General features: G+C 45.3%; 1 protein-coding gene and 1 long non-coding RNA gene across 17 annotated transcripts; both read right to left on the bottom strand.

The window, feature by feature from the left end:
- Positions 1-38,558: 38,558 nt before the first annotated feature.
- On the bottom strand, positions 38,559-45,132 carry LOC127298373 (uncharacterized). 3 transcript variants are annotated; one of them, XR_007849719.2, is made up of 10 exons: positions 44,746-45,132; positions 44,511-44,655; positions 43,944-44,062; positions 43,098-43,144; positions 42,459-42,528; positions 42,284-42,388; positions 41,961-42,028; positions 40,604-40,699; positions 39,219-40,395; positions 38,559-39,097 (listed from the first exon to the last, which is right to left on the bottom strand). It is a non-coding gene; the product is annotated as an uncharacterized lncRNA (long non-coding RNA). The 3 variants fall into 3 exon arrangements; XR_011746151.1 differs by having other exon boundaries at positions 38,559-40,398; XR_011746150.1 differs by having other exon boundaries at positions 38,559-40,395.
- Positions 45,133-46,097: 965 nt separating this feature from the next.
- Positions 46,098-55,058, bottom strand: LOC127302784 (pentatricopeptide repeat-containing protein At3g23020). 14 transcript variants are annotated; one of them, XM_071820476.1, is made up of 5 exons: positions 54,853-55,058; positions 53,254-54,750; positions 47,227-48,675; positions 46,910-47,136; positions 46,098-46,599 (listed from the first exon to the last, which is right to left on the bottom strand). In XM_071820476.1, exons 2-3 carry the CDS (start codon positions 54,732-54,734, stop codon positions 47,706-47,708), a joined length of 2,451 nt encoding a protein of 816 aa, XP_071676577.1. In that variant the 5' UTR covers positions 54,735-54,750; positions 54,853-55,058; the 3' UTR covers positions 46,098-46,599; positions 46,910-47,136; positions 47,227-47,705. The 14 variants fall into 14 exon arrangements, with proteins under 14 accessions (XP_071676577.1, XP_071676575.1, XP_071676576.1 ...); XM_071820474.1 differs by lacking the exons at positions 46,098-46,599; positions 46,910-47,136; positions 47,227-48,675 and adding exons at positions 50,675-51,176; positions 51,487-51,713; positions 51,804-52,003 and having other exon boundaries at positions 52,149-54,750; positions 54,853-55,052; XM_071820475.1 differs by lacking the exons at positions 46,098-46,599; positions 46,910-47,136; positions 47,227-48,675 and adding exons at positions 50,675-51,176; positions 51,487-51,713; positions 51,804-51,948 and having other exon boundaries at positions 52,149-54,750; positions 54,853-55,052.
- Between the last annotated feature and the right edge of the window lie 17,031 nt (positions 55,059-72,089).

Genomic DNA, 72,089 nt, shown 5'->3' with positions numbered 1-72,089 from the left:
ATCCCAACAAACACAACATGTAGCATTACAGATAGATGATCTTGATCATGTTAGGCAGCTCACAAGATCCGACAATGAAGCACAATTAGGAGAAGACGACCATCTAGCTACTGCTATGGACCCATAGTCCAGGGGTGAACTACTCACTCATCACTCCGGAGGCGACCATGGCGGTGAAGAGTCCTCCGGGAGATGATTCCCCTCTCCGGCAGGGTGCCGGAGGCGATCTCCTGAATCCCCCGAGATGGGATTGGCGGCGGCGTCTCTGGAACGTTTTCCGTATCGTGGCTCTCGGTACTGGAACTATTATCAACGAAGGCTTAAGTAGGCGGAAGGGTGGAGTCGGAGGGCTGACGGGGGCCCCACACGCTAGGGCCGCACGGGCCCCTCCTGGGCCGCGCCGCCCTAGTGTGGCGGTGCCTCGTCGCCCCACTTCGGTTCCCTTTCGGTGTTCTGGAAGCTTCGTGGAAAAATAGGCCCCTGGGCGTTGATTTCGTCCAATTCTGAGAATATTTTGTTACTAGGATTTCTGAAACCAAAAACAGCAGAAAACAGCAACTGGCTCTTCGGCATCTCGTTAATAGGTTAGTGCCGGATAATGCATAAATATGACATAAAGTATGCATAAAACATATAGGTATCATTAATAAAGTGGCATGGAACATAAGAAATTATCGATACGTTGGAGACGTATCATCCGCTGAAGTACTTGTGACTTGGAGTTGATCACTTGGTGGTGGTTGTTGATGAACTTGCGGTTGTTGTTGTTGGTGTCGATCTTGGGGTAGCAGTTGACTTGCATTTGGTTCCTCAATAGAAGAAGCTTGGCCTTATGGTGTAGATGGATCTACTTGAGTAGAACTTCGTCCTTCCCCGATGCTCAAAGGAGGGAGCTCTTGGGGTCGGTAGAAACCAACACCCATCCTCTCAATGGCCTCCGGGGGAATTGCATCTCCATTCTCACAAGAAGCACTTCGCCCTTCTAGAGAGATATCTTCTTCATCGAATGTCACATCACAAGTTTCCACAACGCGTCCATTTGACTTATAATATATCTTTGTGTTTATGATAAATGTTTGCATACCATGCTATAATTGTATTAACCGAAACATTGATACATGTGTGTTATGTGAACAACAAGGAGTTCCTAGTAAGCCTCTTGTATAAACTAGCTTGTTGATTAATAGATGATCATGGTTTCGCGATCATGAACATTGGACGTTATTAATAACAAGGTTATGTCATTAGATGAATGATATAATGGACACACACCCAAATAAGCGTAGCATAAGATCACGCCATTAAGTTTAGTTTGCTACAAGCTTTCGATACATAGTTACCTAGTCCTTCGACCATGAGATCATGTAAATCACTTATACCGGAAGGGTACTTTGATTACATCAAACGCCACTGCGTAAATGGGTGGTTATAAAGGTGGGATTAAGTAGTCAGAAAGTATGAGTTGAGGCATATGGATCAAGAGTGAGATATTGTCCATCCCGATGACGGATAGATATACTCTGGGCCTTCTCGGTGGAATGTCGTCTGATTAGCTTGCAAGCATATGAATGGTTCATAAGAGATGACATACCACGGTACGAGTAAAGAGTACTTGTCAGAGACGAGGTTGAACAAGGTATGGAGATACCGATGATCAAACCTCGGACAAGTAAAATATCGCGTGACAAAGGGAATCGGTATCGTATGTAAATGGTTCAATCGATCACTAAGTTATCGTTGAATGTGTGGGAGCCATTATGGATCTCCAGATCCCTCTATTGGTTATTGGTCGGAGAGGAGTCTCGACCATGTCTGCATAGTTCACGAACCGTAGGGTGACACACTTAAGGTTAGATGTCGTTTTAAGTAGATATGGAATATGGAATGGAGTTCGAATGTTTGTTTGGAGTCTTGGATGGGATCCAGGACATCACGAGGAGGTTTGGAATGGTCCGGATAATAAGATTCATATATAGGAAGTCACGTTCCAAGTTTGTAAATGATCCGGTGCATTTATGGAAGGCGCTAGAATGTTCTAGAACCATCCGGAAGAAATCACCATGGAAGGTGGAGTCCCGGTTGGACTCCACCAACCCTAACCAGCCAACCAAGTGGGAGGGTGGAGTCCATGGAGGACTCCACCTCCTTGGCAGGCCAACAAAGGGGGAAGGGGTGAGTCCCTGACCCTCTAGGTTTCGTCCATATGGCAGTTTTTAAATTGGGGTCTTATTCGAAGACTTTTGGCAACCCATGGGGTTCCACCTATATAATGAGGAGGAGAGGGAGGGGGCAGCCACTCTTGGCCGCACCACCAAAGGGGGCTCCCTGGCCGGCGCCCCAGCCACCCCTCTCTCCCAAACCCTAGCCTCTCTCCTCCTCCATCTTCTCCCACAGCTCTTACGGCGAAGCCCTGCCAGATATCTCCACCACCACCGTCACCACGTCGTCGTGCTGGTGGGATTCCGAGGAGGATCTACTACATCCGCTGCCCGCTGGAACGGGGAGAAGGACGTCATCATCAACACCGAACGTGTGACCGACTACGGAGGTGCTGCCCGACTGTGGCACCGTCAAGATCTTCTACGCGCTTTTGAAAGCGGCAAGTGATCATCTTCTGCAACAACGAGATCTAATCTCGTAGGCTTTGGAAATCTTCGAGGGTTAGTCTCATGATCTTCTCGTTGCTACCATCTTCTAGATTGCATCTTGGCTTGTTATTCGTTTTTGCGGTAGGAATTTTTTGTTTTCTATGCTACGAATCCCATCAGTGGTATCAGAGCCGTGTTTATGCATAGATTGGTTGCACATGTAGAAAACAATGGTTTTATGGGCGTTGATGCTTTTGTTGTATTTAGTTCGTGTACTTTGCATCTTGCGGGATGGTGGGATGAAGCGGCCCGGGCTAACTTTACATGACCGCGTTCATGAGACTTGCTCCACGCTCGACATGTAACTTGTATTGCATAAGTGGCTTTGCGGGTGTCTGTCTCTCTCACCATAGTGAAGATTCAATCTACTCTTTCTATTGACAATACTAGTATCACCGTTGTGGTTCATGTTCGTAGGTAGATTGGATCTTACTCGAAAACCCTAAACCACGTAAAATATGCAAACCAAATTAGAGGCGTCTAACTTGTTTTTGCAGGGTTTGGTGATGTGATATGGCCATGATGTGATGATGAATATGTATGAGATGATCATTATTGTATTGTGGCAACCGGCAGGAGCCTTATGGTTGTCTTTATATTTCATGTAGTGGTATTATTTCAAAGTAGTTGTAATAGTTGCTACATGTGGTGAACAACCATGAAGACGACACCATGGACCTTGACGCTACACCGACGATGATGGAGATCATGCCCGTTGATGATGGAGATCATGTCCGTGCTTTGGAGATGAAGATCAAAGGCGCAAAGACTAAAGGACCATATCATATCACATATGAATTGCATCAGATGTTAATCCTTTATGCATCTTATCTTGCTTAGATCGTGTGTAAGAGAAAAATTCACACCCCAAGTTTTGTGTGTTTGATGACAACACTTGAGTAATATCACCGTGTGCCTTGAGTATCATTGTTAGATTTGCAAGAGCACGGTGACCTCGCCGGACGCGTCAAGATCGGAAGACTGAAGCGTAGTTGATAGGTTTTCTGGTTTTGTGTGTGTTTAGCGAGGTAACAAAGTTGGAGAGAAAAAGGGAAGAAAACCAGATTTAGCCAGGCCGGTACTACTGGTACCTGTAGCGGTAGTACCGCTACCCCTATAGGTACCGCCATCGGTACCGCTCTGGGTCTGCGCTGATTCGTCCTCCAGAAACATGCTGCGGTACCCCTGCAGTACCTGGAGCGGTAGTACCGCTCAAGGTACCGCTTAGGTACCGTAACCGAGTTACGGTCGTACCGCCCTGGTACCGCTCTAGATCCAGTAAGGCCTGGACCCTATTGCGGTACCTCGTGCGGTAGTACCGCTCTGCATCCTTTGACCAGATCTGTAAGGAATTCGAACTCAGAGCGGTAGTACCGCTTACCCCAAAGCGGTAGTACCGCTTAGGCCAAATCTGGACATAACGGTTGGATTTGGAGGAGCCTATTTAAGGGCCCCTTCTTCCCCAACACGATTTTATCTCTTCCCCCTCTCTCTCCTCCATTGTTGCTGAGCTTAATCCTTGAGGGTCTCCTTCCCCATCCAACCAATCTTGCCCAAACTTTGAGGATAGGTGGAGGAGACCCCGATCTATAGTTCTACCAAGAGAGATTTCACCAATACTAGCTATTCCTTAGTGGATCTTGGTGGTTGATACGTCTCCGACGTATCGATAATTTCTTATGTTCCATGCCACATTATTGATGTTATCTACATGTTTTATGCACACTTTATGTCATATTCGTGCATTTTCTGGAACTAACCTATTAACAAGATGCCGAAGTGCCGATTCTTTGTTTTCTGCTGTTTTTGGTTTCAGAAATCCTAGTAACGAAATATTCTCGGAATTGGACGAAATCAACGCCCAGGGTCCTATTTTGCCACGAAGCTTCCAGAAGTCCGAAGAGGAGACGAAGTGGGGCCACGAGGTGCCCAAACCCTAGGGCGGCGCGGTCCCCCCTTGGCCGCGCGGCCCTGTGGTGTGGGGCCCTCGTGCCCCTTCCTGACCTGCCCTTCCGCCTACTTAAAGCCTCCGTCGCGAAACCCCCAGTACCGAGAGCCACGATACGGAAAACCTTACTGAGACGCCGCCGCCGCCGATCCCATCTCGGGGGATCCAGGAGATCGCCTCCGGCACCCTGCCGGAGAGGGGATTCATCTCCCGGAGGACTCTACACCGCCATGGTCGCCTCCGGAGTGATGTGTGAGTAGTCTACCCCTGGACTATGGGTCCATAGCAGTAGCTAGGTGGTTGTCTTCTCCCCATTGTGCTTCATTGTCGGATCTTGTGAGCTGCCTAACATGATCAAGATCATCTATCTGTAGTTCTATATGTTGCGTTTGTTGGGATCCGATGAATAGAGAATACTTGTTATGTTGATTATCAAAGTTATGTCTATGTGTTGTTTATGATCTTGCATGCTCTCCGTTACTAGTAGATGCTCTGGCCAAGTAGATGCTTGTAACTCCAAGAGGGAGTATTTATGCTCGATAGTGGGTTCATGCCTACATTGATACAGGACGATGTGATGAAAGTTCTAAGGTTGTGTTGTGATGTTGCCACTAGGGATAAAACATTGATGCTATGTCTAAGGATGTAGTTGTTGATTACATTACGCACCATACTTAATGCAATTGTCTCTGTTGTTAGCAACTTAATACCGGAGGGGTTCGGATGATAACCTGAAGGTGGACTTTTTAGGCATAGATGCATGCTGGATGGCGGTCTATGTACTTTGTCGTAATGCCCAATTAAATCTCACTATACTCATCATAATATGTATGTGCATGGTCATGCCCTCTTTATTTGTCAATTGCCCAACTGTAATTTGTTCACCCAACATGCTGTTTATCTTATGGGAGAGACACCTCTAGTGAACTGTGGACCCCGGTCCAATTCTCTATACTGAAATACAATCTACTGCAATACTTGTTCTACTGTTTTCTGCAAACAATCATCTTCCACACAATACGGTTAATCCTTTGTTACAGCAAGCCGGTGAGATTGACAACCTCACTGTTTCGTTGGGGCAAAGTACTTTGGTTGTGTTGTGCAGGTTCCACGTTGGCGCCGGAATCCCTGGTGCTGCGCCGCACTACATCCCGCCGCCATCAACCTTCAACGTGCTTCTTGGCTCCTCCTGGTTCGATAAACCTTGGTTTCTTTCTGAGGGAAAACTTGCTGCTATGCGCATCATACCTTCCTCTTGGGGTTCCCAACGAACGTGTGAGTTACACGCCATCAAACTCTTTTTCTGGCGCCGTTGCCGGGGAGATCAAGACACGCTGCAAGGGGAGTCTCCACTTCTCAATCTCTTTACTTTGTTTTTGTCTTGCTTTGTTTTATTTACTACTTTGTTTGCTGCACTAAATCAAAATACAAAAAAATTAGTTGCTAGTTTTACTTTATTTGCTATCTTGTTTGCTATATCAAAAACACAAAACAAATTAGTTACTTGCATTTACTTTATCTAGTTTGCTTTATTTACTGTCTTGCACTCTACATTAAAAATACAAAAAAAAATTAGTTACTTTTATTACCATGTCTAGCTCTGAACCTGTTACTTCTTCGCCTGAAGAATTAGTCTTCACTTTTAAACAAGGGGATGAGGAGAGTTTTAAGGATGCTTGGTCTAGAATTTTTACTTCTTATCGTAAAACTGAACCTCAAATGACTCTAAGTTTGCTCCTTAGTAATTTTTATTTTGGTCTTATGATTCGCTATAGATATGCTTTGGATGCTTTAGTGGGAGGAGATTTCCTTCATTGCAATGGGGATCAAGCTTTTAATGCCATAAAGAAGTTGGTTGCATCACATGATTCAGCTAATAACTTTGATTCAGCCCTCACTAGCATTTATAATAGATTAATCAATCTCGAGATAAGTACATCTCGCTTGGATGACAACTATTGCCATGTTCGTAATCGTCTTGAACAAGTTTTAATGAACTCTAAACTTTCATTATGGGATCCTACTGTTAAAATTGTAATCGGTGATCGAACTCTTCGTGCCAACTGTGATATTACGTCTGAATTTTGCCTTATACCTGAGAGCATTTATAAATCTTTGAAACTTTGGGGAGTCGATGAAGGAGGAGAAGAAATAACTCTCATTGATAACTCTGTTATAATTCCTAAGGGAATAGCCGCAGGTGTGCATACAACCATTCTTGGAAGAACAATATCCATTGATTATCTTGTTATTGAATGTGTAGGGACAGGAAAAATCACACTCGGAAGATCCCTGCTGAAACTATTGGGAGCAGTAATTGATGTGGGAGAAGGCACCCTGGAATTCACCGCTACACCGGGGGGAAATCATATATTTCCTAAATCAAAGGGAAAGAAAAACAATAAGAAAGGTAATGGAAAAGCCCAAGGTAAGGTTGACACACCATCTCTTGATAATACTTGATACACACTTTCTGCGCCTAGCTGAAAGGCGTTAAAGAAAAGCGCTTATGGGAGACAACCCATGTTTTTACTACAGTACTTTGTTTTTATTTTGTGTCTTGGAAGTTGTTTACTACTGTAGCAACCTCTCCTTATCTTAGTTTAGTGTTTTATTGTGCCAAGTAAAGTCGTTGATAGAAAAGTTCATACTAGATTTGGATTACTGCGCAGAAACAGATTTCTTTGCTGTCACGAATCTGGGCAAAATTCTTTGTAGGTAACTCAGAAAATTATGCCAATTTACGTGAGTGATCCTCAGATATGTACGCAACTTTCATTCAATTTGAGCATTTTCATTTGAGCAAGTATGTGCCTCGATAAAATTCGTCAATACGAACTGTTCTGTTTTGACAGATTCTGCCTTTTATTTCGCATTGCCTCTTTTGCTATGTTGGATGAATTTCTTTGATCCATTAATGTCCAGTAGCTTTATGCAATGTCCAGAAGTGTTAAGAATGATTGTGTCACCTCTGAACATGTTAATTTTTATTGTCGCTAACCCTCTAATGAGTTGTTCTAAGTTTGGTGTGGAGGAAGTTTTCAAGGATCAAGAGAGGAGTATGATGCAACATGATCAAGGAGAGTGAAAGCTCTAAGCTTGGGGATGCCCCGGTGGTTCACCCCTGCATATTCTAAGAAGACTCAAGCATCTAAGCTTGGGGATGCCCAAGGCATCCCCTTCTTCATCGACAACATTATCAGGTTCCTCCCCTGAAACTATATTTTTATTCCGTCACATCTTATGTGCTTTGCTTGGAGCGTCGGTTTGTTTTTGTTTTTTGTTTTGTTTGAATAAAATGGATCCTAGCATTCACTTTATGGGAGAGAGACACGCTCCGCTGTAGCATATGGACAAGTATGTCCTTAGTTTCTACTCATAGTATTCATGGCGAAGTTTCTTCTTCGTTAAATTGTTATATGGTTGGAATTGGAAAATGATACATGTAGTAATTGCTATAAATGTCTTGGGTGATGTGATACTTGGCAATTGTTGTGCTCATTCTTAAGCTCTTGCATCATATGCTTTGCACCCATTAATGAAGAAATACATAGAGCATGCTAAAATTTGGTTTGCATATTTGGTTTCTCTAAGGTCTAGATAATTTCTAGTATTGAGTTTGAAAAACAAGGAAGACGGTGTAGAGTCTTATAATGTTCACAATATGTCTTTTATGTGAGTTTTGCTGCACCGGTTCATCCTTGTGTTTGTTTCAAATAAGCCTTGCTAGCCTAAACCTTGTATCGAGAGGGAATACTTCTCATGCATCCAAAATACTTGAGCCAACCACTATGCCATTTGTGTTCACCATACCTACCTACTACATGGTATTTTTCCGCCATTCCAAAGTAAATTGCTTGAGTACTACCTTTAAAATTCCATCATTCACCTTTGCAATATATAGCTCATGGGACAAATAGCTTAAAAACTATTGTGGTATTGAATATGTAATTATGCACTTTATCTCTTATTAAGTTGCTTGTTGTGCGATAACCATGTTCACTGGGGACGCCATCAACTATTCTTTGTTGAATTTCATGTGAGTTGCTATGCATGTTCGTCTTGTCTGAAGTAAGAGCGATCTACCACCTTATGGTTAAGCATGCATATTGTTAGAGAAGAACATTGGGCCGCTAACTAAAGCCATGATCCATGGTGGAAGTTTCAGTTTTGGACATATATCCTCAATCTCAAATGAGAAAATTATTAATTGTTGTTACATGCTTATGCATAAAAGAGGAGTCCATTATCTGTTGTCTATGTTGTCCCGGTATGGATGTCTAAGTTGAGAATAATCAATAGCGAGAAATCCAATGCGAGCTTTCTCCTTAGACCTTTGTACATGCGGCATAGAGGTACCCCTTTGTGACACTTGGTTAAAACATGTGCATTGTGATGATCCGGTAGTCCAAGCTAATTAGGACAAGGTGCGGGCACTATTAGTATACTATGCATGAGGCTTGCAACTTGTAAGATATAATTTACATGATACATATGCTTTATTACTACCGTTGACAAAATTGTTTCATGTTTTCAAAATCAAAGCTCTAGCACAAATATAGCAATCGATGCTTTTCCTCTATGGAGGACCATTATTTTACTTTCAATGTTGAGTCAGTTCACCTATTTCTCTCCACCTCAAGAAGCAAACACTTGTGTGAACTGTGCATTGATTCCTACATACTTGCTTATTGCACTTATTATATTACTCTATGTTGACATTATCCATGAGATATACATGTTACAAGTTGAAAGCAACCGCTGAAACTTAATCTTCCTTTGTGTTGCTTCAATATCTTTACTTTGATTTATTGCTTTATGAGTTAACTCTTATGCAAGACTTATTGATGCTTGTCTTGAAGTGCTATTCATGAAAAGTCTTTGCTATATGATTCACTTGTTTACTCATGTCATATACATTGTTTTGATCGCTTCATTCACTACATATGCTTTACAAATAGTATGATCAAGATTATGATGGCATGTCACTCCAGAAATTATCTGTGTTATCGTTTTACCTGCTCGGGACGAGCAGAACTAAGCTTGGGGATGCTGATACGTCTCCGACGTATCGATAATTTCTTATGTTCCATGCCACATTATTGATGTTATCTACATGTTTTATGCACACTTTATGTCATATTCGTGCATTTTCTGGAACTAACCTATTAACAAGATGCCGAAGTGCCAGTTGCTGTTTTCTGCTATTTTTGGTTTCAGAAATCCTAGTAACGAAATATTCTCGGAATTGGACGAAATCAACGCCCAGGGTCCTATTTTGCCACGAAGCTTCCAGAAGTCCGAAGAGGAGACAAAGTGGGGCCACGAGGTGCCCAAACCCTAGGGCGGCGCGGCCCCCCCTTGGCCGCGCGGCCCTGTGGTGTGGGGCCCTCGTGCCCCTTCCTGACCTGCCCTTCCGCCTACTTAAAGCCTCCGTCGCGAAACCCCCAGTACCGAGAGCCACGATACGGAAAACCTTACTGAGACGCCGCCGCCGCCGATCCCATCTCGGGGGATCCAGGAGATCGCCTCCGGCACCCTGCCGGAGAGGGGATTCATCTCCCGGAGGACTCTACACCGCCATGGTCGCCTCCGGAGTGATGTGTGAGTAGTCTACCCCTGGACTATGGGTCCATAGCAGTAGCTAGATGGTTGTCTTCTCCCCATTGTGCTTCATTGTCGGATCTTGTGAGCTGCCTAACATGATCAAGATCATCTATCTGTAATTCTATATGTTGCGTTTGTTGGGATCCGATGAATAGAGAATACTTGTTATGTTGATTATCAAAGTTATGTCTATGTGTTGTTTATGATCTTGCATGCTCTCCGTTACTAGTAGATGCTCTGGCCAAGTAGATGCTTGTAACTCCAAGAGGGAGTATTTATGCTCGATAGTGGGTTCATGCCTACATTGATACCGGACGGATGACAGAAAGTTCTAAGGTTGTGTTGTGCTGTTGCCACTAGGGATAAAACATTGATGCTATGTCTAAGGATGTAGTTGTTGATTACATTACGCACTATACTTAATGCAATTGTCTGTTGTTAGCAACTTAATACTGGAGGGGGTTCGGATGATAACCTGAAGGTGGACTTTTTAGGCATAGATGCATGCTGGATGGTGGTCTATGTACTTTGTCGTAATGCCCAATTAAATCTCACTATACTCATCATAATATGTATGTGCATGGTCATGCCCTCTTTATTTGTCAATTGCCCAACTGTAATTTGTTCACCCAACATGCTGTTTATCTTATGGGAGAGGCACCTCTAGTGAACCGTGGACCCCGGTCCAATTCTCTATACTGAAATACAATCTACTGCAATACTTGTTCTACTGTTTTCTGCAAACAATCATCTTCCACACAATACGGTTAATCCTTTGTTACAGCAAGCCGGTGAGATTGACAACCTCACTGTTTCGTTGGGGCAAAGTACTTTGGTTGTGTTGTGCAGGTTCCACGTTGGCGCCGGAATCCCTGGTGTTGCGCCGCACTACATCCCGCCGCCATCAACCTTCAACGTGCTTCTTGGCTCCTCCTGGTTCGATAAACCTTGGTTTCTTTCTGAGGGAAAACTTGCTGCTGTGCGCATCATACCTTCCTCTTGGGGTTCCCAACGAACGTGTGAGTTACACGCCATCAGTGGTAGGGTTCCTTTAGTGGATCTTGGAGAAGAGTTCCTTTGGTGGAGCATTGGAGAGTTCCTTTGGTGGAGCATTGGAGAGTTCCTTTGGTGGAGCATTGGAGAGTTCCTTTGGTGGAGCATTGGAAGAGTTCCTATGGTGGAGCATTGGTGATGGGTTCCTATGGTGGAGCATTGGAGATGTGCAGCTATGGAGTCTAACTTGGTGATGTACTAGATCCATAGGGTGTTGGGAGCATCCTTGTGTGTGGAGCTCGCCCCAACCTTGTGAAGGAATCACCGCCTCGACCGGTGCCTTAGTGGAAGAGGGAGAGCACCTCCGTGGAGCTCTCTCGAGGAAGAGGGTGAGGCCTTCCTTCGTGGTGTGGCCGCCTAGTCTCTTGTGTGATACTAGCACCTCCTCAACGCAGACGTACTTCCTTTAGTGGAAGGAACTGCGGGAAACAAACCTCGACTCACCTCGCGCCCCCCCCCCGGTTGTCCCGCTCCTTACTCTCATTATCTTGTTGATTCCTTTACTTGTTGTACTCGTCCGATATTCATTGTAGGATCACCCCCATTGCTAAAAGTCACACCTTTACCTTCTGTTGCATAAAACTTGAAAAAAAGACTAAAACTTGCCGTAGCGCCATTCACCCCCCCTCTTGTTCGCTACGATCCATTCAAGTGGTATCAGAGCAAGGTTTTCTTGCTCGGGCTTTACCGCCTAACAAATGGCCGAACAAGAGTCGGATAAGAATGGGTCACCTTCCCTTGTGCCACCCGCTCCATCATCGCCCATCGATTCCACGACGGCTACGTTGGATGACCTCAAGAAATTGGAGTCATCCATCGTTGCCCAAATGAAGGTGATGATGATGGAGTTGGTTGCACAAAAACCAAACTCCCCACCAAATGCAAGTGCCGAGAATCCGCCACCAAAAGCTAACACCCTTCCTCTTGTTGATTTTGTCGTGGAAGTGACAAAAGATACACAAAAGGAAGGGGTTGGGGATACCGGCACTTCAACAAAAGGGAAGGATGATGACACACCGGTTGCGGAACGTCAAGGGGGTTATCATGCGGTGCCACCACCAAATGATTACACCATCAACATTCCGATACCGATGCCGCATATCTTGTTGCATGGTTCACCACCGTTACTCGAGTCAAACAACTTTGAGAATTGGCAATTCTTAATGCATTCTCATGTGCGCAGTGCTTCTACCGAGCTTTGGTGTATCATTGAGGAGGGCTATTCACCACGAGATCCAAAGAGCTTGACAAGAAGAGATGTGGTGGATGACCAACTCAACGCCACCGCCATCAACATGATTCATATGGCCATCACCCCAAGGACCGTGCTCATATCCGCTCGCTCAAGACCGCCAAGGAAGCATGGGACAAACTTGAGAAGCTCTTCCTCGGCAATGCAAGCATCCAAAGCTCTCGTTTTGATGAAGTGAACAACATGGCCGACAATTTCGTCATGATTGAAGGAGAGACCCCCGAAGAAATGTATCGGCGGCTCATCGCTCTTGCCGTACAAATGCAAGATCTTGGAGCAATGTTCGTGGATGACCATTGGATCAAGCGCAAGTTCTACAACGCTCTCCTCCCTTATGAGGAAGTGCAGTTGACGGCCATCCGCCAAAACGCCTCCTTCCGTGCTATGACATCCGATGAAGTCCTTAGCGAAGTCATCGCTTTGGACATCTCCAAGAAGAATGCGGAGGATCTTGTTGCTCGCGCCCACAAATCCCGCAAGCCCAACCTTGCATTGAAGATGAAGGTGCATGAAGCTAGTGAAAGTGATGAGGATCCCGTTGAGTGGGGTTCGGATGATCTCAAGCTCAACTACCATGAGCACATGGCTCTCACCGCCAAGAAGTTTTGGGATGGAAACATGTCCCGAAACACAAGACCAAGAAGATCACGTGATTCTCCAAGAAGACTCTCCAAGAGCCCAAGAGAAGGGACAAAGGGAAGAACATGCTACAATTGCAGCGACAAGAATCATTTTGTCGCGGATTGTATGTTTGAGAGAAGAGAAGATCATGGTGGAAAGCTTATCCCAAAGGATAGGTACAAGCCACTCTCCAAAGGTTTCTCCAAGTTCTCCCCAAGGTCCGAGGATGACAAGGTCTCCTCCAACAAGAAGCCTAGAGCCTTCATCATTCGAGAAGAGTACACCTCCGACGAAGATGGGGAGCATGAGGACAAGCGCTCCAACAAGGAAGGAGAGGGAGTGGCCGCCATCGCCATTTCCACTCCCTCCAACTCCCTCTTCGACTCTCCTAATGAGAACCTCGTCACCAACAATGCTCGGTGCCTTATGGCAAAGGTATCCACTGAGGTAAAATCTCCTTTCAAACCATCAACCTCTTCTAATGCCTTATATATTGATGATGCCACTAGTCTCGCCGTTAAACGTGAGATTATGGGTTTGGATTCCTTGGATTCTTTTCTCACTAACATGAAGGGGGATACCAAGATTCATGTTGGGGCTCTCTTAGCCCAACTTGGTGCGGCACAAGATCTTATCGAGAAGAGGGAGAAGTTGGAAAGGGAATCGGCCTTTGAGCTTGCCAATCTCAAGGAGGAGCTTGATGATGAACGGAATCTTCGCATGTCTCTTGAAGCTAGTGTCATTGTTCTTGAAGACAAGAATGAAGCTATTGTTTCACGTCTCACCAAGGATCGAGACCATGCTCTTGAGTTGGTTGGTGACCTCAAGAAGAAGATGCTCTCGCTCGAGGAAGCCAACAAAGGAAAAGATGATGAAGACCCCGATTCTTCCCATGATGAGCTTGTGGTTCAAGTTACTTCCTTGAATAGGCACAATGCTCTCCTCTTGGAAGTCAATGCTCTTCAAGAAGAAGCCTTGGATGAGTACTATCGCTTGTTCAAAGAGAAGACCTCATGTTGCAACCATGAAGAAGAAATTGCCGCTCTTGAGATCACCAAGGCCAAGCTATTGAGTTTGTGTAGCAAGCAAGAAGAGTCGTTGATGGAGTGTCTCCGCATGAGCAAGGAGAAGGATACGTGTTGTGATCATGAGGAGCAAATAGCCGCCTTGAAGAGAAGGGAAGCCAAGCTCATGGAGGTCAACTCCATGCAAGAAGAAACCTTGAAGGAGTACTTTCCTTTGAGCAAGGACCGTGCATGTTGCACTCATGAAAGTGACATTGCCAAGATGGAGAATGACAAGCGCATGCTCATGAAGATGAATGCTCTCCAAGAAGAAGCTTTGATGGAACACTTCCGGGTGAACAAGGCAAAGGAGGTCCAAGTGTTTGATATTTGCCATCCACACCTGGAGCATGAAGATGAAGTCAATCGCTTGAAGGCCAAGGTTGATAGACTCCAAGTTCAAGCCAAGTACTTGGAAGGAATCATTGAAGCTAAAGATGGAGCCAAAGAGGGCTCACGCAATGAAGGAGGAGTGGCTACTAAGCCAAAGAGAAAGAGGAAGAGGAGGACCAAGAAGAAGAAGGACAAGGAGAACATGGAGACCAACCTTGAAGGGAGCAATGCAAGCTCAAGAAGAGATGGAGTACCCAACTCCGCCTCGACGGGTTTCGCCGGCTCTAACAACCCTTCTCATGTTCTTTTTGTTGATTACTATGGACATATTCGTGCTCGCTTTATTGGTCCTCAAAAGGACAATGTTGATTGGACTATTTGGGTTCCCAAACCCCTTGTTACTAACATGCTAGGACCCATTGAAAAATGGGTACCTAAATCCAAGACTTGATTCCTTGTAGGACTATGCTTCCGGTGGCGCTAAATGGGTGGTTGATAGTGGAGCCACAAGTCATATGACCGGAAGCAAGGATATTGTTGTCGACCTCGTGCCTTCTCTCTCTACCGTTTCATATGGCGACAACACGTGCTCTAAGGTATTGGGTCTTGGCAAGGTGGTGGTAACACCCGACATCTCACTTGTGAATGTCCTCCTTGTCGAGACCCTTGGTTACAACTTACTCTACGTTCATCAAATTGCTCGTATGGGTTTATGCACATTCTTTGATGAACATATGGTGGTCCTCTTGTGGAGCAAGACACTCAATGTAGCTTTTGTTGGATATGTAGAAAACGGTTTGTATGTTGTTGATTTCTCCGGAAAGACAACGTCTTCCGCTCTTTGCCTATTCGCCAAAGGTGACAAGGGTTGGTTATGGCATCGCCGACTAGCCCATGTCAACATGAGGACTTTGCAAAGTCTCCACAAGGGTGGCCACATTCTCGGACTAAAAGAAGATGTCTCTTTTTGCAAGGATCGTGTTTGTAGGGCTTGCGTACAAGGAAAAATGCATGGAGCTCCTCACAAGGCCAAGACTATCATCTCTACCACAAGATGCTTGGAGCTCCTACATGTTGATCTCTTTGCTCCACCATCTCATGAAAGTCTTGGAGGAAAGAAGTATTGCCTCGTCATCGTTGATGACTATTCACGCTATTGTTGGGTATTCTTCTTCAAGTACAAGAGTGAGACTCAACGGACCATGATGGAGTTTGCCAACCAAGTTCAGCGCAAGTACGACAACAAGATTCTCGCAATAAGGAGCGACAATGGAACAGAGTTCAAGAACTACACATTGGATGACTTCCTCGGCGAGGAAGGAATCGAACACCAATACTCCACGCCATATACTCCCCAACAAAATGGGTTCGCCGAAACGAAGAATCGAACCTTGATCGAAGCCGCTCGAACCATGATGATGGAATACAAGTCCAACTACAATTTTTGGGCGGAAGCTATCTCTACCGCTTGCCATGCTACTAATCGCCTCTACTTTCGCAAAGGTCTTGAGAAGACACCATATGAGATCCTCACCGGCAACAAGCCTAATGTGTCATACTTCAAGGTCTTCGGATGCAAATGCTACATACTTGTCAAGGACACGCGCCTATCCAAGTTTGATTCAAGAGCTCAAGAAGGAATTTTCGTTGGCTATGCTACGGATTCTCACGCCTATAGAGTCTTCAACAAGTCAAGTGGACGTGTTGTAGAATCTTGTGATGTGACGTTCGATGAAGATGATAGATCTTTGGAGGATCGAAGTGCTTCTTGTGAGAAAGGAGATGCAATTCCCCCGGATACCATAGGAAGGATGGGTGTTGGCATTCGCCTACCTCAAGAGCTACCTTCTATGAGTACCGGGGAAGGACCAAGTTCCACCCAAGTGGAGCCATCTACACCACAAGGCCAAGCTTCTTCCGTTGATCTAACAAATGCAAGTCAACCTCGACAACAACCTCAAGTTCAACCTCAACCTCAAGATCAACCTCGACATCTACAACAACAATCAAGTCCAAGTTCACCTCAACAAGCTCAAGAACAACATACACCGCAAGCTCGTCTACCTCAACACCCAACATCAAGTGACCAAGGTCAAGCTACAAGTTCTTCTCCAAGTGGTTAGGGGATAGTCTTCATGGACAATAATATTCCCTATACCCCCGAGCCATCCGGGTCTCATGACAAAGTCGCCTCTTTCAACGACAATGGAGGTCAAGGCGAGGACCTAAACCGTGATGAAGGCCAAGAGGACTCAAAAGAACCATCTCCTCGAGCCGACACTCGCCGTGAAGATCCTACTACAAGACACTTGCGCCTCAAGTCTCATTCCTTGCATAACATCATTGGTGATCTAAAGAGGAATGTTACCACTTGGAGGCAACTTGCAAACTTTTGTGCACACCACGCCTTTGTCTCTAAAGTGGAACCACTCAAAGTTGATGATGCTCTCAAAGATCCCGATTGGTTGAATGCAATGCAAGAGGAACTCAACAACTTCAAGAGGAATGATGTATGTACTCTCATGAAGCGACCCGATCATTGCCGCAATGTTATCGGCACCAAGTGGATCTTCAAGAACAAACAAGATGAAAGTGGCACGGTCATCCGCAACAAAGCAAGATTGGTGGCACAAGGATATTCTCAAGTCGAAGCCGTGGACTTTGGTGAAACCTTTGCACCCGTTGCAAGGCTTGAGTCCATCCGTATCCTTTTGGCCTTTGCCTCACATCATGGCTTTAAGTTGCAACAAATGGATGTTAAGAGTGCTTTTCTTAATGGTCCTCTACATGAGGAAGTATATGTGAAGCAACCCCCGGGGTTCGAGGACCCCCATTTCCCGGACCATGTCTTCAAGCTCAAAAAGGCCCTATATGGTCTCAAACAAGCTCCTAGAGCTTGGTATGAGCATCTCAAGGAGTTGCTTGAAGACTGTGGTTTCGAAGTGGGAAAATCGATCCCACTCTTTTTACTAAGAAGGTCAATGGGGAGCTTTTCGTATGCCAACTCTATGTAGATGACATCATATTTGGCTCTACTAACACAAAATTCAATGATGAGTTTGCTATGTTGATGACAAATAGGTTTGAAATGTCAATGATGGGTGAACTTAAGTACTTTATTGGGTTCGAGATCAAGCAAATGCAACACGGCACCTTCATCAATCAAGCGAAGTATCTCCAAGACATGCTCAAGCGCTTTGATATGAAGGGTGCCAAGGGGATTGGAACTCCGATGAAACTCAAGTGTCAACTCACTCTTGACGAGGCCGGCAAGGCGGTGGATACCAAGCTGTACCGTTCGATGATAGGTTCGCTTCTCTACCTTTGTGCCTCTCGCCCGGATATAATGTTAAGCGTTGGTATGTGTGCACGGTTTCAAGCAAGTCCGAAGGAAAGCCACCTTGTGGCGGTCAAGAGGATCTTTCGATATTTAGTTGATACCCCACACTTCGGACTATGGTACCCAAGGGACACGGACTTTGCCTTGGTTGGTTTCACCGACTCCGATTGGGCGGGCGACAAGATTGATAGGAAGTCTACCTCCGGAGCATGTCACTTTCTTGGAAGATCTTTGGTGTGTTGGTCCTCGAAGAAGCAAAATTGTGTCTCCGTCTCCACCGCGGAAGCCGAATATATTGCTGCGGCAAGTAGTTGTGCTCAAATCTTATGGATGAGGCAAACCTTGCGAGATTATGGACTCGAGTATAGCAAGGTGCCTCTTTTGTGTGACAATGAGAGCGCAATCAAGATCGCCTACAATCCGGTTCTTCATGGCAAGACGAAGCACATTGAGATACGGAACCACTTCATCCGGGACCACATTGCTCGCGGAGATAGTGTACTATCCTATATTGGCACCAAGGAGCAATTGGCGGACATATTCACGAAGCCCTTGGATGAGAAGCGCTTTATTGAGCTGAGGCATGAGCTAAATATCATTGATCCGTCGAACTTTGCTTGACCGTCGTGCGCACATACCAATCTTACCGTCATATCTAGATTAAAGGCACGCATGTACATAGGGGGAGTGCGGTTTAAATCCATTGAGCTATCACTCCCCCCATAATGCATAAAGAAATCCAAAACATTTGCTATTTGTCAATTAAGTGACTTATGAGCTTCATGTTGAGTTGTAGTCCGTGAGTCCTAGATACATCTACGCGACCTCACAACTACTATACTCTTACACGGTGGCTTCGGCCACCAACACCCCCTCTTTGAGGGTTTTTCGGTTCTTCGTGACCTTGTTTTGTCTTTCTTCTTTGTTTTTCTTCTTCTTGTTTTGAGAACCTCCATCAAGCTTGTTCTCTCGTGATTTTTGCAAGCTTGGTCGTATGTTCTTTTTCTCCATCCCTCTAGTTTCGTTACCCTCCTTTTTGGTGTTCCGATGCCAAAGGGGGAGAAGTTCCTAGGTAGATGGGGACCTCTTGTTGTTGTAGCCGTTTGGTTCTAGTTTCTTATCTTGTCTTATGGCTACATCAACAACCCTATGGAGGCATCTTATTGTGAGTTTGGGTATTCTCAGGACGATGGTATGATAAGTTCACCCAAATCTCCGTACATGATCTTATGTTGCCTCCATATTGTGCATATGCTACTTGAACACATCATCTATCTATGTTGCATATGTGCTTGGTTTGTAAAAACTAGGGGGAGTGATGTCTCTATGACATGTGTATTTGTATTCAAATACATATTCATGATATGCACATGTGTAGGGGGAGCTCCGTCTAGTTTGCAAATCTAATGATCTCATCATAATATCATATGTTACTGTCTACTCTTGTGTTGTCATCAAACACCAAAAAGGGGGAGATTGTAAGAGCAAAATTCACACCCCAAGTTTTGTGTGTTTGATGACAACACTTGATTAATCTCACCGTGTGCCTTGAGTATCATTGCTAGATTTGCAAGAGCACGGTGACCTCGCCGGACGCGTCAAGATCGGAAGACTGAAGCGTAGTTGATAGGTTTTCTGTTTTGTGTGTGTTTAGCGAGGTAACAAAGTTGGAGAGAAAAAGGGAAGAAAACCAGATTTAGCCAGGCCGGTACTACCGGTACCTGTAGCGGTAGTACCGCTACCCCTATAGGTACCGCCATCGGTACCGCTCTGAGTCTGCGCTGATTCGTCCTCCAGAAACACGCTGCGGTACCCCTGCAGTACCTGGAGCGGTAGTACCGCTCACGAGCGGTAGTACCGCTCAAGGTACCGCTTAGGTACCGTAACCGAGTTACGGTCGTACCGCCCTGGTACCGCTCTGGATCCAGTAAGGTCTGGACCCTATTGCGGTACCTCGAGCGGTACCTCGTGCGGTAGTACCGCTCTGCGTCCTTTGACCAGATCTGGAAGGAATTCGAACTCAGAGCGGTAGTACCGCTTACCCCAAAGCGGTAGTACCGCTTAGGCCAAATCTAGACATAACGGTTGGATTTGGAGGAGCCTATTTAAGGGCCCCTTCTTCCCCAACACGATTTTATCTCTTCCCCCTCTCTCTCCTCCATTGTTGCTGAGCTTAATCCTTGAGGATCTCCTTCCCCATCCAACCAATCTTGCCCAAAATTTGAGGATAGGTGGAGGAGACCCCGATCTATAGTTCTACCAAGAGAGATTTCACCAATACTAGCTATTCCTTAGTGGATCTTGGTGGTAGGGTTCCTTTAGTGGATCTTGGAGAAGAGTTCCTTTGGTGGAGCATTGGAGAGTTCCTTTGGTGGAGCATTGGAGAGTTCCTTTGGTGGAGCATTGGAGAGTTCCTTTGGTGGAGCATTGGAAGAGTTCCTATGGTGGAGCATTGGTGATGGGTTCCTATGGTGGAGCATTGGAGATGTGCAGCTATGGAGTCTAGCTTAGTGATGTACTAGATCCATAGGGTGTTGGGAGCATCCTTGTGTGTGGAGCTCGCCCCAACCTTGTGAAGGAATCACCGCCTCGACCGGTGCCTTAGTGGAAGAGGGAGAGCACCTCCGTGGAGCTCTCTCGAGGAAGAGGGTGAGGCCTTCCTTCGTGGTGTGGCCGCCTAGTCTCTTGTGTGAGACTAGCACCTCCTCAACGCAGACGTACTTCCTTTAGTGGAAGGAACTGCGGGAATCAAACCTCGACTCGCCTCACGCCCCCCCGGTTGTCCCGCTCCTTACTCTCATTATCTTGTTGATTCCTTTACTTGTTGTACTCGTCCGATATTCATTGTAGGATCACCCCCATTGCTTAAAGTCACACCTTTACCTTCCGTTGCATAAAACTTGAAAAAAGACTAAAACTTGCCGTAGCGCCATTCACCCCCCCCCCCCCTCTTGTTCGCTACGATCCATTCATCGCGACGGTAGCATTATAAGATGATCCCTCACTTTAATATCAAGATAATAAAGTGTTCTCCCCTCGTATGCACCGTTGCTACAGTTTGTCATTTTGAAGCATCTCGTGATGATCGGATGTGATAGATTCTACGTTCACATACAACATGTGTAAGCCATGTTGCACATGCGGAAATACTTGGGTTTGCTTGACGAGCCTAGCATGTACATACATGGCCTCGGAACACAGGAAACCGAAAGGTTGAACACGAGTCATATGGATGATATGATCAACATGTTGATGTTCACCATTGAAGCTACATCATCTCACGTGATGATCGGTTTTGGTGTAGTGGATATGAATCGTGTACCACTAAACAACTATGAGGGATGTTGTATTAAGTGGGAGTTCATTATTAATTAGATTAAAACATGAACTAATTATCATGAACATACTCTGAATAGTATTTTGAATTAAATTTGTAGAATTGGCATCCGTTATCTACCATGCGCTAGTCTTGTCATTGAGATACAAATACTGTTAAATCTAACAAGAAAATTTACGGACTGGTACCGTATTGTTAAAGAATCAAGAAATGATTAAGTCCTATTGCAAACTTTTAGTAAACCTCACATTGCTGATTCAAAGAACAATGGTTTCAATTAGTACCTAAAATCATCTTGTCTCCGTGAAACTTGAAGTTCAAATCTGTTTGAAAAGTAAGGAGCTGAAAATTTTGTTTTCAGAAATAAGCAAGGTATGAGATATATGTGATATCGAAGACCTTATTGCAAGGTGATAGAATATAATTTGGTGAGACTACATAAACTCATAAGTTTTATGGGAATGTACGAAGGTTGAAGACGCCAGGCGTCCCAATCCTCCAACTAGTTGGGCACTAACAATATTCGCATATCCATGAAGTGATCGTCCTTAGTATGCACCGTTGCTAAGACTCGTCATTTCGAAGCATCACGTGATTATCGGGTGTTATAGATTCTACGTGTGCATACAATGGGTGCAAGCCAGATTTGCACATGCGCATACTGAGGTTAAACTTTACGAGCCTAGCATGTACAGACATGGTCTCAGAAAGTCGTCATGATTTGATGGATAAAAAATTATGAGTGAAATTGTTCATCACATTAAAAGGTTACTAATAGTGAAATCTGGAACACTTGTCATATGATGATCAACTTCAAAGTAAGAACCTCAAGGTTATTGGTATTTGACCAACAAACCTAGAAGTTATTCATGTTGAAGTGTTTTTCTGAATAATGAGGAAAGATAAAAGAGAAACTACAAAAGATTTTTGGCAGAAAGAAAGAAAAGACTAGAAAGTCTAGCTAAGGTGTATATAGATGATATACATGTTATGAATGTATTTCTTGTTTGGTCACACAATGAAATTCTTGGGTATCTGTATCATATTGGTTGGTATGAAGTGTCATACAAAACAACGCAATACAAGAATACAATGGCCTAAGTGACTGACAAGGATTATGACAGGAATGCACGTCTGGAACAAAAATAAAGTATTATTATGTTCGTCGTTGGCATTCTGTCTAGCCCTTCAGATTTATAACAAAGAACTTAATAATTGTTGTTTTGTTCTGGTCAAATGAAAACAATGAGTTGTTCAAATTTTAACAGTATTCCATGTACGATGGATAAGTTATTATAAATCTTTATGGTGAAACACACATGCATAACACTGACGCTAAAATGCCATAAGGCAAATGATTTTAATTCCACTTATTTGTGGAACCGCCATTTAGGTCATGTTAGAAAGGAACACATGAAGAAAATCCATGCAAATGGATTTTTGGAGTCATTTAATTTTTGAATCGTTTGGCGCTTGCAAATCTTTTCTAAAGAGAATGACTGAAATACCGTTCATAGGCCAAGAGTTGAACGGGAAACTAACTTAGTGGAAACATACATAATGATGTATGTGGTTCACTGGGCATAGTTGTGTGCGGGAGATTCTTCTATTTCATGAAAACTTCCAACAATGAATTGAGTATATATATGTGGATATTCGATAAGGAAGAAGTTTGAAACATTTGAATGGATTCAAATAAATTTCAGCATGAAGTGGAAATCATCGTAATAGAAAAGTCAAATATCTATGATATGATCATGGTGGAAATATTTGATTTACGAGTTTATCGAACATCTAAAAGAGTTATGAAATTGTTCTACAACTCACGTTCCTTGGAGTATCATAGTGATGATGGAGTATCCGAGAAACGTATCCAAACCTTGTTGGGTTAATGATGAGATAATATGATGCCATTATATTTTTGTGGATTATGCTTTAGTGACTACCGCTTTTACACTGAATAGAGCATCATCATGATCCGTTGAAATGACACCATATGAGTTATGGCATGGGTATGAACCCTAATAGTCCTTTCTTAAATTTTGGTATGCATAGCATAAGTAAATAAGTTTACAACCAAAATCAGATGAATGTCTTTGTTGGTTATCCCAGAGATTTGATTGGGAATTCTTCCCACTATGGAGACAAAGACAAAAGTGTTTTTCAATGTTTCTTATTTCCAAGAAATTGTTTCTAGCGAAGTATTTGAGTGGGAGGACAATAGAACTTGATAAGGTTTATGAACTTGAGCATAATGATCAGAGTAGCGCAACATCGGAAATGGTTCCGGAAGCAGCCACGACGATCATGGCTCCCATGACTACAAAGTGTTTTAGCCATGGAGATCGAAGTACTTATTGAACCTTGTAGGTATGGTTTACTTTGTGATCAAATAAATGATTTGTGGACAAAGGATTGATTTTGAACAATGATAAACCAACTACATACAAAGAAGTTATGATGAGCCCTGACTCCGTTAAAATGGCTATGCGCCATGAAATCCAAGATAGATGAATACTTTTTGAAAGAAAATGGATCTATAAAATTGATGGACTTGGATGGAATATCCTTGAAGAAGCTCGACTTGTCGAAAAGTTGTTTACGACAAAGTTCAAAGAGTTGACTACGATAAGATTTGATCTTCTGTAGCGATGCTTATAGTCTATGTGGATTATTCTAGTAATCGCTACATATTTCTTTTATGAGATATGCTAGTAGGATGGCAAAATACATTACTTAACAGAAGTGTGTATTAAAGGTGTATACAAGATACAACCAAGAGTTTTTGCTGGTCCGTGGAATACTAGATAGGTATACAAACTTCAATTAGATGAAGTGAGTATCGCGGAGTTGGTATCTTCACCGGATGAAATAGTCAAAGAGTTTTTGATTTCATCAGAAACGATGAAGATGCTTGCATTTGCAAGAAATTAAGTGGGAGCGCTGAGACATATTTATAATACTTTATGTAGATGACATATCGTTGATTATAAATGATGAAATTATATACTTGATGTGAATAAAAGGTTTCATTGAGAATTAACTTCAATGAAAGGATATGGACTGAAACATATTTAGTGTCAAGATCTATGAAGATAGATTGAAACACATAATAAGTTTAAGTTAAAGTACATAGAATGTATATTGAAGTAGTTCAATATAGAAATATTAAGAAGGTGTTCTTTTCATGTGAAGGTTTTACAAGATTTGAGTGTATCTGACACTCAATGAGTAAAAACACATGAGTGATTTTAGATCACTATTAATATGTACACAATCAGATATCCTGTGCTCTAAAGTGTTATGAGCATGTACCAGAATGATTCATGTGATGATCATTGGACGACAGTAAAGAATATCCTTGGGTACTTAACCAAGGATATATATAGTTTTGTATGGGATAATGACAAAACAAATCGCTGTAAGGTGTTGCACCGATATTAGTTTGGTCACATATAAAAATGAATTTCAAATCTCAATTAGGCTATGTGTTGTATAAAAAGGTAGAACAATGCTAGATTTAGAAGAGTTCTAAATATTGTGACGGATTCTACAAACGAAGGCATAGTATGTCATTGTTTTGACAATGACTAAGGATGTTAAGTCGAAAAGTTCTTTGAGAACTTGGTGTAGTTCCGATAGTGTCAGAATTTTGAAGCTATATTGTGTGTGACAACATTAGTGACATGTTTCAGACCGCGGAATTAAGGTTCCACCAGAAGACTGAACATATACGATAAATGCCGACTCAATTGGAAAATGAGTGATGCGTTGAGACGCAAATGAATTGCAAAATACACACTTTTCTGAGCGTGTCAGATCCGTTGACTAAAACCTCTCCCGTGAGCAAAACATGATAAAGCACCAGAAGGCCAGGGAGTTATATCTTTACAAATATAAACTAGATTATTCACTCTAGTGCAAGTGGGAGACTGTTGGAGAGATGCCCAAGAGGCAATAATAAAATGGTTATTATAATATATCTTTGTGTTTATGATAAATGTTTGCATAGCATGCTATAATTGTATTAACCGAAACATTGATACATGTATGTTATGTGAACAACAAGGAGTCCCTAGTAAGCCTCTTGTATAAACTAGCTTGTTGATTAATAGATGATCATGGTTTCGTGATCATGAACATTGGATGTTATTAATAACAAGGTTATGTCATTAGATGAATGATATAATGGACACACACCCAAATAAGCGTAGCATAAGATCACGTCATTAAGTTCAGTTTGCTATAAGCTTTCGATACATAGTTACCTAGTCCTTCGACCATGAGATCATGTAAATCACTTATACCGGAAGGGTACTTTGATTACATCAAATGCCACTGCGTAAATGGGTTGTTATAAAGGTGGGATTAAGTATTCGTAAAGTATGAGTTGAGGCATATGGATCAAGAGTGGGATATTGTCCATCCCGATGACAGATAGATATACTCTGGGCCCTCTCGGTGGAATGTTGTCTGATTAGCTTGCAAGCATATGAATGGTTCATAAGAGATGACATACCAGGGTACGAGTAAAGAGTACTTGTCAGAGACGAGGTTGAACAAGGTATGGAGATACCGATGATCAAACCTCGGACAAGTAAAATATCGTGTGACAAAGGGATTCGATATCGTATGTAAATGGTTCAATCGATCACTAAGTTATCATTGAATGTGTGGGAGCCATTATGGATCTCCAGATCCCGCTATTGGTTATTGGTCGGAGAGGAGTCTCGACCATGTCTGCATAGTTCACGAACCGTAGGGTGACACACTTAAGGTTTGATGTCGTTTTAAGTAGATATGGAATATCGAATGGAATTCGAATGTTTGTTCGGAGTCTCGGATGGGGTCCAGGACATCACGAGGAGGTCCGGAATGGTCTGGATAATAAGATTCATATATAGGAAGTCACTTTCCATGTTTGGAAATGATCCGGTGCATTTATGGAAGGCGCTCGAATGTTCTAGAACCATCCGGAAGAAACCACCATGGAAGGTGGAGTCCCGGTTAGACTCCACCAACCCTAACCAGCCAACCAAGTGGGAGGGTGGAGTCCATGGAGGACTCCACCTCATTGGTCGGCCAACAAAGGGGGAAGGATAGAGTCCCTGTCCCTCTAGGTTTCGTCCATATGGCAATTTATGAATTGGGGTCTTATTCGAAGACTTTGGGCAAACCCTTGGGGTTCCACCTATATAATGGGGAGGAGAGGGAGGGGGCAGCCACTCTTGGCCGCACCACCAAAGGGGGCTCCCTGGCCGGCGCTCCAGCCACCCCTCTCTCCCAAACCCTAGCCTCTCTCCTCCTCCATCTTCTCCCACAGCGCTTACGACGAAGCCCTGCCGGAGATCTCCACCACCACCGTCACCACGCCGTCGTGCTGGCGGGATTCCGAGGAGGATCTACTACATCCGCTGCCCGCTGGAATGGGGAGAAGGACGTCGTCATCAACATCGAACGTGTGACCGAGTACGGAGGTGCTGCCCGACTGTGGCACCGTCAAGATCTTCTACGCGCTTTTGAAAGCGGCAAGTGATCATCTTCTGCAACAACAAGATCTAATTTCGTAGGCTTTGGAAATCTTCGAGGGTTAGTCTCATGACTTCTTGTTGCTACCATCTTCTAGATTGCATATTGGCTTGTTATTCGTTTTTGCGGTAGGAAATTTTTTGTTTTCTATGCTACGAATCCCATCAGATTTCATAAGGTGTCATATCCAAGCCCTTGCAGAAGTATATATAGACGGTTGGTGGCATGACAAGTGGTAGATATAGCCTCGGCCCAAAAGTTGTAGTTGTACTTGTATTCCATCATCATAGTTCGAGCGACTTCAATCAAGGTTTGATTCTTCCTTTCGGCGACTCCATTTTGTTGCGGAGTGTAAGTTGCAGAGTATTGGTGTTGAATGCCTTCCTTGCCAAGAAAGTCATCCAACGTGTAGTTCTTGAATTTCGTCCCATTTCTCTCCTAATTGCGATGATCTTGGCGTTGAACTTGCGTTGAACTGGATTGACGAATTCCATGATCGTCCTTTGCGTCTCACTCTTGTGCTTGAAGAAGAAGACCCAACAATACCGTGAATAGTCATAAACTATCATGAGGCAATACTTCTTCCCTCCAAGACTCTCATGAGACGGCGGACCGAAGAGGTCAACATGAAGGAGCTCCAAGCATCTTGTGGTGGAGATGATAGTCTTGGCCTTGTGAGGAGCTCCATACATTTTTTCCTTCAACGCAAGCCCTACACACACGATCCTTACAAAAGGAGACATTGTCTTTTAGTCCGAGAATGTGGCCTCCCTTGTGAAGGCTTTGCAAAGTCCTCATGTTAACATGGGCTAGCCGGCGGTGCCAAAGCCAACCCACATCACCTTTGGCGAATAAGCAAAGAGAGGGAGAAGTGGTCTTTCGAAGAAATCGACCACATATAACCCACTCTCTACATACCCAACAAAGGCTAAACGTAATGACTTACTCCACAAGAGGACCACCATATGTTCATCGAAAAAGGTGCAAAGACACATGCGTGCAATTTGATGAACGGATAGTAGATTGTTACCAAGGGTCTCGACTAAGAGAACATTCACAAGTGAGATGTCCGGTGTAACCACCACCCTACCCAGACCCAATACCTTAGAGCGTGTGTTGTCGCCATATGATACGGTAGAGAGTGATGGCACGAGGTCGACAACTCCTTGATTCCGGTCATATGACTTGTGGATCCACTATCAACCACCCATTTTGACCCATCGGAAGAATAGTCCTACAATGAATCAAGTTTGGATTTAGGTACCCATTTTTAAATGGGTCCTATCATGTTAGTAACAAGGGGTTTGGGAACCCAAATAGTCCAAATAATGTTTTCCTCATAAGGACCAATAAAACGAGCACAAACATGACCATAGTAATCAACAAAAAGAACATGAGAAGGGTTGTTAGCACCGGCATAGCCCCTTGAGGTGGGATCGGGAACTCCACCCCTCCTTGGGCTAGAGTCACCTTCCTCACGAGTGATACCCATGTTCTTGTTGTTGTTGTTCTTCTTGGTCCTTCTTCTTCTCTTTCTCTTTGGCTTGGTAGCCACACCTCCTTCATTGCTAGAGCCCACATTGGCTCCATCTTTAGCTTCAAGGACTCCTTCCAAGTATTTGTCTTGGATTTGGAGCCTATCAATCTTGGCCTTCAAGTGATTGACTTCGTCTTCATGCTCCGGGAAAGGATGAGTGATATCAAACAATTGTATCTCCTTTTCCTTGTTCACTCGGAAATGCTCTTTCAATGCATCTTCTTGGAGAGAGTTCATCTTCAAGAGCGAGCGCTTGTGCCCTTCCAAAGAGGCAATATCATTATCATGATTGCAACAAACTCGATCCTTGCTCAAAGGAAAACACTCCTTCAAGGCCTCTTCAAGCATAGCGTTGACTTCCAAGAGAATGGCCTCGCTCCTCTTCAATATGTCAATCTCCTCTTCATGATCACAACAAGTGACCTTCTCTTTGCTTATGCGGAAGCACTCCATCAAGTGCTCATTTTGCACGCCATTCAACTCCAAGAGCTTGGCCTTGGTCTTCTCAAGAGTCGCGATCTCTTCATCATGATTGCAACATGGTACCATTTTCCTTGCTCAACCGATAGTACTCATTCAAGGCTTCTTCTTGGAGGGAATTGACCTCCAAGAGTAGTGGATTGTGCCTCTTCAAAGAGGCAACTTGATCTACAAGCTCGTCACAACAAGAGTTAGACAATTCTACTTCTTTCTCCTTGTAAGCTTCCCCTTGAGGATGATCACTTGACTTAGAGAGAATTGCAAACTCACTCTCCAAGAATTTGTGTTCCTTGGTGAGGGTTTCCAATTTCTTAAGTAACTTTTTGTGGTCATCATCAAGAGAAATCTTCTCCTTTTTGAGCACACCCACCAAGGCGAGAGCATTATCTCAATCCATAGTGAGTTGAGAGAGAATATCATTGTTAGAGACTTCAAGATTAATAACACTTTCTTCAAGAGACATGCATAAATTTTGCTCCTCCTCAAGAGCTTGAGTGAGAGAGGCAATCTCATTAGCCGCTTCCCTCTCAAGCCCCTCCTTCTCCTCTAGAAGATCTTGAGATGCACCAAGTTGAGCCATGAAGGCTTCAACATGGGTCTTGATATCCCCTTGCATGTTAGTGAGAAAAGCATCCAAACCCACAATCTCATGCTTAATGGTAAGACTAGTGGCATCATCAATAGATATGGCATTAGATGAAGACATATGCTTAGAAGGGGATTCTTCCCCCGACGATACCTTTGCCATAAGGCAACGGGAGTTGTTGGCGACGAGGTTCTCATTAGGAGAGTCGAAGAGGGAGTTTGAGGGAGTGGAGATGGCGAGGGCGGCCACTCCCTCTTCCTCCTTGTTCGAACTCTTGTCTTCATGTTCTCCACCTTCATCGGAGGAATACTCCTTACAAATGATGAAAGCTCTTGGCTTCGTGGTGAAGGAGACCTTGGTGTCATCGGGCGTGGAGGAGAACTTGGAGAATCCTTTGGAGAGGGATTTGAACTTATCCTTGCGGACAAGTCTCCCACCATTTTCTTCCCTTCTATCATAGATACAATCCGCGACGAAGTGACTTTTGTCGCCGCAATTGTAGCAAGTTCTCCCCCTTTTCTCTTCCCCTGGGCTCTTGGAGAAACTTCTTGGAGAGTCACGAGGAGAGTATCTTGAGCTTCCTCTTGGTTTTGAGCCTCTAGTCTTGTCTCCATCGCAAAAATTCTTGGCGGCGAGAGCCATGTGCTCATGGTAGTTGGTCTTGAGATCATCCGGACTCCACTCCATGGGATCCTCTTCACTTTCACTTGCGTCATGTTCCCTCATCTTCAATGCGAGATTAGGTTTGCGGGTGTTGTGAGCCCGTGCAACAAGATCCTCTGCATTCTTCTTGGAGATGTCCAAAGCGATGACTTCGCTAAGGACTTCATTGGACGTCATAGCATGGAAGGAGGCATTTTGGCGGATGGCCATCAACTTCACTTTCGTCATAGGGGAGGGGAGTGTTGTAGAACTTTCTTTTTATCCAATGGTCATCCACAAAAGTTGCTCCAAGATCTTGCATTTGCACGGCAAGATCGATGAGGCGTCGGTACATCTCTTCGGGAGATTCTCCTTCAATCATGACGAAGTTGTCGGCCATGTTGTTCACATCATTGAAACGAGAGCTTTGAATGCTCTCATTTCGGAGGAAGAGCTTGTCGAGTTATCCCATGCTGAGCAAGCGGATGTGAGCGCGGTCCTTGGGTGTGACGGCCATGTGGATCATGTTGATGGAGGTGGCGTTGAGTTGGTCATCTGCCCCTTCTCTTCTTGTCAATTTCTTTGGATCTCATGGTGAGTAACCTTCCTCAATGATGCACCAAAGCTCAGTGGAAGCGCTGCGCACATGAGAACGCATTAAGAATTGCCAATTTTCAGAACTATTGGATTCAAGTAGCGGTGGTGAACCATGTGACAAAATATGAGGCATAGGAATTGGAACATTTATGGTGTAATCACTTGGTGGTGGCACCGCATGATTACCTCCTAAATGTTCCGCAACCGGTGGTTCATCCTTCCCTTTTGATGAAGTGCCGGCTTCCCCAAGCCCTTCCTATTGAGGGACTTTAGTCGATTGAGCGACAAAGCCAACAAGAGGAAATGGATTAGCTTTTGATGGAGGAACCTCGGCACTTGCCTTAGGATATACGGCGGGGGTTGGTTTTGGAGCAACCAACTCCATCATCATAGCCTTCATTTGGCTTATGATGGATGACTCCAATTTCTTGAGGTCATCCAACGTAGCCGTTGTGCTATCGGTGTTTGATGGTGGAGGTGGTTGCTCACCGGAAAAGGGTCCCATTCCCAGCCACCTCTTGTTCAGCCATTTCTTAGGAGGTAAAGCCCGAGCAAGATAACCTTGCTCTGATACCACTTGAATGGATCGTTAGCGAACAAGAGGGGGGGTGAATGGTCGCTAACCAAAACTTTCATCCTTTTTCGATTTTAAGCTCGATGCGAAAGTAAAGGTGGTGACTTTGATGATAGGGGTGTTCCTAGTATGATCCTAGCGATGCAACGAGTAAAGGAACCGAACAAGATAGTAAAGAGAGGGAGCAAAACAACTGGGGTAGCGGAGACGAGGTGAGGTTTGTTTCCCGTAGTTCGTCCCACAAAAGGGAGTACGTCTGCATTGAGGAGGTGCTAACCATGAAGGCTAGGCGGCCACGAAGGCCTCACCTTGTTCCTCGAGAAAGCCCCACGAAGGAGCTCCCCCTTCTCCACTAACTAGCCGGTCGAGGCGGCGGTTCCTTCACAAGGTTGGGGCGAGCTCCACAAACACCGGAGGCTCCCAACACCCTATGGGGCTAGCACAACTCCAAGCTAGCCTCCATAGGAGCACTTCCTCCAAGATCCCACCATAGGAACCCTAACTCCAAGATACACTAAGGACTAGATGATATTGGTGAAATCTCTTTTGGTAGAACTATAGATCGGGGTCTCCTCCACCATTCCTCAAAGTTTGGGCAAGATTGGTTGGGTAGGTAGGGAGATCCTCAAGGTTTGAGCTCAGCAACAATGGAGGAGAGAGAGAAGAGATAAAATGAGCTGGAGAAGAAGGGCCCCTTTTATAGGGTTCCCCAAATCCAACCGTTATGTCCAGTTTCCGCATAACCTGTACTACCGCTTTGGGAAGCGGTAGTACCGCTCTGGATTCGAAATCGGCTCACAGATCTGCCACGTGGACAGAAAGCGGTACTACCGCTTGCGGTACCGCTGAGGTACCGGCAGGGCTTCTGCATGTTTCTGACATCCTCTTGGTACCATTGCGTACCAAGGCGGTAGTGTCGTAACTGCGTTTACGGTACCAAAGCGGCACCTTGACGGAAGTACCGCTTGGGAGCGGTACTTCCGGTCGAAGTACCGTTGAGGTACCATAACCCCTTCTGTGTGCTTTTTCTTAGTGCAAAGTCCAGAGCGGTACCGCTGACCAGTACCAATAGTGATAGCGGTACTACCGCTACTGGTACCGGTACTACCGTTCAAGCAAAAACTGGTTTTCCTCTTTCCCTCTCCAACCACGTTACCTCGCGATACACACACACAAAACCAGAAAACCTATAAGCTATGCTTGAGTCTTCCGATCCTGAAGTGTTCAACGAGGGCACCGTGCACTTGCAAATCTATCAAAAACAAACTAGGCACACGGTTAAATTCATTCTAGTGTTGTTATCAAACACACAAAACACGAGGTATAGATTTTGCTCTTTCACCAGCGTTGTCGTTGTCGGCCCGAATCATTGTGGCAGAGCTTTTGGCGTAGTTGACAACGAGCCCTGAGCACTGCCAAAACAACTCGAGGATCCCCTTGACGGCCATGGTGTCCTCGATAGAGGGGTGGCAAAACAAAATCACGTCGTCCGCATATAGCGAAATAGAGGGGGTTGTGCATCGCAGGTGCAGCTGCTGTAGAATACCAGCGTCGACGGCGCGCCTGATCAGCCTGCCGAGCATATCCACCTCAAGCATGAACAACTGCGGCGAAAGTGGTTCGCCTTGATGTAGGCCTCGACGGTGCCATATAGGTGGTCCGGGGTCGCCGTTAAGCATCACCCTCGTGCTCGCGGAGGATAGAAGGATGGTGAGCCAACCTAGGAACCGCTCAGAGAAGCTGTAGCGCCACAACACCTCGAAGAAGAAAGGCCAGGATAGCGAGTCAAGCTTTAGCATGATCCGTGGGGCTCCCAACTGATGCAGTAGGCGAGTAGATTGTCTGACGGGGGCAAAATTGTTGTGGAGGCTCCGGCCGGTGATGAAGGCATTCTGAATGGGGCTGACGCGGCTGTAGAGTTTCAAGCTGAGGCGTAGCGACAGCAGCTTGGCGAGGATCATGGCCACCACGTGAACCAGGCTGATGGGGCGGTAGTTGTTTAGGCCGGTCGCGTCGGCGCACTTGGGGAGCAAGGTCAGGAGGGCCTGATTGAGCTTCACGAAACCCCTGCCCCGTTGCTCAAAAAGCTGCTGAAAGACAACGATGAAATCATCCTTGACCGTGCTACAGCAAGCGCGAACGAATTCCGCGGTGAAACCGTCGGGTCCGGGTGCCTTGCGGGCAGGTAGGCGCTTGATTGTGCTCCATATCTCGTCGACGCTGAAGGGGAAGTCCAAGTCCGCCAGTTCGGCGTGGGGCTCGACGAGGTCGGTGAGGTTGAGCGTGCGATCGCGAGGCACGTCCGTGCCGAGCAGGTTGTCTAAGCGCTAGAAAGCCGCATCAGCCATGTCGCGCTGGTCAGTTAGCACGTGGTCGTCGACCATCAGGTTGTGGACGCGGTTTTTTTTTTGGCGGCGGTAGGTGCATTGGCGGTGGAAGAACGCAGTGTTAGCGTCGCTATCTCTTAGCGTTGCGATGCGAGCACGCTGCCGGGCGATCATCCGCTCGAGAGAGGCGAGCCCTAGGTATGACGCCTTGATCTGTTTGCGCAGCCAGTGCTCGTCATCGGAGAGGTTGCGGTCCTCCCGAGCCTTGTCGAAACGGAGCAGGAGCTCGCGAGAAAGCGCTAGCTTGTGGCGCACGTTTCCGACGGTTCTGGCACTCCAGCTCGTTAGGGCGCGCGCCGTGGCCAGAAGGCGCAAGCGGAGCCGCATGAAGGGGTCCTCCTCGTGGACGGAGCCCCAGGCCTGCTGGACTGTGTCGTGGAAGCCATCCTGTCACGTCCAATACTCCTGGAAGTGGAAGCGTTTATGTGAGATCGGTTGTGGCGAGCAATCTAGCATCAATAGGTTGTGGTCTGAGACAACGGAAGCCAAGCATCGCAAGTGGCACTCGCTGTAGAGCTCCTCCCAATCGGCGGTGCAGAGCACGTGGTCGAAGTTGACGAGTGTGTGTGTGTGGGGGGGGGGGGGGGGGGGGTTGCTCATTGGACTAGGTGTAGCAGCGTCCGTTGAGATATACTTCCTTGAGCGCGAGGTTGTCGATGGTGCGGTGAAATCTACCCATCATCCGTCTAGCAGGCCGTTGTTCTTGTCCTCGTCCTTGTCTATGAGGTTGAAATCGCCATAGATCATCCAGGGCCCGTTGCACTCATCGCGGATGCCACGCAATTCCTGGAGGAATGCCACCTTCTCCGGATCCTCATGTGGCACGTAAGATGGTGATCCACCAGGGTGTCGCGGCTCCAGGCATGTTGAACTTGGCGGTCAGGGCATTGGCGGAGAGGGATGTGTCAGAGATGCTCACGTCCCTGCTTTTCCAAGCCAAGAGGATGCCGCCACGCGTGACGTCTGCGGGCAGGTAGACATAGTCGTTGAAATCTGGGCCAAGTGCATCAAGCACCGTGGAGGAGTAAATCCACTCCATCTTCGTCTCATGGAAGCAAACGATCGATGCTCCATAGGTAGCGGTCAGTGTGTGTATAGAGTTTTGCCGAGCGCGCGCGTTCAAGCCCCGCAAGTTCCAGATAATGATCTTAAGTCCGTAATCCATGGACAAATGGTTCGACAAAGGAACAGGAGCTTGGCTAAACCCCTACAGGGCTACCATCGAGTTGTGCCGGAAGCGAGCGGTCAAACAGCGCCGCGATCGCTGCGAGAACAGGGTGCGGAATCGGGGCTGCGAACATGTCCTCGTAAGCCTTCATCTCTGCCGCGGTGATGGTTTGGTTGGCACCAATGATCTACAGGGTATGCATGATTTGGATGCGGGCGCGTCTCTTACCTGTGGACGGCGCAACGTCCTTGGAATGTGCCGTCGTAGATCGCCCATGCCTCGGGTTGAAGTTGAGGGGCTGCCTACATGCCCTCCTTCCAGGGGTGGGAGGTGGGGGGACGACAGAGAGCTACTTCGTCACGGTGGCGAGGAAGTCGCGAAGCGTCTAGTTGTCCGGTGCCTGCAGCTATGGCAGCAACGGTGCGGCCGACCGCTCCCTCCTGCACATGGTGATTGGTGGTGTAGCATAGCGCGCAGCAGGCATGGTCTGGTTCGAGGTTTCCCTAGGAGTGGAGTAACAGCCCATGGGCCTCTGACAGGTGGCAGCTAGGCTAGAGGATGGTGTCGATGTTGGAGGAGAGGTGGGCAGGGTGCGGGGCTCGCCGTTCATGGCTGCAGCAAGCTCGGTCCCATCAACGATCGTGGCCGAGGTAGAAGACAAGGATGGCATCGTCGAAGCTCCGCTTTGCCCCGACAAGGGATCAGCCTCGATCGGCGTCTCCTGATCTTCCTGCGAGTCAGGGACCTCACTTTGCATGGTCACATCGTGGTCCAGATCCCGAGGCGACAGTGGACCAGTCCCATCCAGCAGCGAGGTGGAGGGGTGGGTCACATGCACGCCGTGGGAGTCGTTGGCATGGGGAGTGGGCGTGCTCTCCTCCAGTGGAGGCATACCAGCTGTGCCAAAGACCTGTCCGTCTCCTGCTGGGTGGGCCCAACCAGGGAGACAGGGGCAGGCGATGCAGTTTTCGCCCTCCAGATTTTGGCTGGTGGTGGGTGTGACAGACCTCGTCTTTTTCCCTTTTTCGGATGGCGCCAGTTGTTTGAACGCCGGCGGGCCCCAGCCTAGCCAAGCGAAGGAGCCATCGTACGGGAGGCGGCTTGTTCTGCCGGCGGCGCATCCTCAACCGCACGGCGGCGGGAGGTAGGCCACTCGACGTCGCATGCAACATCGTCGGTGCAGCCATGGCGGGGTGGCAACCAAGCATGAGCATCCACGGCCATACCCTCGGCCCTTCCCTCAGGTAGGTCGCTGGTGCACCATCACTTGCGGCTCCTGCGGCGACCATGGCCGGTGTTGTTGTCGTCGTTGCCCCTGGAGGCGCCGCCGCGACTGGCATCGTGGCTGTCACCGTAGAGAGCGTCGACGTCGATGGCGGCGCGCATGATCCTGACGGAGATGGGATGGGTGAGCGTGCGCACAGTCGGGGACGAGGCCGTGCCTTGGGCGGGGATGAGCTCGACGATCTCCAGGGTGGAGGAGCGCTTGATCTCCTGCGGGTCATGGGAGCTGCCGGAGAGGCAGAAGGTGGCAAGGTCGTCACGCGTGCGAGTGGCGGGGTAGAGCTTCTCGATCCAGCAACTCGCTCCAAGGATGTGTTCCGCCGTGGAGAAGGGCCATGCTTGCGGTAGGATGCCGTCAATCTCCAGGTCGACGTGGTACTCGAAGTGGCTGGAGCCGGCGTGAGCCAGTTTGCACCAGGGGCGGACCGAGAGGCAAAAGCCAGGCCCGTTGATGAAGTGGTCGCGAGCCATCCAATCCAGGACCTCCTTGGAGTGGAAGATGACGAGGAAATCTTCCGGGTGATGCAGGTGAACCGTGAACTCGCCGTCGTGCAGCTTGAATGAGTCGTATAGGACGTTCTGCACCTCCCTCGCCGTGACCACCGGCCTGGTGCCAGTGGTGGAGGCGACCATGGCGCGGCGCAGGACCTCCTCGGCGCGCTCCATCTGCATCGTGCGCGACAGGATGACGCGCGACGACATGGCGTCCGTGGCTGCCGGCGCGGGAGGCGCGCGCGATGGGCCGGCGGTGTCGGCAGCCGAAGGGGCCCACCCGGGCGAAGCTGCACGCGAAGGAGGATCACGCGCAGGGCGCGGAGCCATCCTTGGCGCGGCTGCAATCGTCGGTGCGGCACACACATCGGTGGCCTGCCCGTCGGAGTCGCAGGGGTTCTCGCACTACCTGGAATCGTGGCCAAGGTGCAGACAGTTTCGGCAGCGTACCTCGCTGGTGCTGTCGCGAACGACGTGGCTGGGCTGAAGGCAGCGGAAGCAGAGACCGGTAGCCTCCTCCGACGATGGGCTTCGACGCGCCCTTGGTGGAGGCGGCGAGGAAACGCGCCGCTCCCGGTGTTTTTTGTCTTTGCGGCGAGGTAGCTCGAATCCCTCGCTGCCGATGGTGCGCCGGAACCGGTGGATTTCGGAGCGCGGGCCAACACACTCCTTGGCAGAGACGCGGGCAGGGGCGGCGCTGCGGGGTGCGGCGGTCGTGGGTGGGGCTGTGGTCGGAGGCGGGGTGGGGCAGGTGGCGGCGTGCGTGCGACGTCGCTGTAGGAGCAGCCGCTGGAGGTCTCGCCATCGCAGGCGGACCACCGCCGCTCGCTTGTCGGGTGGTGACCGCCGACGGAGGAGCAGGAGGCGGAGGTGGACATCGCGGGGCCTAAGCATAGAGCGGGGAGGGGGCTACCAGAGAAGGGCGGCGGCGTGCGGTGGTGGGGCTAGAGGAGGCTAGGAGCGGAGCAGAGCAGAGGGCTCATCTCCTTCTTCTTGTTCGTCTCTGCCATTACTCCTACTAGATTTAGATGTGCGCCTTGGCGCACGACCCCGTGAAAATCGTACCAATATATATTTCATATAGCAGCGATAAAAGTTAACTGCCAACATGATAATACACTTCTTATATTTCACAAAACGATGTCCCTTAGACGAAATTGGGATAAAATAGGACAAGCAAATATAGTATCTTGTAGAAATTTGATGCATCTTTTAAATAAAACATGCACCAAGCCAGGTCACCGAGTGGGCCTTTTTTGGTATAAACCGTTTAGTGTTAGTTGCCTCGAATGTATATATTTTATAGTCGATTAATGTGGTAGATGGAATTTAAGTTTTTAGGATAGTGGCATCGACTTGGATATTTGTTAGATGTCTAAAATTATCTTAGGTTTTCGCGGCCAATTTTTTCTTGTTAGATGTCAGATAAGAGGAAAACTTGAATAGTCATTAGATGTGAGGTACGATAGTCAATATAGGAAACCCTAATAACAAAGTTGGGGTGCTAGTAGATATATTTACATTGGATTACATGGCGAATAATGTTGACGTCAATACATGTTTCTACTGCCAGACGACAATAGAGGGATGGAGCTGCATTACACATACGTTGGATCTAATCTATACAATACACTAAGGTGCCTGTTGTATTGTGTAAAGCTTAGTAGTACTGGTTTGGTTCTATTGCTTTCAAGTTCCTACCTATCAGTGGTCAGCATTATTGTCGTCTTTGTTGGAGGAGATAATAACAATGCTCTCCTTCTCTTGCACTGGAACTGTAGGGGCAGCTTCGCTGATGGCCTCGTTCTTGGTCTGGGTAGAGAATGGAGCTGAGATGGCCTTGTTGTTGTTTTTTTATTTCCCAGTGTGGTTGTTGCAGTTTTTCAGTTTGCAGTTGCTTGGTGTCAGTTTGTGGTAGCAGTCATCAGATCATCAGTTTCACAGTGTCTGCTTGTTTGTCAGGGTCTGTGTTACCTTTGCTATAAACCCCATTCCATCATGACAACACAGTTTGAAAGTGAGTTAGTTCGTGACTCGCTGGTTTCCGACAAGAGACAAAATTGCAGCCCATTTCTTGCTTCAAAAAGTGTGCTTTCCTTCCTGCTATGCACGACAAATTTGTGCATATATATATGTACAGCTGGTGAAATTCTAATAGTATGGAACTAAAAAAATTTAAATGATGCAATAAAATAGCCAAGAATAGTTCACTTCCAATCTAAAAGTTTAGAGTTCCATCTCTGGGCAACTTATGTTTATGGGCCAACAGTGGACGCAGAACAGGATGAATTCTTTGATGAAATCAGACATGTACTACAACCATTTATTGATGGTCTTCGGAATGTCGCTGGTGATTTTAACAAAGTCCGATCAGGTGAGGATAGAAGTACTGGCACAGCTGCATTCCCAGCATTCCCAGTTTAATTATGCAATTAGAAGTTTGCAGATTCAAGATTTCACTTGATCCAATATTCATGATCCTCCCATATCGATCACTGTCATTTGAAAATTGAAGCTTTGCCAACTGCCCCAAACTCAAAAAAATTCCGGTATGAAAATAATTGAAAATTCAGAAATGGCTTCGTCAACTTGATCACTGTAACCTGGAGTCACATTCCCTATGTAAAGACAAAGCGAACAGGATTAGCCACAAACTAAAACAGCTGAGAAAAAATATTGGGAGGTGGAGGAAAATTCTGAAAAACCTGACGGAAACATTTTGGATGCAAACAAATTTACCTTGGGGGCCTTTTATAGGCTGTCTCGAGGAAGGTAAACCCCTAACGAAATTAGAGGGCTTCTTCAGGGATATGTGGTTAAGCAAAAAATTGAAGGTTCAGTTTAGTCTATTGCTACCAAAGCAAGACAATGTGGCAAGGTAAACTGGCACGTTCTAGGGGATGAGGATACAAGGTTCTATAATGCAAGAGTGTCACCAAGGCTCAGAACCAACCAAATAAAAATTATTCAACATGATGGACTACCGCATTACACCCAAGAGGCTAAGCAAAAAATTCTGGCAGTATATTATAAACAAATTATGGGGCACCTACCCCTATGATCGCCCTATGATCGATCTTCAACAGTTGTACCCGAACATGGTTAATATGGCACCGTTAAATAATTTATGAGGATTGGCTAACCTGAATGTTAACATAAGAAAAATACACCGACTAACCTGAATTGTGCATATGCTGAAATTTGGTTTCTCTAAAACAAATGATTTATGAGCATACTGCAATTTATATGTACGCAGGTAGAAGTAAAATGTCTGAAGCATCTCAAAATATATATATGCACCAAAAAAGAACAAATCCATTATCACTGCATTTTGAAAAAAACTTTATTAGTAAAAGGAACCAGACTATTGGCTGTATTGTGCTGTTAAATGACAAGAGATTTAGTTGTGCGCCTTAGCGCATGATCCCGTGGAACTCAGACCAATCTACGGCTTATAAAATAGCGGCCAAAAGCAGTGTGAGTATCATTTGGTAAATTTAAAACACTAAGGTATATCAATCTAAAGTAAAAAATCATTAAGACGACATGGTTGAAATACACTATATATTGCAGTGTCAATTTAAGTTCAGAGGAAAGCAAATTGCCCTTTCACACAACGACATACACTCATGCAAACTTTGGCATCTTCACATAACTCAAAGATGGTACTCAGCCTTAGGAAGAACAAATTCTTGGATACAGTGCATGATTTCTTGCTGAAGAGAGCGTAGAATAGACATATGCTGTCAAAGAAAGCACAATATTTGTAATGTATAGGTATGCTCGAAGAATATGCATCAACTTAGCTGGTTTGATAAAGTAAATGCTATAAGGATAAAAGATATAATTAGAAGAATATGCTCAAAGAAGTTTCCTGTGAGTTGAATAAAAATTTGGAGCCTCCACGGCCTTGGCCCTGCTGAAAAAAGGTTGCAATCATGTAAATAAAGATGAACATCACCTTAAGAACCAATCTATAGTTACTTTCATCCAAAACAGCTGGGAATTAGAAGTAGTAACACAAGTCAAGTAGCTGCACCAAGCATCGGAAATAAGTAGCTAACATAAATCAGGAAAGTACACACAACAGGGCAAAGGTAGAAACATAATTAACAACATAGCACCTGAGTAGTTGTTCTGTCTCACATGAGCAAGAGCCCACGGCTGGTTGCTAATGTGGGATGCAGAGCATGGTGTACGCGCTCAGCAAGGTCTTGGATCTATATGGCCAGTGCAGCAGATTCAGTAATGACCCATACACATGGGTCAGAAGACGAGAAATTTAGAAGTTCACGTGGATGCGACAGCTAGTTAAGCATACTGACACTGGGAAGCAACCATATCCAACAACATGAACAGTGGAAGGGTAGATAGCAAACATCCCATGGTACGGAATGAATAAAATAAAAAGAACTCAACCAAACCAAAACATGCAAAAATGCCGGCAGCAAAACCTTATTAGAAACAGAGCATACAAACATAAAAGGTAAATGATGAAGGACAATCACTTGGATATATAGGGTGGAGAAAGCTTAATACCCTGCCAGAAAGATGAACACGGCAATAGTTTGCGACAGCAACACCCCCGAAACAAACAAAAGTAAATCTTACTCCACAACCAAAATATGTATGAGGCGATGGCCAAAAAAAATGCTACCAGGAGAAGAGCGCACAAGGTAACAAATAAGAAAACACAGGAAAGTTATTGTCTTCTACTGGCTGGATTGTCTTACAAACAAATAAATCTACTTGTCATGTTTATGTAGTCCTCTATAAGGCATCCATGATTTAAGCATGATCTCGTGTGTAAATATGTGCATCACACGAAGGATTCAGATTAAGAAACACATAGACAGATAAAAAAGCGAGGAATGGCATACTTGAATAAAATTGAAGATAATGCAAGGGTAGATATTATTTGCAGAAAATGTTAAAATCCTAAACACGGACAGATGATGATCTTAGCAAATGATCAATCAAGATAGACTGTATTGTTCTGTTAAATGACAAGAGATGATATACAGATTTTTGAATCAATTTTTATGGATTATATTTGGATAAATGTACAAACTAATCATATAACAACCCTTATGATCTAGTACCTATAAGGCATGTATCTTAAGTACGTCAGTGAAAGCAAGAAAAACTGTGACCATCAACATTGGCAGGAGAAGTATTTTAGGAAGAAACCATGACACTGAATGTTGAAGAAGAATTGTTGCAGCGACATTCTTTATTTTCAGAGAATTTGTGCAGTGTGTCTCAGATGCCCATGATGACACCTCTGATTATGTATCTTAGGTACATCATTGAAAATTGGAAAAATGTGACCATCAACACGGGTAGGAGAAGTATTTTAGGAAGAAAATGCATTGGTCCATATTTGCCTTTAACCAAGGCATGATTCAAAAAAAAATTGGAAAGCTCGCACCAGTAGGAAAATGTGATATATGTACAGAGCAAGCTTTGTGATGGGCACACCTGCATTCTCGACACATAAGGTTGACGCCACAGAAAAACTAATGCCAGTTGCTTCATTAGGCAAGAAGCTGTGTAAGAAGAAACAAAAGAAATTAATCACCGCAGAACCTTCCACTAACGTTTGATCTTGGAATCATTTAAAATTCCAAAAAGATTTCATTTTTAGTTTGCCAACCATGGATTATTAGATTGGCCGAAAATTCATCTATAGGAATCAGTAAAGTGAGAATCCATATATATAACAATTAGAGGCTTGCATAGGAAGGACCATAATTGGCCAATACATTTCCACCAGCTTTCAGACCAGGAGTGAAAGTACATACACGGGTTGTAAGGAAAAATATCGCTACGTTACTTCAATAAGCCAGATTATCCCTGTGGCTTTCTTGGTCTTCTCCCAAGAGAGGATGCATGGTATCTGCATACCCCTGCAACGAATATGCAGGTATAAAGAAGAGAACACTCAGGGGAAATACAATTCAGTGTGGGCAGACTTACATGTTTCTGGCCTTGCTCTTTGCTCCCTTCCCATGGTTTGACCACTAACAGTTTGAGCTCATCTCCACCTCTGCGGCAAAACTGCTAGTGATCAGACAGAACTATAGCATTATTTAGCATTAGTCCTATTGCAAGATTGAACACAGTACTGAAATTAGTATATCATAACATAGTAGAAAATTTCAACAACACTCAGGTAACTCAAAACTGTGTGTGGTTCTTTTATGAGAAACATTCTTTGAGATCATATGGGTTCTAATTTCCATGAATCATTCAAACAATCTTCAAATGAGAAATTTTGTTCGGAAATAATGTTAGACAAACTGACTTGGTACACATTAAGATTAGAAATATGCGCATCATAAAAAAAGAAACTAAAATTCAGGTGATACCTTCAAAAACAAAAGGGAGGATGTAGCAATCGATAGTTGATTTACACGACAACCTAATTCTACTCTGCTCATGCTACCAAGACCTTAGAAAACAATTCCATGTATCATAGGATTCTATATTGACATAATACCTAAATATGATGCATAATCTAGGGCAAAAAATAATCACGAAGTAAATAAATAATTTTCCAAAGCCTGGCAATCAAGAATAATATCACATCACACAAGAGGTTCTTGAAAGCCTCACCTTTGAGCTGGGAGCACCCCTCGCAACAAAATGAACCAGCAAGGAACCTAAAAGAGGATGGCAGGCCCCATTTATTTAATGATTAGTACATGTAGATTCGATTTGTCACTGAACCTAAATATAGAAATAGGCTATATCCTTGAGCCTAAATATACATTCGGATCTATCTCAGATAACCTAGAACTATGTGCACCATGGGCAAAAAAAAAAAACTAATCATACTTGAGTTTATTGAAATGCAACTTACAATTTTATACAGAGTAAAATCATGACAAAAAAGCGGCACATCAGTATGCAATAAATAGTGAGGTAAAGCACTTAATCACACAATATTTTTTTACACACTGCTGAAGATAAATGAAAATGATAATTCTTGTATTCAAAGTGGCTCACACCAAGAATTATAGCCCCTGAGCCACATTTTTATTCACAACTTTCTAGGATGCAATGTGCATATTTCAGGAAACCATTTTTCACTTACTTCCTAATCAGCCAAGTCAAAAATGTGTCCACGATAAGATGCCTTGCTACTGTAAATCTTCATGCACTGTTTGCAGTGCTAAGGTTCTGATTTTATATTACAAACTCAGTTGACAAATGATGAAGCCTCTTCTATACATGCTCCACCTACCATCATCTCCTCAACCAGGGAAACAAAGTAAGCTACCGTCCCAATACGCCACCCCTTGATTTATTCAGTTCAACCGAGTAAACTCTTCAATTAAATATGTTCCATCTAGTAGCTTTATGAAGTATTGCTCTAAATTATCCCAGGTCCTGACTCCTTGCACTATGGCAATTTATTCAACAAACGGGACATATAGAAAAATAGGGAGAATCTTGTACTTTTTGCTTCACGCGGGTTGCCAACCATCCCACTGAGCGCAAGCTCCACTCCTTGAACGTACTCCCGGATCCGCGAGCTCGTTGTACCCTGCGCCCGTTGCTCTCCTCCCCCACAAGCTCTGCATGTGTGCACACAGAAAGCTGGTGAAATCATAGTACGCCATACGGGGGATTCACATATCTGACTTCGATCTGGTGGAATCACAGTACACCATATGAAAAATCGACAATCCTAAGTTAAGGGGGGATGACAACCATATACAATGGTCATTTATTTGCATCTGCACCTAGCAATAAATTTAATATTACAAACTGTACGCACTTATTTCTCAGCACAATGTCATATTTTAATAGGAAACATATGTGCCCTATAATATCCAGAGGATACAACCAATCTAGCATACAAATTCATATCCTCCAATTAAGTAGTAAGGAACTCCTTTTTGTTCCCCAACTAAAAACTCACACATGGTATGAACAGACAAAGTTCTTGATTTGGGAACAAATAACCTTTTACAGTCAAATCTGAGTGGATTGGGTGGTGAATCAGGAGAATAGGGATAGTACCATCAGGCTGCCGTGGAGAGGAGACTGCGTTGTGGAAGACAAGTATGTGAGGAAAAAGGCAGGATGAACAAGATCTGAGATGGTCCTGTATTCATGCAGGTTCCCCTAAGACATGTACTCTGGAGTCTGGACACCCAAACCCTAGCTGTAAAATCAAAGTTAAATTAGAGAGGGGGAAAATCAGAGAGGGGCAGCCATAAGGAAGAAGGGAGAAGAGCATGAACAGGAACTGTACCTGGCTGGGGGTGTTGGTCACCGGCGTCGCTCGAGATCGATGCTGGCCGTCGGCTTCACTGGCAGGCGGTTGGGGCGCACTCACCCCTTCTCGTCCTCCTCCTCCCGCATCCTTTCCTACCAACCAAGAAGAGCACTGCCTTTTGCATCCTCTCCCTGTCCCCAAGGATAGACGAAGACGAGGCGGACCTCGATGTCGTCGCTCCACCGGCGGCGCTCCCGCGCGCTGCTCAGCACGGTCGAGGACGGGCGCGGAGTGGGGGCGCGGAGCGGCGGGCGGCAAGGGAGGCGGAGCGGCGCCGCCGGGCGAGGGATTGGGGGAGGAGGCGCAGCAGCCGCCGCCTCTCACGAGGAAGAGGGAGAACGAAGCGGCGCGGGCGTGGGTGTGGCTGGGGCGTCGTTTCTCCTCGCACGACCGGGCCAGGCGGGCTTTACACGACCCATGGATAAAAAGTGGGTCTGTGGGAGGGCCTCAGCGCCCTGGACGAACGGCCGGCCGAGATCGCGCCACGTCAGCTCGATCGGACGGCCCAAAATCCAAACGCATGTGAGAGCTCCATGGGGGTGCAGCAATCATACCGTGGGATGTCTTCTTCTTATGATCAACTCACAACCGTTGCCGGTATAACGTTGTCTAGTATGCTACTGAGTACCACAGTGTTATTGGTGGGCTGCAGTATTTAACACTTACTGGGCCGGATATCTCCTATGTTGTATATCGTGTTTGTCAGTATCTTCACTTATCCAGAGACAGTCATTGATCCGCTGATTGATCCGCTGCGAAGCGCATCTTGCACTATGTTCGGTAGTCCAGTCCGTTCTGCTCCTTAGTTACCTTTCCATCTTCTCTGATGCGAACTAGGCTGTTAGCCCTGATGATCGTCGATCCACGGAACACGGAAGGATATGCAATGTTCTCAGTCCTAATATCATTGCCTGGAGTGCTCGAAAGCAAGATACAGTATCTTGGTCTCACAGTAGTACTAAAGCTAAATACAAAATTGTTGCCAGTGCTGAACTGATCTAGCACCGTCTCCATTAGGAGAGTTGTGTAGTCTCCTATTGTTTGATGTGATAACATTGGTGCTATCTACTTGTCGTCCAACTCAGTCTTTAATGCTAGAACAAAACACATCGAAGTTGACGAAGAAGCTACTCCATATTTTCACCAAGCCTCTATATCATCCTTTATTTCAAGGTTTAGGCGTAATCTTAACTTGTTGGAGGACGTTAAGATTAAGGGAAGGCGTTAGACTCTATATACTAGCTTCTGTATGCTACCTATATTTGTACATGTATACACTATATATATAATCCAAGGCGTACGGTGTCGAGCGTTTCCCAACTTTGCGGTTTCACAGAAACAATGGTTTGTGTTTATGTTGATTCCCACGACATTTTGCATGGCAGATGGGGGCGGTTCATTTGAAAGTATCTCCAGCTAATTAAGCCTTACATATTATGTTTTCATTGAAACGAAATTACAGGTCATAGCGTTACAGCTCCGTTTCTTAGTATGACACAGGTTAAAGCTTCAGGCAAGCAACTTCAGCCTAACAAAGCAACTGGACGGGAAGTAGCATCATTACAGCTCGTCCCGGAGCATCAGGCACGCAGGCCATGTCATCCTTTATTTTCAATCACCACTTTTTCCTCACTTGCGATGGAGCTGTAATCCAGCCACCAGTCGCCGGGTCAGTATTTCACGGGTGCGAGGACTGGCCATCGCCGTCCTTGGTTTCTTCAGTTACTTGGCTGAGCTGGGGCATCCATCATCTTATGTTCCAGCAGTCGGTCCGAAGGAGTAGAAGAGATGGCAACCATTGTGTCGGACAAAGCATACAAGCTTCCTTTCCTAAAAGGAAAAGCCTCTGTTAAACGACAGCTCAAATGTTATGGTTATTTGTGTCATAATTAAAATCAACTATTTATTTCCACAACTTGTTGCTATTGACGTCAAAAGGTAAATGTTCATTTTTCTAATATCAACATCATGAGGTCCCAATCAGCTACATGATATCTGTTATAACCTTCATAGTTAACCACAGGCAAGCCATTTGTGACTTGTCAGTAGATAGCTCCGATTGCCCATGCTGGGAATTTAATTGCTGAACGAAGATTTATAAGTATACTGGCCAAGCATGATTTGGTTAAAGTAACCCTACCTGCATAAGAGAGTAATCTGCCCCTCCAGCCCCCAACTCCCTTGATGGTCTTGTCAATTACAGGTTGTAAGTCTTCTTTCCTGAGTTTGCTAAAATGTAAAGGAACTCCAAGATGTTTCAAGGGAAAGGACTCGCTTTGCAACCGAACATCTGAGATAAGATATTAATTTGTTCCTCAGGCACATTGATGGACACTAAACAACATTTGTAAGAATTTATTCTCATGCCTGACATTTGCAACAAAAGTAAGCCATTAACAAACTTGCTATTTACTTGTAAACAAGTACTACCAACATTACTTTGTGAGGGCAACTTACTATACATCGAAGAACACACTTTACCTCTCCCTTGAACAGATTGTATCTCAACTGAGTTCCAAAATTCGTAGGAGTGAATTCCAGACTCATCCCCTCTTTCGATTTTAGACTGAAGGGCAAATCGCCAGTCTGATCATCCATTCTCCTAAATTCATGAAGCTTCTTTCAGCAGAATAACATCTGGGAGTTAAAAGATCTCTCTGAAAGTTTGACACAATCAATGTAATTTAACACAAATGGAGTTGTGCCGCAATGGTGTTATATTTCTGCTGTAATCTAGCAGGATACATGTCGGGATACATTTCTGAATACTTGAAATCCATCAATTAATTAACAAGCACGTACTCATTTTGAGGATGACATGTGTGGTCTCCTTGCAAAGCACAGCACATGGATCATCACTGTGGCATATCAATGAAGATCCTGAATCAACTGAAATCTGTTATGGACTTACTGCTTCTGTTATCCCTTCGGCTACTTCAAAAACTGTCGATGTAATAAGAATGTATCCTTGTACCAGAATGTCTAATAATACGTCGAAAGGTAGTCCCCTCTGACCTTACAACCAACGATAATGCCCTGTTCCACTGATTCAAGAAATCCTGAGTGTGGCTCCTTCTGAGAGACTCTAACTTTGCAATCTCAATACACGAAACTCCTTTCAGTAGAATAACTTTTAGTGCCTTGAAAGTTGCATCATTTGGCGGTGTGCTCGATGCCAACATCTTCTGAAATATTTTTACAGCCTCCTCCACTTTTCCAGCAGATACGTACATTTGTATCACAGAATTATAACTCAATGCTAGAGTTAGAAGCCCCAAAGCTTGCATTTCCTTAGAGATCCTGTGAGCCTCATCGTAGCGAGCTACTTTCTTGTACAAGCACACCATCATCGCATATGAAAACTCATTTGCACTTCCCTTAACCTTCAAACATTCAAAAACCTCGCGTGCTTCGTTCACCATACAATGATCGCTGTAGAGGCCAATCATGCAGTTTGATGCATAAAGGTTGCCATCACTATCTAACGATTTCAGAAGCTTGTATGTTTCTTGCGCCTCTGCGATATACCCTGCTTTCGTGTAGAGTTTGATCAAAGAATTATAGATTGAAGTGTTCTCACATAGACCAGCTTTCGTCGCTAAACCAAAAAATGCTGCAGCTTTGTGGACATTTCCGAGTTCAGCATATGTATCGATTAAGGTAGAGTAAACATATGCATCCGCGTGGACCCCTGAAGTGACCATTTCTCTAAATAGGCATTCAACCATGTGTAAGTTGCCATCCTTAGCAAAGCTAGTAATTACCACAGAATACGGAACACAATCAATCGGCATTTTAGCTGCTTGCATCTTTCTGAAGTAGTAGAGGGCTTTCTCTGGCAGTTTAGCGGTTGACAGAAGCTGAATGAGAGAACTGTAAGTCAAGTAGTCAGGTAGCACGCCATACCTCTCCATGCCAGCAGCTATCTCACAGGCCTCATCAAGCTTCTCTGCTAACCCATATGCCTTGATCATAACATTGCACACGGAGACACTAAGCATCTTCCTCTCCACGCAACAGATAAAAGCCTTTTCTGCGAGGACTATATGCCCTTTCTCCCCAAACTGTACGCACTTATTTCTCAGCACAATGTCATATTTTAATAGGAAACATATGTGCCCTATAATATCCAGAGGATACAACCAATCTAGCATACAAATTCATATCCTCCAATTAAGTAGTAAGGAACTCCTTTTTGTTCCCCAACTAAAAACTCACACATGGTATGAACAGACAAAGTTCTTGATTTGGGAACAAATAACCTTTTGCAGTCAAATCTGAGTGGATTGGGTGGTGAATCAGGAGAATAGGGATAGTACCATCAGGCTGCCGTGGAGAGGAGACTGCGTTGTGGAAGACAAGTATGTGAGGAAAAAGGCAGGATGAACAAGATCTGAGATGGTCCTGTATTCATGCAGGTTCCCCTAAGACATGTACTCTGGAGTCTGGACACCCAAACCCTAGCTGTAAAATCAAAGTTAAATTAGAGAGGGGGAAAATCAGAGAGGGGCAGCCATAAGGAAGAAGGGAGAAGAGCATGAACAGGAACCGTACCTGGCTGGGGGTGTTGGTCACCGGCGTCGCTCGAGATCGATGCTGGCCGTCGGCTTCACTGGCAGGCGGTTGGGGCGCACTCACCCCTTCTCGTCCTCCTCCTCCCGCATCCTTTCCTACCAACCAAGAAGAGCACTGCCTTCTGCATCCTCTCCCTGTCCCCAAGGATAGACGAAGACGAGGCGGACCTCGATGTCGTCGCTCCACCGGCGGTGCTCCCGCGCGCTGCTCAGCACGGTCGAGGACGGGCGCGGAGTGGGGGCGCGGAGCGGCGGGCGGCAAGGGAGGTGGAGCGGCGCCGCCGGGCGAGGGATTGGGGGAGGAGGCGCAGCAGCCGCCGCCTCTCACGAGGAAGAGGGAGAACGAAGCGGCGCGGGCGTGGGTGTGGCTGGGGCGTCGTTTCTCCTCGCACGACCGGGCCAGGCGGGCTTTACACGACCCATGGATAAAAAGTGGGTCTGTGGGAGGGCCTCAGCGCCCTGGACGAACGGCCGGCCGAGATCGCGCCACGTCAGCTCGATCGGATGGCCCAAAATCCAAACGCATGTGAGAGCTCCATGGGGTGCAGCAATCATACCGTGGGATGTCTTCTTCTTATGATCAACTCACAACCGTTGCCGGTATAACGTTGTCTAGTATGCTACTGAGTACCACAGTGTTATTGGTGGGCTGCAGTATTTAACACTTACTGGGCCGGATATCTCCTATGTTGTATATCGTGTTTGTCAGTATCTTCACTTATCCAGAGACAGTCATTGATCCGCTGATTGATCCGCTGCGAAGCGCATCTTGCACTATGTTCGGTAGTCCAGTCCGTTCTGCTCCTTAGTTACCTTTCCATCTTCTCTGATGCGAACTAGGCTGTTAGCCCTGATGATCGTCGATCCACGGAACACGGAAGGATATGCAATGTTCTCAGTCCTAATATCATTGCCTGGAGTGCTCGAAAGCAAGATACAGTATCTTGGTCTCACAGTAGTACTAAAGCTAAATACAAAATTGTTGCCAGTGCTGAACTGATCTAGCACCGTCTCCATTAGGAGAGTTGTGTAGTCTCCTATTGTTTGATGTGATAACATTGGTGCTATCTACTTGTCGTCCAACTCAGTCTTTAATGCTAGAACAAAACACATCGAAGTTGACGAAGAAGCTACTCCATATTTTCACCAAGCCTCTATCTCATCCTTTATTTCAAGGTTTAGGCGTAATCTTAACTTGTTGGAGGACGTTAAGATTAAGGGAAGGCGTTAGACTCTATATACTAGCTTCTGTATGCTACCTATATTTGTACATGTATACACTATATATATAATCCAAGGCGTACGGTGTCGAGCGTTTCCCAACTTTGCGGTTTCACAGAAACAATGGTTTGTGTTTATGTTGATTCCCACGACATTTTGCATGGCAGATGGGGGCGGTTCATTTGAAAGTATCTCCAGCTAATTAAGCCTTACATATTATGTTTTCATTGAAACGAAATTACAGGTCATAGCGTTACAGCTCCGTTTCTTAGTATGACACAGGCTAAAGCTTCAGGCAAGCAACTTCAGCCTAACAAAGCAACTGGACGGGAAGTAGCATCATTACAGCTCGTCCCGGAGCATCAGGCACGCAGGCCATGTCATCCTTTATTTTCAATCACCACTTTTTCCTCACTTGCGATGGAGCTGTAATCCAGCCACCAGTCGCCGGGTCAGTATTTCACGGGTGCGAGGACTGTCCATCGCCGTCCTTGGTTTCTTCAGTTACTTGGCTGAGCTGGGGCATCCATCATCTTATGTTCCAGCAGTCGGTCCGAAGGAGTAGAAGAGATGGCAACCATTGTGTCGGACAAAGCATACAAGCTTCCTTTCCTAAAAGGAAAAGCCTCTGTTAAACGACAGCTCAAATGTTATGGTTATTTGTGTCATAATTAAAATCAACTATTTATTTCCACAACTTGTTGCTATTGACGTCAAAAGGTAAATGTTCATTTTTCTAATATCAACATCATGAGGTCCCAATTAGCTACATGATATCTGTTATAACCTTCATAGTTAACCACAGGCAAGCCATTTGTGACTTGTCAGTAGATAGCTCCGATTGCCCATGCTGGGAATTTAATTGCTGAACGAAGATTTATAAGTATACTGGCCAAGCATGATTTGGTTAAAGTAACCCTACCTGCATAAGAGAGTAATCTGCCCCTCCAGCCCCCAACTCCCTTGATGGTCTTGTCAATTACAGGTTGTAAGTCTTCTTTCCTGAGTTTGCTAAAATGTAAAGGAACTCCAAGATGTTTCAAGGGAAAGGACTCGCTTTGCAACCGAACATCTGAGATAAGATATTAATTTGTTCCTCAGGCACATTGATGGACACTAAACAACATTTGTAAGAATTTATTCTCATGCCTGACATTTGCAACAAAAGTAAGCCATTAACAAACTTGCTATTTACTTGTAAACAAGTACTACCAACATTACTTTGTGAGGGCAACTTACTATACATCGAAGAACACACTTTACCTCTCCCTTGAACAGATTGTATCTCAACTGAGTTCCAAAATTCGTAGGAGTGAATTCCAGACTCATCCCCTCTTTCGATTTTAGACTGAAGGGCAAATCGCCAGTCTGATCATCCATTCTCCTAAATTCATGAAGCTTCTTTCAGCAGAATAACATCTGGGAGTTAAAAGATCTCTCTGAAAGTTTGACACAATCAATGTAATTTAACACAAATGGAGTTGTGCCGCAATGGTGTTATATTTCTGCTGTAATCTAGCAGGATACATGTCGGGATACATTTCTGAAAACTTGAAATCCATCAATTAATTAACAAGCACGTACTCATTTTGAGGATGACATGTGTGCTCTCCTTGCAAAGCACAGCACATGGATCATCACTGTGGCATATCAATGAAGATCCTGAATCAACTGAAATCTGTTCTGGACTTACTGCTTCTGTTATCCCCTTCAGCTACTTCAGAAACTGTCGATGTAATAAGAATCTATCCTTGTACCAGAATGACTAATAATACGTCGAGAGGTAGTCCCCTCTGACCTTACAACCAACGATAATGCCCTGTTCCACTGATTCAAGCAATCCTGACCGTGACTCCTTCTGAGAGACTCTAACTTTGCAATCTCAATACACGAACCTCCTTTCAGTAGAATAACTTTTAGTGCCTTGAAAGTTGCATCATTTGGCGGTGTGCTCGATGCCAACATCTTCTGAAATATTTTCACAGCCTCCTCCACTTTTCCAGCAGATACGTACATTTGTATCACAGAATTATAACTCAATGCTAGAGTTAGAAGCCCCAAAGCTTGCATTTCCTTAGAGATCCTGTGAGCCTCATCGTAGCGAGCTACTTTCTTGTACAAGCACACCATCATCGCATATGAAAACTCATTTGCACTACCCCTAACCTTCAAACCTTCAAAAATCTCGCGTGCTTCGTTCACCATACAATGATCGCTGTAGAGGCCAATCATGCAGTTTGATGCATAAAGGTTGCCATCACTATCTAACGATTTCAGAAGCTTGTATGTTTCTTGCGCCTCTGCGATATACCCTGCTTTCGTGTAGAGTTTGATCAAAGAGTTATAGATTGAAGCGTTCTCACATAGACCAGCTTTCGTCACTAAACCAAAAAATGCTGCAGCTTTCTGGACATTTCCGAGTTCAGCATATGTATCGATTAAGGTAGAGTAAACATATGCATCTGCGTGGACCCCTAAAGTGACCATTTCTCTAAATAGGCATTCAACCATGTGTAAGTTGTGATCATTAGCAAAGCTAGTAATTACCACAGAATAAGGAACACAATCAATCGGCATTTTAGCTGCTTGCATCTTTCTGAAGTAGCAGAGGGCTTTCTCTGGCAGTTTAGCGGTTGACAGAAGCTGAATGAGAGAACTGTAAGTCAAGTAGTCAGGTAGCACGCCATACCTCTCCATGCCAGCAGCTATCTCACAGGCCTCATCAAGCTTCTCTGCTAACCCATATGCCTTGATCATAACATTGCAGACGGAAACACTAAGCATCTTCCTCTCCACGCAACAGATAAAAGCCTTTTCTGCGAGGACAATGTGCCCTTTCTCCCCAAACGCATCAATATTTGCAGCAAAGCACTCCGAGTCCATCTGGTTACGGAACCTCTCAAACCAACGCCACGATTGCTCAAGCAGCCCAGCATTTACATACATCCTCGTCACAGCTGACTGTGTGTACTCATCGATCGCCAGACCACTCTCATCCATTTCTTTAATAAGGGCTTCCGCTTTAGCGAACATTCCCCTGGTAGAGTACCCATACAGCAGAGTGCGGCAGCTCACGACATCTGGTACCAGTTTTTCGGCCTTCATCTTACAAAAGTAGTGCTCCGCAGCATCGATGTCATTGCTTTCTCTGTACAGCCAGATGAGTATATTGTAAGTTCTGGTGTCAGGAAGGCAGTGGAACTCCTCCATCATCCTCACCAGCGACGCCACATGCTCCATTCTACGGTGTTTACCCCAAACATGGATCAGCGTGTTGAACGTGACGACACTCGGCGCAACACCTTCCCTCAGCATCTGGTTGAACATATCCGACACTTTCTCAAGCTGCCCGGCCTTGCCATAGGTATCGATCAAGGTGTTATAAGTGTACAAGCCACAGCGAGCATCCGATTCAGAGGACCATCTCCTGAAGAACACCTCGGCCTCCTCGTACTCCCCGGCCATCTTATGCGCATGGAGGACGGTGCTCATGGTGACCTCGTCAGGCGCCAACCCCCGCTTGCACATATCCGCGAGCCACAGCAGCGCCGCCCTCGCCCGGCCCCCTCTGCAGTACACGCCGATGAGCGTGCCGTACGTCGCATTGTCCGGCGCCACCCCGCAGGAGCGCATCTGGCGCCACAGGCCGACCACGAGGTCCCACCGCCTGGCCCGCCCGACCGCGCAGAGCACGACGTTGTAGTGGATCGCATTCAGCTCCTGGCACCTCTCCCCGTGAAACCAGTGGAAGATCTGCATCGCCCGGCGCCAGTCCCTCTGCTCCTTGAGGAGGATGGTCCTCTCCCGGCTGCTCAGCGTGTCCCTCCACGGCCACAGCGCCTCCCCGACGTCCCGGCACCGGTCCAGCGCGTCCAGCATCGCCGGGATCGACCCGCCGTAGCCGGCCGGCGCGCGGTTGCTCCTCCTCCCTTGGACGGTGGACTGCCTGGTGGTGGTGGTGTTGACCCTGGGTGGAACCACCGACGGGCTGGGGTTAGTGTTCACGGCGGTTGTTCTTAGAGGAGCCGAGACCGCGTTGGTCTGGAACGTCAGGCATTTGTCTCTGCGGCTGGCGCTGTGCGCCGAGGGGGCGAGATTCGACGGCGGGTTCAGCGGCGGCGATGGTGGCGCCGAGGCGTGGTGGAGGAAGCAGTCGCACGGACTCAGCATCCCGCCCGGAGCGGAGCTGAAAAATAGCCTGACGTCAGCGCTCGGTCCGGAGGTCGGCGAAGCCAGCGAGGTTGAGGTAATCTCTGGATGAGAAACTGAGAAGGGAAGGAGCTCGTACCTCGAAGGCCGGCAGGGACGGGACGAGGGAGAAGAGTGGAGCGGCGGCGGGCGTGCGTGAGAGGCGCGGGTTCTGGAGGGGCGGCGCCGAGGTACGGCGCGGCGGCGGCAGGCGGCGGGAGGAGTGAGATGATGAAGTTTCGGGTGCGGATGTGGATGGGTGGAGTGGAGTGGAGTGGAGGGCGCAGCGAATTCCCTCTTTCACGGCTAACCGTTAATCAGACCACCTCCGACCGTTGGCGCTCCCAGGGCCAAATTCGGAGTAAAGTACCGCTAAATTAGATGAAAGTTTGGCGTGCGAGTGCGGAGCGCTGAACTTTTCGGTAGGCACCCAACGATTGTTGTATTTAGTTTTATTTTCAAAAATAAACTCACAGTGCGGCGTAGTTGACAAATTTTGGCCAGTATTTGGACTATTTTCTTGGGCAACGGCTGCCATCTCTGCTCCTCCTCCTCGTCCGAGTCCATGGCCGCCCAGGAAAATGGACGAACACCTGACGAGTGTGGTCGACGCGAGGCGAGACGCGAAGCACGAGGAGTAGCCTGACGGTGGAATATAGGTAGACGGAGGAGGTCGACGGAATATAGGATGGTAGGAGGATGGACGACGAAATATAGGCAACCAGCCAATTGATTGGCGAGGGGTGGTGCTGGCGACGAGAGAGCTACGAGGGGGAGGGGATTTGCAGCGAGAAAGTGGTGGGGTTCGCGTGTTTTCTCCCCGACAGAGCGGGCCCGTCTCCGCTTTTTAGCTCGTCCGGACTCTCCGAGCGCACCCCGGGAGGTCGGGATGGCCTGGGCTCTCCGGATGGATTTAGGGCCCTTTTCCGGAGAAAAAACGAGAAAAGGAGGGGGGCGGCTGGACCGAATAACGTCGTCCGGAAGAAAAAAAAAACAGGGATATCGGGGAGACGGCTAGAGGTGCTCTTACCACCTACGTCCGTGAGAATGTATCCACTACACCGGCTACACCATGTATCTTTTACTGTCGGATGGAGAATGGACGGTTCAGATTTGTTGACTGTTATCATATATATGAATACGAAAGGCACCTTCTAGTTCATTAAAATCAGTTGGTACTTCAGATTGTTGGGATTTGACTATGAAACTATGTTCCGCATGCAACACTAAGTTTCATCTTTTCAAACAGGTTTTACCCTAGGTAAATTTTAGCTTCATTTGATAAGATTGAGCAAAATAGAAACTACCCAAACTTAGGAAACCACCTGAAACTCCGAGGAGGTAGTCTTGTTAACCAACACACAAAACACACTTGACGGAGCTCTTTACGTCAGATGCTACCATAGCCTTTGATGACCTTCACCGGGAGGATTTGGCGGCATCGCCTACACCCCACCTTTAACAACAGCTGTCGCCGGTCCCCTGAGCTTGCGGCTGCTCATATTTGGCATCAAACTCATAAGTTTGAGATGACATATTAGATCCACCCTGCAGACCCCTTTGCCAAACATATCCCTGGATTGTTGGAGCGACCAACAAAATTATTTTTCCAGTTACTCTGATTGTCCCCGCCGTGCCCCCCTCTATACCTTCCACCACCCGCTCTACCACGGTCACCTATCAACGTCGATGAGGAGCCAAATCGAGCACCGCACAAATGTTGCTTTGTGCTTATATTGGACGAAACCACATGAGCATAGGATCTCAAATCGTCCGCTGACGAGGCGGTTCCTCGGCAATGCCCACCTTGAGGGGCATAGGGTTTAGAGAAAGGCGACGATGGAAGTTCCGAGAACGAGACGGTACACGACGTACCCAAGTTCACGTCCCCACGGTGGAGGATCGCTACGTCCTGCTAGCAATCCAGTATGTAATAATATGAGTACAGGGGCCGTCATAGGTGGAGTTGTTGAATCTAGTCTAGTTCTAATCTGCGGGTTGCGATGTCTAGGCGTGTCACCTCTATGATTAATGTTTCTGAATATCTTTCTAAGGGGTGCCCTTGCCTGGCTTTATATATCAGCCAAACTAGGGTTTACAAGAGTCCTGGTAGGATTCGTATTGGAGTCTTCTTTCTTGTAATCCAAGTTGATATTCCTTGTGGGTCCAGCTTGTCAAGTCCTTGTGCTGGTCCATCTTCATAGTCTGTATCGGGTATGGCAATGTCGAGTACCCGAAGGGTTATGCCCACATTAGTAGCCCCCGAGTGTCTGGCCGAAGTGAAGCTTCGGGCAGGAACTAAAGTTGTCATCGTCTGAATGTCTTGATCATCTGTTGGATGTTGAATCTTGTGCTTCATGTCGAGTCGAAGTTGCTTTTTGTCGGGTGCGCGAAGCGCTCCCGATAGGAGTAGCCCCCGAGTCTATGGACGGGTGCTTGTAGCCGCGCATAGACTCAAGTTGTAGTACTCGAAGATCTTGATGTTGATGCCGACATCTTCTAGTTCATTCTTCTTTGTCGACGAAGCTGCCACTTTTTTTTTATTGGGTGCGCGACCAGCGCTCCCGATGGGAGTAGCCCCCGATCATGTAGATGAATATTAAATAGTCATGTATATGGTGTTAAAAATGCTGAGTCGGATATCGTAGATTTCCTCGAGTTCCAAGAATATTTAGATGCTTTCGATGATGGCGATGATTTTGATGATATCGTAGATAGAGGAGTCGATGATTTGGATGATGTCACAGAGGAGCCGATGATTCAGATGATATCCCGGAGAAGTCGATTATTTGGATGATGTCCCGTAGGAGTCGATGATTCAGATGATATTCCGGAGGAGTCGATAATTGGGATGATGTCTCGGAGGAGTCGATGATTCTATCGGGTGCGTTTCTAGCGCTCCCGATGGGAGTAGCCCCCGAGTCTAGGCACGGATGCTTGCAACCGTGTGTAGACTCAAGTCGAGTAACCCGATGTTATAGTTTTCTTCAGGTATCGTTGATACATTGTTGTTTGTTTCAAGGGGAAATTCTTAATGCCACCTTGAGCATCGTTGATGCCATTATTTGTAAGTTTATCGGAGGCGAATCTTTGAGTGATTAGCTCTTGTTGCAGGTTCGCTGAACCCGTAGTAATGTGCAACTTCGCTTCAACCGATGATGTATGTTTGGGCGGCAGCCCTTGAATTAAATCGAAGGACTGTGTCTGCCATCGATTCCGTCTCTCGTTAGTACTTCTGTAGTTTAAAGTATCGGCATGGGTCTTGTTTGTAAGTATATAATTGTGTATCCTTGCTATTCACAGCACTCTCGTAATCTTGAGGCTTTAGCAAAAGGATATTTGAATGTTATAAGTCCCGTTGATTACCATCTATTGCAGCACTCGTATTATCAGAGGCTTTTTTAGATGATAACTTCAGATATAAATAGTCTTCAAATTTGCTTGAATTCCAGCGAACCAGCGCTCCCGTCGGGAGTAGTAAAAATAGTTGGAAATCTTCATGTCTTCTTGAATTTCAACAAACCAGGGCTCCCGTCGGGAGTAGTAAAAATAGTCGAAGATCTTCATGTCTTCTTGAATTTCAGCAAACCAGTGCTCCCGTCGGGAATAGTAAAATTAGTCGGAGATCTTCATATTTTCTTGAATTCCAGTGCTCCCGATGGGAGTAAACGCAATAGTTCAAAGATATTCCAGGAGCCCCCGAGTAATTTCAGCGCTCCTGGTGGGAGCATCGGGTCAATATTATATAAGATGATATCCATTGAATATTCCAGACGATGAATCCACTGACCCGAGAGTGTATCAGATCAATATTATATAGCCATAGGAGATAAATCCGTTAATAACCATAGATGATGAAGCCATTGACCCGGGAGTACATCGGGAGAAGATATATCCTGAGCCAAAAAAGATAAATCCATTGATAACCATAGCTGATGAAGCCGTTGACCCCGGAGTTTATCGAGAGAAGATATATCCAGGGCCGAAGAAGATAAGTCCATCAAGTAATCGAGAGTAATGGAGATAATGGCAACTCCCTGAGCATCGGGTGTGGCGAAAGGAAGAGGAACTCTGAGTTCAACTGCGGCGATGCCAATATGGAGGTAGGTCGCATGGTAGATGCAGTCGAAGTACTCGCCCGGCCAAAAAATAGTCCATGTGGCGGACGCAGTTGAAATAGTTGTGCCACCAAAGATATTTCATGCGGCGGGCGCAGTCGAAATAGTTGTGCCACTAAAGATAGTCCATGCGGCGGGCGCAGTCGAAATAGTTACGCCACCAAAGATAGTCCATGCGGCGGGCGCAGTATAAATAGTTGCGCGGCCAGAAATAGTTGATGTAGCCACGCAGCGTCTGGCTGACGTGGCCGATGAAGAGGACGAAGTTGATATGGCCGATCTGCGGCGGGTGAGCATCCGAATATATTGAGTATGTAATGTCGGGTCTGTGACACGCAAGCCCCCGAGTACGGCAAGTGCGCGACTGATACGTCCAAAACGTATCTACTTTCCCGAACACTTTTGCTATTGTTTTGCCTCTAATTTCTGTATTTTGGATACAACTAACACGGACTAACGCTGTTTTCAGCAGAATTGCCCTGGTGTCCTATTTTTGTGCAGAAACTCAACTTTCAGGAAAATCCCTGGGAATAATTGCAATGGGCCTATTTTTGTAGAAGATTGACGGAGCCAGAAGACGAGACGGAGGGGGGCCACGAGGCGCCCACGCCACAAGGCGGCGCGGTGGGCCCCTGGGCCACGCCGGCCTATGGTGGCAGCACCTCGGCCAGCCTCCGACGCTTCCCTCTGGACTACTTAAGGCCTCTGACCTAAAAACACGAGGGGGTTCGACGAAATTGCCAGAAGACATTCAGAACTCCGCCGCCATCGCGAAACTCCGTCTCGGGACAAGAAACTTCGTTCTGGCACCCTGCCGGGATGGGAAATTGGAGGAGATCATCGCCATCATCAACACCGACGACTCTCCATCAACCATCCATGCTTCCCCCATCCATGTGTGAGTAATTTCCCCGCTGTAGGCTGAAGGGGATGGTAGGAATTGGATGAGATTGTTCATGTAATAGCATAAGATTGTTAGTGCATAGTGCCTAGTATCCGTTGTTGGTACTTTTATGATATTGTTGCAACTTGTTATGCTTAATGCTTGTCACTAGGGCCCGAGTGCCATGATTTCAGATATGAACATGCTATCAATTCATGATGATATTCATTGCTTATGATCTTACCTGCAAGTTGTATACACATATTGCTGTCCGGAACCCGAGGCCCCAAAGTGACAGAAATTGGGACAACCGGAGGGGAAGGCGGTGATATGAGGATCACATGTGTTCACGGAGTGTTAATGCTTTGCTCCGGTGCTCTATTAAAAGGAGTACCTTAATTACCAGTAGATTCCCTAGAGGCCTGGCTGCCACCGGCTGGTAGGACAAAAGATGTTGTGCAAGTTTCTCATTGCGAGCACGTACGACTATATACGGAACACATGCCTATGGTTGTTTAGTACTTGGATACCGTTTTATTACTATCTGCAAATGCCCTGCCTTGATTGTTACATGAGTTCTCTTATTCATGCAGCACCCGTTCATCCATCCCTGTGCCTACATTATTTTAATCCTGTTGTTTACTATAATCACTACTGCTGTCTTTGTTACACTGCTGCTTATATTTCACTACTCCTACTGCTATAAAACTGTTGCTACTGGTAAACTCTTGCGAGCAAGTCTATTTCCAGGTGCAGCTGAATTGACAACTCCGCTGTTAAGGCTTACAAATATTCTTTGGCTCCCCTTGTGTCGAATCAATAAATTGGATTTTACTTCCCTCGAAGACTGTTGCGATCCTCTATACTTGTGGGTCATCAAGACTATTTTCTGGCGCCGTTGCCGGGGAGCATAGCTTTATTTGCAAGTTCACTTGGATTGATATTGTTCGCTGCAAATCCTCCATCATGGGTAAACCTCGCGATACTAAAGTCGCCATATTACCATCCACTACAAGAAAAGGTACAACTCTGAGTACCTCTGCTGCTCTTGATTCACCATCTGTGATAAGTGATACGTCTCCGACGTATCGATAATTTCTTATGTTCCATGCCACATTATTGATGATATCTACATGTTTTATGCACACTTTATGTCATATTTGTGCATTTTCTGGAACTAACCTATTAACAAGATGCCGAAGTGCCAGTTGCTGTTTTCTGCGGTTTTTGGTTTCGGAAATCCTAGTAAGGAAATATTCTCGGAATTGGACGAAATAAACGCCCAGGGTCCTATTTTTCCACGAAGCTTCCAGAAGACCGAAGAGGAGACGAAGTGGGGCCACGAGGTGGCCAAACCACAGGGCGGCGCGGCCCAAGCCCTGGCTGCGCCGACCTGTAGTGTGGGCCCCTCGTGACGCCCCTTGACCTGCCCTTCCGCCTACAAATAGCCTTCGTCGCGAAACCCCCAATACCGAGAGCCACGATACGGAAAACCTTCCAGAGACGCCGCCGCCGCCAATCCCATCTCGGGGGATTCAGGAGATCGCCTCCGGCACCCTGCCGGAGAGGGGAATCATCTCCCGGAGGACTCTACGCCGCCATGGTCGCCTCCGGAGTGATGTGTGAGTAGTCTACCCCTGGACTATGGGTCCATAGCAGTAGCTAGATGGTTGTCTTCTCCTCATTGTGCTTAATTGTCGAGTCTTGTGAGCTGCCGAACATGATCAAGATCATCTATCTGTAATTCTATATGTTGTGTTTGTTGGGATCCGATGAATAGAGAATACTATGTTATGTTGATTATCAATTTATGTCTATGTGTTGTTTATGATCTTGCATGCTCTCCGTTACTAGTAGATGCTCTGGCCAAGTAGATGCTTGTAACTCCAAGAGGGAGTATTTATGCTCGATAGTGGGTTCATGTCTCCGTGAATGCAGGAAGTGACAGAAATCTCTAAGATTATGGATGTGCTGTTGCCACTAGGGATAAAACATTGGTGCTATGTTCGAGGATGTAGTTACTGATTACATTACGCGCAATACTTAATGTAATTGTCTGTTGTTAGCAACTTAATACTGGAGGGGGTTCGGATGATAACCTGAAGGTGGACTTTTTAGGCATAGATGCATGCTGGATAGCGGTCTATGTACTTTGTCGTAATGCCCAATTAAATCTCACAATACTCATCATAATATGTATGTGCATGGTCATACCCTCTCTATTTGTCAATTGCCCAACTGTAATTTGTTCACCCAACATGCTGTTTATCTTATGGGAGAGACACCTCTAGTGAACTGTGGACCCTGGTCCAATTCTCTATACTGAAATACAATCTACTGCAATACTTGTTCTACTGTTTTCTGCAAACAATCATCATCCACACTATACATCTAATCCTTTGTTACAGCAAGCCGGTGAGATTGACAACCTCGCTGTTTCGTTGGGGCAAAGTACTTGGTTTGTGTTGTGCAGGTTCCGCGTTGGCGCCGGAATCCCTGGTGTTGCGCCGCACTACATCTCGCCGCCATCAACCTTCAACGTGCTTCTTGGCTCCTACTGGTTCGATAAACCTTGGTTTCATACTAAGGGAAAACTTGCCGCTCTACGCATCACACCTTCCTCTTGGGGTTCCCAACGGACGCGTGCTGTACGCGTATCAAGCACTTTTTCTGGCGCCGTTGCCGGGGAGATCAAGACACGCTGCAAGGGGAGTCTCCACATCCCAATCTCTTTACTTTGTTTTTGTCTTGCTTAGTTTTATTTACTACTTTGTTTGCTGCACTATATCAAAATACAAAAAAATTAGTTGCTAGTTTTACTTTATTTGCTATCTTGTTTGCTATATCAAAAACCCAAAAAAAATTAGTTACTTGCATTTACTTTACTTATTTCATTATGTTTCCTCCTAAGTTTGTTCTTAAAGATGTACCGGTAGGTCGAGGGTCTATCCTTGGGAAAGATAATATAGAAGATTTTTTCACTCATATTAGTACGGTTGAAGATTTTGAAGATAGACACTTGGTAGATCTTGCTCCTACTTATGAAATTGCTGCTGCTGCTTTAGTTCGCATGTTGGAAACTAAATTTGTTAATATCAATCCTATAATCCAACACATGTTTCTTACACTCGGTGATATGGAAGAGGGGGAAAAGAAAGATTTTGTTTTAGAGACCCTTCTTAGAGAATTCGGTGGTCTAGCAAAAGAGGCTAGAAAGGTCTTTGCTAAATATAATATGCTTGGTTCTTATACCAATTTTGTTAGTCTCCTTGAAAAGATGGACATGGATAGAATAAGGTACACTAATAATATTAATGATGGTGGGGAGATCAAAGCACCAATACCATGCAAGCTCCTAGCGATGAATGATGCACTAGAAAATAACTATGCTTGGCTTGTTCCTGAAAATTTGTTTGATGAGAGTAGCAAGCCTAAGACTAATGAAAAGGGAGCCTCTGAAACTCACATAGAAAAGATAAAATGCATAGTTGAAAAAACTCCACACCCCGCTGAAGATGCCCCATCCTTTGATAATACTTGATACACACTTTCTGCGCCTAGCTAAAAGGCGTTAAAGAAAAGCGCTTATGGGAGACAACCCATGTTTTTACTACAGTACTTTGTTTTTATTTTGTGTCTTAGAAGTTGTTTACTACTGTAGCAACCTCTCCTTATCTTAGTTTAGTGTTTTGTTGTGCCAAGTAAAGTCGTTGATAGTAAAGTTCATACTAGATTTGGATTACTGCGCAGAAACAGATTTTTTTACTGTCACGAATCTGGGCAAAATTCTCTGTAGGTAACTCAGAAAATTATGCCAATTTACGTGAGTGATCCTCAGATATGTACGCAACTTTCATTCAATTTGAGCATTTTCATTTGAGCAAGTCTGGTGCCTCAATAAAATTCATCAATACGAACTGTTCTGTGTTGACAGATTCTGCCTTTTATTTCGCATTGCCAGTTTCGTTATGTTCGATGGATATTTTGATTCCATTGACTTTCAGTAGCTTTGTGCAATGTCCAGAAGTGTTAAGAATGATTATGTCACCTCTGAACATGTATATTTTGATTGTGCACTAACCCTCTAATGAGTTGTTCTAAGTTTGGTGTGGAGGAAGTTTTCAAGGATCAAGAGAGGGAGATGATACAACATGATCAAGGAGAGTGAAAGCTCTAAGTTTGGGGATGCCCCGGTGGTTCACCCCTGCATATATCAAGAAGACTCAAGCGTCTAAGCTTGGGGATGCCTAAGGCATCCCCTTCTTCATCGACAACATTATCAGGTTCCTCCCCTGAAACTATATTTTTATTCCATCACAGCTTATGTGCTTTGCTTGGAGCGTCGGTTTGTTTTTGTTTTTTGTTTTGTTTGAATAAAATGGATCCTAGCATTCTTTGTGTGGGAGAGAGACACGCTCCGCTGTTGCATATGGACACGTATGTCCTTAGGCTTTACTCATAATATTCATGGCGAAGTTTCTTCTTCGTTAAATTGTTGTATGGTTGGAAACGGGAAATGTTGCATGTGGTAGTTTATAATAAAATACTTGTAGAACATTGAGCTTTGATAACTTGATTCTTTGCAAATGTTTTGAGATATTTAGATGGTAAGGCTTGCTGGATAAATAAGTTAAAATTAGTAGTGGATTGTTGTCTTTAAGCTTGTGCCGTACTACAAACTCTATTTAAATAGTTGAAGGCGTAGTTGGACTTGATAGCTTTCCATGTCTGAGAGTTCATCGTAATAACTAAGTTGTGCTGAAGGTCGAGGGAGCTAGCGGGGTACTTGAGCCACCGTGAACGGCCCTCCTTGGAGTAAATTTTAATCATGCTCTTAATGATGAACCTGCTAGTTGTTTGCAATAAGCTTGTGAGTTCTTTTTGACTAATGTTAAGCTACGGTTTTTGGCACTTCCACCATCCAAATTTGCTAGCCTCTTCGGTACTGTGCATTGCCTTTTGCTCACATTGAGAATTGTGCATACTTCGCCGGTACATCCAAACCCGTGGGAGAACTTTCTCTTGTTCTCCTACACATAAGCCCATACATTTCCTCAAAACAGCCACCATACCTACCTACCACAGCATTTCCATAGCTGTTCCGAGATATATTGCCATGCAACATCCATTTTTACATTACATGCCATGTTATCATTTATTATTCATATATTGCTTTGCATGATCATATACAGCTGATGTGTGGTTTACCCATGTTACGCTAGATCATTGCACATCCTGCTACACTAGCAGAGGCATACAGTTTCATACATCATGTTTCATTCATTATGAGTTATTTGTACCCAAAAGTGTGTTGTCATATTAGGATGTTGCCCCTAAAAATGAAAAGAGCCGTGGAGGCCATCAAAAAGAAAAAAAAAAGAGAAGAAAGAAAAAAATGAAAAGAAAGAAAAAAAAGAAAAAAAAAGAAAAAGAAAAAAAAAGAGAATAAAGAAAAAAGGGGGCAGCATTACTATCTTTTATCCACACTTGTGCTCATGTTTTAGCACCCACATTATTCATAGTCATCATTTGTGCTCATGTTTAGCACCTACATTCATATGAGAGAGTTTTCATGTTTTACTAGTATAACTATGTGGGGAATTTACACTATAGAACTTGGGTTGTATATTCCAATGATGAGCCTCCTCAAAAGTGCTCTAGGTCTTCGTGAGCAACCAAGTTGGATGCACCCACACTAGTTCCATTGGAGAGCTTTCATACACATATAGCTCTATGTGCATCCGTTGCATGGCAATCACTATTCCTTGCATAGCTTCGATCATACGGCTTCCTCTTGTCTAATGGTCATTTACAGCTTTGCAAGCCTTTCTTCCATTTGGCCTTCCAAACCCCCATTAACGTTCTTTATGCCATAACATCCTGGTGCTAATACCAAATGCTTGCGCTTACCGGTTGAGTAGACTTCGAAACAGTTGATTCATGACGTTCATGTTTATGTTTACTTGACTGAATTCTTCTTATGTTGTGAAAATTTACTTGATGTTTGGAATGAAGGATAGAACTTCTATGCTGAATACTTAATACATCTTTAATGAACTTTGTACGGTTGCATGTCTTTAAAGCAATAGTTCATGAAAACTTCTAGCTTGTCTAACTCTTGCATTATCATCTCTTATGTCAATATAGATACTTGCTTTGAATGATTTGATCTCAGCTTATATGCTTTACGAATAGTTTGATCAAGGTTATGATGGCATGTCACTCCAGAAATTATCTTTGTTTATCGTTTACCTGCTCGGGACGAGCAGGAACTAAGCTTGGGGATGCTGATACGTCTCCGACGTATCGATAATTTCTTATGTTCCATGCCACATTATTGATGATATCTACATGTTTTATGTACACTTTATGTCATATTTGTGCATTTTCTGGAACTAACCTATTAACAAGATGCCGAAGTGCCGATTCTTTGTTTCTGCTGTTTTTGGTTTCAGAAATCCTAGTAAGGAAATATTCTCGGAATTGGACGAAATCAACGCCCGGGGTCCTATTTTGCCACGAAGCTTCCGGAAGACCGAAGAGGAGACGAAGTGGGGCCACGAGGTGGCCAAACCACGAGGCGGCGCGGCCCAAGCCCTGGCCGCGCCGACCTGTAGTGTGGGCCCCTCGTGACGCCCCTTGACCTGCCCTTCCGCCTACAAATAGCCTTCATCGCGGAACCCCCAGTACCGAGAGCCACGATACGGAAAACCTTCCAGAGACGCCGCCGCCAATCCCATCTCGGGGGATTCAGGAGATCGCCTCCGGTACCCTGCCGGAGAGGGGAATCATCTCCCGGAGGACTCTACGCCGCCATGGTCGCCTCCGGAGTGATGTGTGAGTAGTCTATCCCTGGACTATGGGTCCATAGCAGTAGCTAGATGGTTGTCTTCTCCTCATTGTGCTTAATTATCGGGTCTTGTGAGCTGCCGAACATGATCAAGATCATCTATCTGTAATTCTATATGTTGTGTTTGTTGGGATCCGATGAATAGAGAATACTATGTTATGTTGATTATCAATTTATGTCTATGTGTTGTTTATGATCTTGCATGCTCTCCGTTACTAGTAGATGCTCTGGCCAAGTAGATGCTTGTAACTCCAAGAGGGAGTATTTATGCTCGATAGTGGGTTCATGTCTCCGTGAATGCAGGAAGTGACAGAAATCTCTAAGATTATGGATGTGCTGTTGCCACTAGGGATAAAACATTGGTGCTATGTTCGAGGATGTAGTTCTTGATTACATTACGTGAAATACTTAATGCAATTGTACATTGTTAGCAACTTAATCTTTGGAGGGGGTTCGGATGATAACCTAAAGGTGGACTTTTTAGGCATAGATGCATGCTGGATAGCGGTCTATGTACTTTGTCGTAATGCCCAATTAAATCTCACAATACTCATCATAATATGTATGTGCATGGTCATGCCCTCTCTATTTGTCAATTGCCCAACTGTAATTTGTTCACCCAACATGCTGTTTATCTTATGGGAGAGACACCTCTAGTGAACTGTGGACCCCGGTCCAATTCTCTATACTGAAATACAATCTACTGCAATACTTGTTCTACTATTTTCTGCAAACAATCATCATCCACACTATACATCTAATCCTTTGTTACAGCAAGCCGGTGAGATTGACAACCTCGCTGTTTCGTTGGGGCAAAGTACTTGGTTTGTGTTGTGCAGGTTCCACGTTGACGCCGAAATCCCTGGTGTTGCGCCGCACTACATCTCGCCGCCATCAACCTTCAACGTGCTTCTTGGCTCCTACTGGTTCGATAAACCTTGGTTTCATACTGAGGGAAAACTTGCCGCTGTACGCATCACACCTTCCTCTTGGGGTTCCCAACGGACGCGTGCTGTACGCGTATCAATAAGTCAACTTGTTTCACCACCACAAGCTTCACATGCTGGTACTTTTGCTGAATCTGAAAATTCTTCTTATAATTTTAATGATGCTTCTACTGTGCTTGATGATGATGGTTCGTTAGGTCCTTTTCTAGATGCTACAATTGCTAGGTCTAGACAAATTGAAAATGCTGAAATTCCTAATGAAAATACGGTTACACCTGTTAATTCACCCGAGTCTGTTGAATACTCTAGTGATGATCTTGATGAAGATTATGTGGAACTTGATAATGATTTTATTGATAAATGTAATGCTACTACTGATGCAAGTAACATTAAAAAGCTTCTTGCACAACGTGCTGTTAGATATAAACTTTCTCCTGATCCTAAATTTGCCACATCTCCTATAAACATTAAGGATAAGGAATATGATTTTTCTCTTGATTTATCTCATGTATCTATTGTTGAGAAAACACCTTTTTTGTGGTACTGAAAAAGAAAGTGATGTAGAACACATGAATGAGCTTTCTACTTTGAGTAGCTTGTTTTCTGATGATTTCAAGAAGCGTATTTATTTTATTGCTAAAAATTTTCCTTTCTCATTAAAGGATGATGCTAAAACTTGGTATAATAGTTTGCCTCCTGATTCTATTGATAGTCCAAGTGGTTTGCTTGATGTTTTCTTTCGAAAATATTTTCCTGCTAGTACTCAACATATTGCTTTGCAGAAAATTTATAGTTTTGACCAGGAAGATGTAGAGAAATTGCCTGAAGCTTGGGCAAGGTTTTGCTCTCTTATCAGAGCTCGGCCTGGACATGATTTGGAGAAGCATGACTTACTTGATATATTTTATAGTGGACTAACCATTCAGTCTAGGGCATACCTAGATAGTTGTGCTGGTTGTGTTTTCAGGAAAAGAACTCCAGACGAAGCCGAAGAATTATTGGCTAGAATAGGCCGAAATCATGATGATTGGACTACACCTGAACCAACCCCAACACCTATATTGAAGAAGAGGGGTATGATTAAATTAAATGATGAAGATATGAGGGAAGCCAAGAAATCTCTTAAGGAGAAAGGTATTAAATCTGAAGATGTGAAGAATTTACCTCCCATAGAAGATTTATGTAAGATAACTCCCCCTTCATCCATGATTGAGGTACATTCTCTTCAACGCTTTGGTAAAGAAGATATTCCTTACTCAAAACCTCCTGATCAATGTTTAGATGAGTTTGATAATTATATTGTTAAGCAAGATAATTTTAATATGAGAGTAGAGAATCATTTAATGGAAAATTCTCACGCTATTAGTAAATTGCATGATATTGTTGAGAGAACCTCCAATGATGTTAAGATGCTTGTTAAATATTTTCATATGGTTCAAACTCAAATTGATCAACCCACTAAAGTGCAAAATGACTTGTTAAAAAATACTTCTAAAGAAAAACATGCTTATGAAGTAACAACTAGAGGTGGTGTTTCTACTCAGGATCCTCTATATCCCGATGGGCATCCCAAAAGAGTTGAACAAGATTCTCAACAAACTAAAGACACTAGTGCTACTTCTAAGAAAAAGAAGAAGAAACATAAAACTGTTGTATAATCCTCTAACATGGGTATACCCTTCGGGTACCCATTATTAGTATACCTAGCTCGGCCCAATATGGAGAAGACCCAATATGGAGAAGGCCCAACAAGGCAACCCGAAGAAGTAGTCGACTAGGACTCTTGTAAAACCCTAGGCTGGTTGCATATATAAAGCTAGCCAGGGCACCGGAAATAAAGAGAACAACAGATAGATAGCAGATAGACAACATAGCTCCGCCTATGGCGGCACCCTGTAAACACATCTATGATCATATACTGGATTGCTAGCAGCACGTAGGGATCCTCCACCGAGGGGACCCGAAGCTGGGTACGTCGTGTGCCTAATCTCGCTCCCGGAATCTCCATCGTCGCTCTCTCCCGAAACCCAAGTCTACAATACGTAGGCATTGCCGAGGTGATCCCTCGTCAATTGGCGTCCACCGTGGGGATTCGCGACGACTGGATTTCGTTATCCGGGCGGGACGCTTCATCATCAACAACCCTCAGAATTTCGAGTTCATCGGCATAGTCATCAATGAAATCGGAAAAATCAGAAATTTTAGATCTAATCGAATAAAGTACGCATGCGTGATCTGTGACATGGGCAGATCGATGACGCGCGGGCATCTGGGGACAGCGATCCACGCGTGGGCACGTGATTTCTAGACAAACAAGGTGCAAGTTTGGTTTGATTGGTTGGGGCATTGATCCGATCTAAGCATCCAAGCATCAGGACAATCCTTGATACGTAGCCGACTTCTTCACGTGAGACTAAACAGCTAAGTTCAATATTCCTTATACCTTTATTTTTTTTCGTTCAGTTATTGCAAAAGAAACACCCACGTGATCATGCTCCCTGAAAGGTTGACGTCCATGATAAAAAATCCTAGATGTGTTCGGACTCTTTTATTCCGTCTAATCCCGTCTCTGTTATCCTCTTCTTGATTATTTTGCTTGGACCTAACCCTGTATACGCATGAGTTATTTTTCGAGATATATACATGTTTTAAGCAATCGTGAAGTCGGCAAAGTTCGAAGAGAACACGTAGCACTGCACGCGAGCGGAACAGAGAGACTGAGTGGCTGTAGTGCACCATCGAGAGGGGACATACCATATGTGGTCTGCAAAAAAACCAGGTGCTACGTATCCTATCTATATTTACTCGAACTAGATGACCGGTTGCGCTATCGCGCAAATGGCGGAGGCTAACCATAAGGTTTGGCTTATTTTAGGACCGGAAGTTGTAGCGCAGCTCTTCCACCGAGTAAAGGGGGTATTAGGGTTAAATGGGCATCCAGTTTGAGCTATAGTAGTATCCGACGGGGTGTGTTCGAGCTCTTCTCTGGTTACTGCGTTTACTCACCATAAGTCTTGGTTTATTTCAATACCGGAGGCTCGGGAGCGCGAAGTGTAGCTCTTTCGACTGCCATCATCATCGCAGTAGCAAAGGGGGAGTATTAGGTGAAATGGCCATCCATGGTGAGTTATAGTAATATTCGGCGTGTTTCGTTGGAGGAAATGCCCTCGACGGCCGCATCCATTCCCCCCTTCCCCGGCCACCACTCCCAAAATCGCAAACAAAATTCTCTCCATCTCGCTCACTCCGCCGCTAGTGTAGGTTTCTTCTCGCGCGGCTCCAGTAGAATAGGCGGCGATGGAAGTTGGGGGAAGAGTAGGTTGCGTGGAAGATGAGAGGAACCGCGATGTCACTGATGTTGCTGAAGCGGAGGAGGTCGTTGGAGGCGAAGGTGTTGTTGGAGAGTCCACCATGAGCGCAGGCGCTTTGAGGTCCATCAGCGTGGATCCTCCGTCGTCAGCCCAGCAGTCATCGGGTCAACCGGCATCAGCTTGGTCGTCGAGGAATCGGCGGATCTAGCAGCAATTGACTCGGCTACAGTAGGAGGCGAAGGCGATGCGGGAGCATCCACCATCGCCTGGCGCAGCCGTCATCAGGACGGCGGGCCAAGCGTCCGGCAAGGTCTCACTGGTGAAGCCGGACATGCAAAAGGAGTTATCTATTACGTGCGCATTTATTTGTTTTGAATTAGTCCGGCTTATTTTCTTTCCTTCCCCCACGATCTCTACTCAAACGAAAAGAAAAATGTCCCCGAAGTTGTTCTCAAAACAGAAACAAAATATGTTACTGAAGTCGTGCACATATTGTTGATAGTGGTGCATTCACTATATGATGCATAGCTTGTGTATTATTCTTCACACTCGACTCCAACTCTTCCATCTCGATGGCCACTACCTTCAAAGCATCACTCAAAGCTGCCATCTTCGCCTTATCGGCTTTCATCTCCTCCGTAGCATGGTCCTTCACGGGCAAAAGCAAGATCGCACATAACCATAAGTTTTAATCGGCTAATGTTAGGTCTTTGAGACCCTTCGACCTGTTGCTCCCCGGCACAAATGGCAAAAGGCAATATTCAAGCCATGTGTAATAGTATAATATATCCGATGCACGGGGAGGCTTCTTTTATGGTGTCGGTCACAGAACCTAATTATAGGCAAGTTTAACCGAACAAAAGCCATAATCAGGTTACAAAATCATAAACCAAACACCTTGTTAGCATCCAGATGTGTGGTGACCATCTGCACTAACACATTACCGCAAGTTGGATATGAAACCATTGAACACTAAATGATACATAGCCCAAATACAACTTCAAGAATGAAACAAATCACATATTGGTTATAGTTAATTTCCCGCTTTTTTACAGAATTTTTGTACAGAACAACTACAATTCCATTAACCACATGCCCAGTAGCTGAGTCAGCAACGCTCTCAAGCTGTTGGCTCCCATAGGTATTTGCATATAAACTGCGCAGCCAGCTGTGAGGCAAAATGAACACCTTGAAAATAATCAACAATGAGAAAGACATCGCATCACTC

This window comes from Lolium perenne, chromosome 5 (genome assembly GCF_019359855.2).
Source record: "Lolium perenne isolate Kyuss_39 chromosome 5, Kyuss_2.0, whole genome shotgun sequence".
Classification (NCBI taxonomy): Eukaryota; Viridiplantae; Streptophyta; class Magnoliopsida; order Poales; family Poaceae; genus Lolium; species Lolium perenne.
This window is presented reverse-complemented; position numbering and strand designations above follow the sequence as displayed.

What these genes read in the sequence shown, in the direction of transcription:
- LOC127302784 (XM_071820476.1), bottom strand. Translation starts at nt 54,734, where the DNA reads ATGCTGAGTCCGTGCGACTGCTTCCTCCACCACGCCTCGGCGCCACCA. An exon ending in ATAGCTGCTGGCATGGAGAG is followed by an intron (nt 48,676 to 53,253) that starts GTATGGCGTGCT and finishes TGGCATGGAGAG; the next exon opens with GTATGGCGTGCTACCTGACT.